This window comes from Sturnus vulgaris, chromosome Z, assembly GCF_052056855.1.
Source record: "Sturnus vulgaris isolate bStuVul1 chromosome Z, bStuVul1.hap1, whole genome shotgun sequence".
NCBI lineage: Eukaryota > Metazoa > Chordata > Aves > Passeriformes > Sturnidae > Sturnus > Sturnus vulgaris.
Window position 1 is genome coordinate 24,599,170 of NC_142283.1, and position 72,089 is coordinate 24,671,258.

General features: G+C 41.7%; 1 protein-coding gene and 1 long non-coding RNA gene across 2 annotated transcripts; one reads left to right on the forward strand and one right to left on the reverse strand.

Moving 5' to 3' along the window:
* Positions 1-3,605: 3,605 nt before the first annotated feature.
* Positions 3,606-33,139, reverse strand: LOC106851998 (YTH N6-methyladenosine RNA binding protein C2). The gene is made up of 30 exons (XM_014874391.2): positions 32,840-33,139; positions 32,519-32,609; positions 30,881-31,077; positions 28,943-29,142; positions 28,138-28,304; positions 25,236-25,338; positions 23,873-24,029; positions 22,500-22,607; positions 21,265-21,413; positions 20,750-20,885; positions 20,214-20,340; positions 19,889-19,954; positions 18,803-18,981; positions 18,532-18,628; positions 18,364-18,451; positions 18,192-18,272; positions 17,180-17,262; positions 16,056-16,161; positions 15,806-15,925; positions 15,188-15,460; positions 14,618-14,744; positions 12,941-13,146; positions 12,328-12,523; positions 11,119-11,228; positions 9,553-9,842; positions 8,966-9,143; positions 7,858-8,061; positions 5,806-5,988; positions 4,542-4,644; positions 3,606-4,389 (listed from the first exon to the last, which is right to left on the reverse strand). Exons 1-29 carry the CDS (start codon positions 33,018-33,020, stop codon positions 4,582-4,584), a joined length of 4,266 nt encoding a protein of 1,421 aa, XP_014729877.1. The 5' UTR covers positions 33,021-33,139; the 3' UTR covers positions 3,606-4,389; positions 4,542-4,581.
* Positions 33,140-33,174: 35 nt separating this feature from the next.
* On the forward strand, positions 33,175-38,092 carry LOC148219748 (uncharacterized). Its single transcript, XR_015799580.1, has 2 exons — positions 33,175-33,332; positions 35,876-38,092. It is a non-coding gene; the product is annotated as an uncharacterized LOC148219748 (long non-coding RNA).
* Positions 38,093-72,089: the final 33,997 nt, after the last annotated feature.

Here is a 72,089-nt window from a genome sequence, read left to right on the forward strand (position 1 = left end):
TCATAGTAACCTTCATACGATGATAGTAACAGCACAGCCATTTTCAAAATGAATGCCAAAAAACTCTCTCCATATAATAAGCAGCTGTTTCTGTCCCATCCCAGTTAAGGGAATGAGAGGGCTTCTAACATGCTAGTCAGAAACACTTCCCCTTTATCCCAATAACTAGCATGGATTTTCTTGATTACTGTTCTGCAGATGTCATTTTGTGGTTTTCCCTAATGATATGGATCATTATTCAACTTCGCTTTCAAAAAGAGGAAATCTTTGGACAGCCAAACTGCTTCTGCTGTCAGAAATGACAGGGTGAGAGTTGGTGTCATATTGAATACTCATCAAAGGCCCAAAGTGATTGTGTTAACTGGGAGTGGCCAAACAAGTGATAGAGGTCAAGGCTTATGAGCCTTCAGAAGCTGCGCGGTAAAGTGTACAAGTTACACCTGAAGGAGGGCAGACTCACAGAGGTTTTCTCTATCAGAACTTTCCCTGTGAGCTGATGGGACCAATTGGAGGCTGGTTAAGTTATTGACAGCCTAAGAAACCAATTGGAGAAGTTAGTTTGCTCTATGAAAACACATTTTGAAGGCGGTAACCCGGAAAAAAAGCTCTTTCTTTTCCTGCCTGTCTCAAGGTAATATTGACCTGGCCCCCCTTCCCCGCTCCATGTGGCCCAAGCTTGGCGGGGATGGGCTCAGGAGACCGCTGGGCCCTGTTTGCAACAAGGAGCCCCGATGGGCAGGAAGAAGAGAGACCCATTGCTAAGATTTTGGCCCTCCCTTCTCCCCTCCTAGAGTCGCGGCTCGGCCAGGGCCCTGCTGCTGGCTCGGAGCAGCTGAGGGGTGGCTGAGCCCACGCAGCTGCCCACACGGCCTGGGGTGAGGCAGCTGGGCCCCCTGTCTGGGGAGCTGGCATGGCCCGACAGGGAGGAGAGGTGGCCATGGGCAGTGGGTGCTGCTGCTGAGTCTCCTGAGATCCTGGCACAGCTCCAGCACGGCCTGACCGCAGCCCCTGCATTCCCCGTGTGAGATCTTAACTCTTTCAATGCTCAGATAAGACTTACAGACCTTCAATCCTCCCTTGAGTGAGAGGGAAAAGATTAGAGAGAAGACACCAAGGTAAGTAAAACAGGAGTCAAGTTCCAGATAAAAAGAAAATAAAAAGAGGCCGTGAATTTAGGCTGAAAATCCTTTTGTAAGCTATAAAACCGGACTGTACTACATTAAGAAATTCATATAAACAGTAAAAAAAAACATGGGGGGGTAGGAGTGTTCTATTTGATAAATCATTAACCAAAAGCACCTGCGTTGAGAATCCTTCGCCTCGAAGAAAAAAGATCTCTGTTTCTAAAAATAAAGCATGAACAGAGAAAAAGAGAAATTAAGAGAACTTTTGTTTTACAACAGTTCTTTATTAAAAGTAAATGCCCCATGAGTTTAACATGGCCCATAAGCACAGCCTTGAGAAAGCTGTGAAGATGGGAAGAGTTCATAAAAAGTGAAGCCACAAAGAAACTGGTTTTTTACTCTTGTAGAAAAGTCCCTATGGCCTAACAAGAGGAAACTTCTCTCTCTGGAATAAACAAAAAAAAAAACTATTTAAGTTAAAAACTGACTAAAGTGTTTTGGTTTGTTTTTTTTTTTTTTTTGTATGCTGTTGTTAAGAAAGTTGGGAGAGGGGAAGAAAAAGTAGTCTAAAAATCTTCTGAATATTTTTCCCTTTTCTTTCTATTGTTAATAAAGTTTTTCTTTCGTACCCTTCTAAGTTTTAAACCTACCTTACTTTTACTGCTAATTCTATCTCAAAACAAAAACTTAGTATATTAAAATCAACTAAAATTAGTAAAATTAGTAAAATTAGTATATTAAAATCAACTAAACTATAACAGGGAAGGGAAATCAAGTGCCTTCAAAGCAGGTGTTCAGCTGTCATTTCCCTTCATTATGATATAGTAATTTTCTTCACCTGCAGAGAAAGGCTTGAATAGTAGAAAGTGTCTACTTTGTGAACACATCCATGCCAAAAGTCTAGCAACAGAGAAAGGCTGAACCTTGCCGAGCTTTCAACACTGATGAGAACATTCTACAGCTGAAAAACAGTATTTGCAGTAATTCCACAAAATGCACAACCATCATGTGTCCTCTATGGTTCACATAGTTCAAGTGTGAACAAAACAGTGAAGAAGTTACAAGTCCTAGCAAAACTACAGCAGTAGAGAACCAATCTATCTTCATTTGTGCAGAAAGTTCAGAAATATTTCTTATGAAAAGTATCAGAAAGTGGGTGTGATTTTCTGATTTTTTAAAAATAAATTAATTACAAATATCTTCCCCAATCTTACTTATGCTAAAAACTAATCAAAATTTTACATAGTTACTGAAAATTTGAGAGCAGAGTAACAAGTGAGTACCTAGATAGCCTATTTTTTTATTTTCCTACAGACATTTACTACACATTCAATTAATTATTTTCTTGTTTTTTTGGCTTGCTATGTCGGCCATTTCTACTAAGTAAATATGTTATTTCTATTTCCTTTATCTGGTAGAGCTCTTTTGTTCATTTTTTGTTCTCATTAGACACTCCCCATTTTTCATTTCCAGCATCCTCAACAACTAACTCTCCTTTAATGATTAGGAGAAAGTGTCTGTTTTATCACACTTGCCGGTTTTAGGCTAAGAGTTGGACTCAATGAACTTAGAAGTCTTTTCCAACTTTAACAACTCAATCCATGATTCTATAAAAAACTGGCAGAACACATTCCCACTGAAAGAGCTAGTCCTCCTATAGCTGATTTTGAGAGAATGGTTGCAGTGCAGCTAAAAACTAACTTTGACATTCCGTCTGTCTGCTGTCTCAGAACGTGGATTTGAGCAGAATGTGCTGTACACGGCTTTTCTTGGCGAGGCCTGTTTACGAAATTATTGCATCTTGATTGGCAGAGAGAAGTCGCAACATGCAAAAAAATCTAACTTTTCCAAGTGCAGGGTTCCTGTAGGTTATCTTGACTATTTTTATATCAAATAAATAGAGTGTTAAACTAACAATAAATGTCTCCTAAGGGAAAAAGAAAAGGAAAGAGAGATGGATTTTAAAGAACACTACTTGGTGCAAATGAGTCTTCAGTTCTGGATTCAAGATGAAAACATATACACATATATATGTTTTTAAAATTTTTTGTTTGTTTGTTTAATGGCTAAAGATCCCTTTTCTTTTAAATCTTTGGACACCATTTTGTCTCCTTCTCTTTCACAACCAATCATATCCTTGGCAGCCTTTTTACTGACTGTAGTAGCCTGTTTCAGGTGTAACTTAAGTTTCTAATGATGATGTGCCAAAATTAATGAATTCATGGGATAGTCTGAACTATGAGAACATCCTGAGAGGACATGAGAAACTAAGTAGAAGTTCAGAAGCAGAAAAAGCTCTTGGTTTAACCTAAAATGTGCAACACTGCTGACAGTGAGCAGACTAAATTGTTAACAGCCTTATGGTAATGACTAAGGAAAAGCCCAATAAACCAAAACAACAGTAGTACAGAAGAAAGAGAAGAACTTGAAAGACAAGGTATAGAAAGAAAAATTGAAGACTACATTGAAGGATTAAGAATGTTGCACTAATAATTATCTTTTATTTTTTATAAAAGAAGTAGAAATCTTATAACAATGCCCAAGTTAATGAACTACTAGAACACCATTTGGCCCCAAGCCTCTGAAAGACTGTTTCACCTTGTTAGTGTGAGTACTTTTAAGGGCAAAAAATCCTGAAACTGGAAATACCACTGGACCAATCCACACTCAAAAAAGCCCCATGCTTCTTTCCCTCCTATATTTAAACTAGAATTCAAAAACTAGCATTCTCCAGCTGCCTTATTGTTTGTATGAATATATTCTTCTCCCCTGAACTGTGCATACAGAAATTCACCAACAATTATGGAATCTCCCAACATATTTGGAGAAATCTATTCTCAATTTATTTATTTTACTCGAACTGCAAGAATTAATTAACATTCAACCTTTTCTTTCATGTATTTACTGGATTGAGAATGCTTTAAATGTAAACTGTCTGCTGTGCTATTTTAAACCTACAAACAACTTATATGTGGTGCATTGCTTTAAACCTAGCTTTAAATTTTACCACACTTTTAAATACCTGCAAACTACTGCAGCAAAAAATAATTAAGTCAAAAAAAGATTGGTGGATAACCTTATTGACATTTTTTACAACAAGGAAACACTAAAACAAACATAATTCCCTGGTTTTTTTTCACTGCTTGCTGTGCATTATGACAAAGAGCTTCAGCAGTTAGTTTGTTGTGCCACCTTCTTCCTTATCTTGGTATTGTAGACATGCTGTTGGTTCTAGCGGTTAGAGCTGATGTTTCAACAATATCAGCTAGAAAAAAAATCAAAAAGAAGAAAGTATTTAGTCCTCTGTGTACCTGCTCTTCCACAAACTACAAATGAGATTACTGTAATGATACAGTGTATGTCAATACCTTTTCCTCTATCATAAAACCACAATGCAATACATGAAATAATAGCTACCTCTATCATGTATCTGACATGCTTAATCAGTTGAGTATTTTCATTCCAAAGGAATATGGTCCCAAAGCTGCAGCAACTGCTCTCCAACTTGTGGTTCCAGCTCCTAGAAAGGATCAGGAAATAAGAAAAGTTAGAAGCATTGTGCATATAAAAATTATTTATTATAAAATCCTTAGAAGAGGTTGCTGGTGGTCTTTCTGAAAGAGTGGTTACTTTTGCTATTGTGACATGTATTAGATCCCTACAACAAGGGCTCAAAAGGAGATAAAAAACTTTCATAAGCAATTCTGGCCTACAGGTTGTTTGGGGTTTTTTGTTTCAGGCAAGATGCCAGTTCTTACAAAAAAATTCTCAATGAACACACCACCACAAGAACAGATACAATTCGTGCCTTCCACAGGTCACTTCCTTCTTAAATAAAGATCATTACTGTCCACATATTTTAAGTGTAATTCCATAAGATGTGGTGGAGAACGTGGAAAGGCAGGTCACAGATAATGCAGAGGCTCTTGGTGGAATCACAGACATTAATATAAATCATTTATCTTTCATACTGTTGAGATTCTTTAGGTCTTAAGAGCCACTTAGAAGAGAAGCACTGTCACTTTCAATATGTGCTACATTCCTTTCCTTGTTCTTACAGTATGCTCTTTTCCTCATTTTTACAACTGAAGAGGTTTTGGGGAAGCAGTGAGAAGACAATACAAAAGATTTAGCTCCAGAATCTTGTATCAAGGAGATATTTTGAGAAGAGACTGAGGAGAATTCAAAAACTGCCACTGAGAGTTCTTTTCTGGCTTTTTATAAGTCACATTTAGCTTTAACAAATTATAGAACAGTACTAAGCTTTATTCTGCCTTAAATATCAAGATTCTCTTCAAGCTTTCCTGAAAATGCAAACCTCTAATTATGAACAGTTATTTGGGTATGACAGACTATCTTATCTCGGGGAACACACCTGAATGAAACAGGAAACAAGTCTCCAGAGATTAAAAAAAAACCCCAAAAACAACAAGACGCCATTTATTTTTGAAAAATCCAGCATTAAATCTTTTTTTTAAGCAACATTAAGCAAGAAACTGGCTTGATTTTAACAATCCACTGCTTCAACAGTAATTCTGCATTAGAGGAAGGTACAATGCACACTAAGGAACTGTGATTCAGATAAATACATACATGGGCACAGTTGAGTTCAAGGCTGAACAAGCTAATGAACAAAACACAGTTCTACCAAGTAAAGAAGACTTTAGATGAGAATAACTACCTGGCCATCTCTGCTTATTTGTACTTTCTTATTGTCATTCCAAGGGTTGAGCAAATGGTGTGCAAACTGAAAAGGAATGCTTTCTTTTCGGATCCACTCCACCTTAAATACACCTCCAAATCCAGCAGATCCCCAGTCCTGACTTTTTTCACACCCTATTGATGAACCCATTCTAGCAAAACCCTGGAAGAAAAATATAAACATGAAAGAACAGACGTAATGAGAGCGTATCTATTTTTGTTGAAATAAATAACTGAACTTCACATGAAACTTTGAAATTCGTTTCAAAGTGATTCAAGCACTCACTCACATGAAGCTGGATTTTCCAAAATATTTACACCTAGAAAGTTAGAAGCACCATTTCTTTTTTCCAGTTCAAATATACCTTCTAGAATTTGACCATAAAGGAGCGATATTTCAATTCATCTCTCACAATAAGCATTCAAGGGGGTTTTTTTTAAGCTTTCTAAAAAAGACTGAAAAGTTGTTGTAAAAACATTTAAAGTGCAAGGTATCAAGATGAATGTTCTATGTCCATCAGCTATTCCTCACTACTTGTACAAAATTCTTTCAAAAATCCATTCCTTCTTTCCCTTGTTCCCTCTTTGTTAACGAACTTTCATATACAATTAAAAGTCTGTAGCTGTTCTCCAACGAAGTAAGTCAAACCTGCTTAAAGTTCCTTCTTTAATGAAGCTGAAAGAAATTCCAACAAGACAAGTATTCAGAAAGGAAATGAAAGAAACCACAAATGAAAGATTGCATCTAACTTAAGGACACCCTTTAAAAACACACACACCAAATAAGCAAAAATAAACCCAGGCCACACACAACTGTTCAGGCATGTTTACTCTAGTTCTGACTCAGGAGTTCAAGAGATGCAGTGCACTGCCTGAAGTTACCAGCACATACTCCTGCTGTCAGTCATGCAGTCCTAGACAGCTCAAGTCTTAAATGAAAATCAATGAAAATTAATAAAAGGAACAGAGGAAAAATACAAGTGGGATGTAGAGACACCTGAGGCAAGAGAATATTATTAGGAATGTTAATCTCACATTACCATGAAGATCCAGTACATTGTCAAAATTGGAAGGGCAAGGCAACATAATCCACCTACATCCTGACTTCAGTGCATCCTCCCTTCCTGACTTTCTTGTCTAAGAGCACCGACACAACAGCCTGTTTTCAGATTCAACTGGCATGCTGAAAATTGCTTTCTAATATAGCATTTGCCAAATCACTGTACATTTTACCACACACAGGTACATTTCACCACAATCCTTCAGTGGTATCACCACAATCTCTATGTTTGGACCAGTTCATTAAATTTTAAGTTCAGCTGACTTCTATTAATAGTTTATAATATATAAAGAGATAAACTGAACTTTCTTTGCTTGTAACAATTGAGTTTAGGAAGCTCCACAACACAGTTAACCTCTAACTTTGCATTAGCAGGTCAAGTCTTTACCTTTAAACTGGCCACAAATTTGTCAGCAAATTGTTGACAAATACCTAATAAATGTGAACTCAAGATGGCTCTGGAAGAAATGTGGCCATGACTTTCCAGTTTCCTAATTTTGAGAAACTACAGTTCCAGCAAAACACTTTCTATTAAAATTTGTATTAAAGACATAGGAGTTTCCTGGCTTTAGAAAGCTGTGACTTGATTGTATCTTCTTGTTCACTTACAACATTTATTTTGGCATGCAGAGAAAAAGACAGCAATCCCCTGCTTTGAAAGGATTTCTTTGTTCTATTGCTGCTGTTTTAAAGCATTAATGTACAGTAGAAACATTACTCTGACTCATTATCTTTGGAGGCAATTTATCCTTTATCCTTTGCAGGAAAAACTGAGTTCATTAAAAGGGACTATTTTTTTAAGTGAAGAAGAATAAAGTACTCTTTCTCAGCAACCAGAGGCATTAGCACAATACTGTAATTACTAGCAAGTCAGAAGTCATAAGCAAAGCCCTTCATACTATACACAGCCATTTGCTGCACTCTTCTAAACCAACACTCACCAACAATGATTGGAATCAGCCAAGGACTCACCTGAAAGTGTCCAGACCCTTGAACAGAAAATATTAAGTAAACCATGCTGCTTTCCCAAAAGGCTCCATTCAGTTTTCGTTCATTACTTGGTGTAGTGGACCATATACCCTTCTGCTGAGAAATCTCAATGTTCTGCAAGTTGCTACTTTTCATTATAAAGTACCGAACTGGCATATTTTGTCTTGGTGAAGGTGATTTGGAAGCCTACAAAGAATTAAATTAAATTAAATTAATAAATACAATAAAATAAACCAGGATTTAGTTCTGAAGTTTTACACACATGCAGACAGACCCTTTACTGAGTTTTCCCTCTCCTCTCCAAGATTATACAAGAAACATACTATCTATCAGCTGTTCCTGTCAGAATTGACTTGAAAGTATATTTACATCGATTTTACATTTTTAAGCATTTTTCAAAATTATAATTCATTCAGAGGGGGAGCAAACAATTATGGCAGAACAGGCCTGCATAGTCTAGTGATTACTTACAATTCTTTGAAGTCTGAGACAACTTCAGATGACACAAAATTAATCACGCTAGACTGGTAGCCTGCAGCACACTTGCATTTCCATTTTCAGGAAACATTTTCCCCTTCTAACACTAGCTGAATTAGAAAAGTACAGGGAGATTTCTGAAAATAACCTCACTAAAAATGTATGCTTTATTAAATAATCATAAAAAATACTGCCAAGAAGTCATGAGGCAGATAACACAAAACTTAAAGAGAATCAGTATCAACCTATGCTGTAAGAGAAACAGAGGAAGACAGAATACACAGAGTTCAGAAATGCATGTACTACATACACTATCACTGTTTATTATACCAAGTTTCAAAAAAACCCACACACTCAAAATTGCATTTTTTTCCTACTTTGAACAACTTTATTTCAGAAGTCTCCGAATAATAATATTTTTACTGCATTAAACTAGTATAACAAGGATATTTATTCTTGATTTTCAATTGCAAAAGAAGTATTATGTGGTTGTTAATAATGAATATCTAAGGGTCTTAATTTATCAATACAATACCTGATAGCAGCTGAAAAATATCAGCCAGAGATTCTATTAATTTTGAAAAGCAGGGTAACATGTTTATGAGAACTGTACCTTTCCAGATACTGGAGAACATGGACTAGCACAGGGGCTAGGGAAGCTACTGCTGTCTGCAGACTTCACTGATGACCAATCTGACCGGTCATCAGAAGTGTGTTTGGAGTGCAAAATACTTTTTTGTTTGTACTTCTTTGGCTGATGAAGTACGGGACGTGTAGACCTCATCAGAACTCTAAAAAGTAAAGGCAGATACACAACAGACTGTGAGTTTTGAAAGAGGTCACAGAACAATTTATACCTACATATCAGCCTACTTGATGACCACATATATTACAGTAATTCCAAAACATATTTAACACTAAATAAAAAAGCATGCATTCATTCTGAGTGTTACGGTTAAACCTCTTCTGCTACTTCCCAAGGAGCACAACTCATGGACACTATTTCTGACTGCTCTCCCGAACAGCCAGCATATATAGTTCTCAATGAAATAACAACTACAGCAGAGCATAGGACAGTATCAAAGCTTTCAGCTGCATTTCTACTGTTGCTTTCTTCTTAATACTAGCAGAAATTCAAGTGATGCTTTTATAGATCTGTAAATTATAAGCTACAGTCCCTGGAAGATCTCAACATCTTACTTTCCAGCATTAGAGGAGTCAGAGAATTCAGTTTCTGCTGTACTTCTCCTGGTGTTGGTTGACCTCCATGTGCATGCTAAAAGATGATCTTCAGAAGCCAGAGGTCTTGGTCTCTGACCAATTCCCGAAGGCTGATGCAAACCTGCAGACTGTTCTTCAGCAGTCAAAACAGCTACAACTGCTCTTATGGTTGCTTCATCAGCTTGAGACCACGATTTAGAAGGAGCTCGCATACGACGCAGAAATAAGCTATGCCACTTTTTTCTGAGTTGCAACAGCAAACCAGCAGCCTGTAATGAATTTCAGTTCTGTTAAAGCTAATAAAAATTAGATCAGTTAGACAAAGGGTACCCCTATGTCTCACCTATCAGGCAGCAGCTGGCATTCTGGCAAACTGAAAGGCAAGACTAAGGTCTTGGGGAGGGGAAGAAAACCTTTAAATTAAAGCATTTAAATTAAGCTGTTATCTTTTCTTTCCTCATGTCCAAGGTTATTTCTAAACTATTTCATGCAGTACTGCACAAAACTTAAAATTCTATCGTAAACACACAGGACTTTTCATTTTTCACTTAAAAAAATTATCTTCTCTTTAAAAGCAGTCTTTTCACATCTAATCCCCTTCCTGCCAGTTCAGTTTGTATTTATGGGCTCTTTAGACCTACTTGATGGAAAAGGTAGAGTAACTCTGGTTCCTCTACTGGGACTTTTTTCTTCTTTTTATAAAATCTGACAGCCATTTTCTTTCAGACGTCCAGTTTCACGTGCTCCATTTCAGTGAAGCAACTTTAGTCATACTCTCAGAAAAGGAAAGACACAATATGCTATTTCTACTGTTCTCTCAACTCCTGCTCAAATTTTGGTTAACCCAGCTCAAGCTAAGGTCTTGTGTGCTGGGAACACCACACAGACGATACAGGGGACTGCAAAGAGCAGAAGAGCCACCACCATCTGCAGCCACTTACCACCTGCAGCTTGCTGTTCCCTGCAGCCACTTTCTTTTGTCTGGCAGTTTCTTTAGAATCTGTTAACTTATGGAAAAGCATCAAACTGCCAAACTGGAAATTATAAAACATCAGCTTACCCAAAGTGCTTCTGAAGCAGATCCAGAGCAGCTGAGTGCTGAAGCTTTCCTGCTTTCCAGTGTGGTATGTGGGACAGCCCCACTATGACAGAGGAAGAAGCATGAGCACTCTTGCAGTTGGCTAGGTGGCTAATTCTTTCTTCCTTTTTGCTCACAGGTGCAAGATTTAAGAGTTATGGGTTGTCACAACCCATAGGAAGCCCTACAACTTGGATGTTGAATATGTGAATTCACACAACTGACTAGCCTAAGCAAAAGGAGATTGAGTCCCTGTTTGTATATTTTTAATATTTCTTACTGAACTAATGAAATAAAGGTTAACTCATTTAGTTTGTTTTCCTGTAAATGTGAGAGACCTGAAGAGATCACAGTAGCAATTCTTCCAGTAAAATTTTGGGTATCCAACTGTTTCAGGAATTTTTTAGGATGGCATGGCATAAATATTCTTCTACACAAAACAAGCATGGAAATGATAGATTACATACTTCAGAGTCCAGTTTAAGGTGGAGCCATTCATCTAGCTTCAGTAGTGATACACTGGAAGTTGTTCTGTCCTCCATCTCACTGTCACTGCTATCACTGGATACTCTGTCTCCTGAATTAATTATAAAACACGCATTAACATTTCTGTATTATTTACACGTACATACAAAAACCTGAACATTACTGTATTACCAGCAATAAGCTCATTTTCCTTCAAAATTTTCACTTAAAATGTAAACATTTGTAAACACACTTTTTCATTTCTGCATATACACCCCAGTGAAGATCTGTGCTTCAGTTAGGAGAACAAGATCCCAGACCTCTTAAGGGCCCTACTACATAAACACCTACAGTGATGGGATCTGACTCTTTCAAGTACCTTCATCAATAACAAGCCATTATCAAACTTTTGCCTGAAGTTAGTTGTAAAACGACACATTGCTCTATGCTTTATATCTTAGTATAACAATATATTTAAAGTCCTATTAAGAAAAAAAGATAAAGGCATATGGCTATTTAGAATTCCTTTTTCAAAGTACAATTCAATCAGCATTAACACTATTTTAAGGGAAACAGCTTCAGAGCAAGTCAGGAAAATCAGCTTGGACTCTTACTTCAATTCAAACTAGTATTTCTGCAGAACTGACAACAGATTATTTTTGCTTCTATTCTTACAGCACTCCATTTAAATATGAAATAAAAGGAAATCTTAAATTCTCTACTACCTCTCGTTAATAATATGACTAATTGACATTAAAAGTTATCCGTAGAAAATAATCTTTCAAATGCATGTGTCAACTGGAAGCAATATGATTATTTGCCATGTTAACTGTAACTGCATGATTCAGTTTGAATAATCTGGTTCAAAGTATCAAATAAATGAGGCTGTAGAAAAAATATATATACTACACTTTTCAGCATTAGTACTATCTTCAAACATTTTGGTTGCATTTTTAATTTTTTTAAGCCAATACTGTAATTTCTGAGACTCCAAAACCGTAAATGTTATGAACTTTCAAAGATTCACAAAACTCAAGATATTTGTTACACAGCCTATAAATTATTCCTGAACACCTACAGGAACTATATATAGCTCTGTCATTTTAAGAATTAGCCAAAATATGCTGAAAATATACTTGAAGAATAAGTTTTCCAAATCACATACTAGTATAATTCCAATACAAACATTCCAAATCCAGACTTCAGTATACCTTGACAGGATGAAGACGCCTGTAAAGCATTACTTGGTAACCTAGCTGGTCCACAGAAGAGAGCCACAGTGATGGGTGTTACAACAGAACAGCACCTGATGTTTGCTATCCTGTGTGCTCTTGTCATTTCGTCATATATCAGCCAGTCTGTAGGGAGCGCCTGAACAGCTGCAGCTTGGCCATTCACTGGGGGAATCTGTGCAGGAGGCAAATAAGACTAGGCTATTTTCTCATCTATGTGTATTTAAAATAAATTTTAACTTAGAAATATGTAGAAATAAATACATAAATATTTAAATACACAAAAATTAAAAAAGCACAAGTACATTCAATCAGACTTACAAGTTATCCTATCACCTTGAAACAAAATATTTTGCTTTAAAAGAGGATCTAAATAAATACCAGTTTCAGAGCAGAACTTTTTCCTTGTAACAATGAGCAGAGATTGTTACCTCTTCAAAATACTTTTACATCTAGCTTTTTCTTTGTACTGTTTTGTCTTGTACCACTTAGCAGGATTAACTGAAATACTGGAAAAATAAATCAACTCCAATTTTTCATTCTACCACCTGCCAGAAAAAAACATTTTAGAAAAAGTTCGAAGTGGCTTTACCTTTTTATACTGAGGCTGACTAAGAACAGAGGTGGGATGAAATCGCACTTTCTTCTCCTTTGGTGCAGTTAAAACCAGGCTCTGTCTGTCTACATGCACAAGATTGGGATACATCCCAGCCACTAAAGCAGCTTTAACTACAGCCCAGTTTTCAGAGTTAGCATTAACATCTCTAATATCAGCTCCTCCCCTGGCTCTAACAAAACCTGAAGAAAGAAAAAAGTCAAAACTGTGTTATATTTGCTTGTATTTAAGATTTACATTTTTTGCTTCTCAAAAGGAATTAAAAAAAAATGAAATAAACTACAAATTGCATTTTTCACAACTGCCAACATTAACAGCACCAAGAAGAAACCCTTGCACTGAAATTCTTCTGGTAAGGAGTTTCATGCTAATGTAGAATATAATTACTTTTTATAATACTTCTTTACAGAATATTAGAAATTGTGTAGTTTAATTGAACTTGCTTACAACTTAGCGTGAGTGGACTCTGCTCAAAACCTAGTGTAGGTGAACCTTAAATATAGTGTAAGTGAGCTGTTTGTTAGCATGAACAGTTAAGGAGGGGAAATAACATATACCTTTGAATATAAGATAAGACCTTAGAGGGCCCCAAGCTGGAATGGAGTGGCTCAAGCTGGAATATAAGAGCCTGTAATGGGCTGCCCACACTGAGGCAGAAGAAGACCCCATACCTTAAACTGCTACTGGATCAAGAGGAGCATGTGAGGCACAAGCAGGGCACATGAAGACTGGGTGCACAGACAGTAAGGATTAAAGGGATTTCTTTATTCAGGACACTCTCCAGGGACATCCAGCTTCAGCTGAAATTAAATGACTCTGCCTCAGAACCTAGGGTCTGAACTTGTTTTAACTGAATCACAGTTTTAAAAAGTTAAATTTTTGCTAAGGGTAGAAGTAGTTTCCATGACCAAGACGTAAGCTAGGTAGGTAAATGGTAGGTTAATAATTACTAGATGCTTAGGCTAGAGCTAATTAGTATAACTATGTGCTATTATAAATTTACGTACAGAAGAATGTAAAATAAGTAAACCGTTAATCATGAAGCACGGGGCCTTGAATCGTGCCAGAGGGTCACCAAGACCTGATGAAGACTCTCCTGACTTCATCCTTTGAGACCACCGACCCAAATTCAAGAGAAGAACTGTGCACGTGTGAAGGACTAATGGGCTCATTTTAATATTGGATGGGGATGGGAGGTGCTGGGCTTATGCATATGTATTGTATGTAAGATCTTGGAGAATAAACAGATGGCAAAGAACCTTGTTCAGGGCAGTCATGTCTTTCAGAGGTGACTGCTGTGCCGCCCGCTGGTGAACAAACATACCACTTTCTAACTTTAATTAGTTAGAGGGTCTTTGTCCGTGATTATATCGGGTTTTTTAACAATTCGTAACAACTGCCTCAGGAAAAAAATTTACTAGAACATAAAAACCCAAGGAAACATGTCACACAGTGCAACACAGTAGGATATCGAACATTCAGGATGTTCTCAGTTATGCCAGGTGTTCTCACCTTAGCATCTTCCCCAAGCTCAGCATGAATTTGTACCAGTCTTTTGCAACTTATGTAAGAAAAATGACAAGTGAAAACTCTTCTCCTTAAAATTTGCATTTAACTCCAAAATTATGTTAGAACGTTTTCCAACCTATTTACCTGAGGCTCTAAGCTGGCCAAGCAACTGTGTTCTCATTCCTACGATGATTTGCATTGTGGCTTGAGACAAGAAATTCTTTTCACAGAAGGCTCTCTCCCACCCATCACTGCGGGCCTTCTGCCACGCCTGTAAAGAATAATTTTTTAACACTTGCCTATTAATTTAAATATCTAAAATTGAAAAATGCATAGTTTTAAAAGTTATATTTAGGTCAAGCAAATTAACCAAAGTAAATGTATCAAACCTGATTTTTTATTTAACTACTAAATTTTTTTTGCCATTTCCTAACCAAAACATAATGATAATTATGTTATTTTAAGTTCATTCTGTTATTATAGAGATCACGATGTCAAGATCACTGTTTTAAGTTATCCATGTAATAAGATATGAAGTGGCATCCTGCTGGAATTCACAGAATTTAACCAGGTTTGAAAAGATCAGAGAAAATGTGTCTCTCAGAAATCTGTGAGTCCAATATAGAGGAAAGCCACAGCCGACCATTCTACGTCCAGCTTGGCTGGTATGTCATTCACTCTGATGTGTGAACAGTCCTCCTTCCCAAAGGATACCTGGAAAGCCCTGAGAAGCACCATGTGGTCGCTGAAGGTTCCTGCAGTAAAACGTTTCCTACACAGCATGGCTGCACGCTTTTGAGAGGCCAGTGTGGGCAGTACAAAAGGGTCTCGGTAGGCAAGAGAACAGGCTATGGTAAGAACAGGATCTAGGCACTTCAAAACAACGCCGCACAACACCATTTTACCAAGGTGTGGCTCCACTGGCAATTCAGTGAGATGATAACCAAGTTCAGTGAGATCTTCCCAAGGGTCCATGGCATCTATAGTCTGTTAGAAAAAAGGTGGGGATGTAGGGACAAGGGGAAAAAGGGGAAAGGGGGCAAAATTAATTTACAATGGAAGTGGAAAGGATACAAATATTGGACATTACCTAGATTTGCTCCCTAACACTAAAGAAGGAAGTCAAACTAGTTTCAGTTCAAGACAAGATTTTACGGTAGTCCCTTCCTTTAACATGGAAAAATGCATACATACACACAAAATGAAAACAAACAAAAATTCAAAGCATCCTTACATTAGTGAAAAAGACTTTCAGTACAATTAAAAGACAGTAAGATATGTTACCACACCACAAATACTAATTAAACACAATTCTCATCTAAATATGCTCACCTTGAGCATTTGCAGAGCATTTTTCACAATTAAAGCTGGTGGAGGATCAGGAGCTTTCATGAGAAAGTCAACAACTGGACAATTAATTGGAGCCAGAAGTTTTGTGTGCAAACAAAGCTCCTGCAAGTTAAAAAGAAGAAAAATACTATTAAGGTTTGGGGAAAATACCTTCACACCTTTTTGGAATTATTAGTTATTATCTTGGAGTCTTATGTTTTTTAATAGTTGTAACTTCTACGTAAACAGGAACCTGAAGTGGCATTCTTAGTAGTTCTGGAGTCTGAAATTCCAACATGTTCTCAAAACGGAGCCTACTGAAGAGACGAAAACAGACTCCAGGCTGACAGCGCCCAGCCCTGGAAAATAAAATGTGGGAAGCTGTGAAAATTATAATTTCTTTTTTAAAAAAAAACAAACCAAACAAAAAACAACCTACACAAACTTAGAATGCAAATGCAAAAGAAGGTCTAAGAGAATGGTCATTTTGCAGTTAAGAGGAAGTCCCTCATATTAAAAGATTTTTCCAGTACATTAATTGTTTTTGACAGTATGGAAATTGATATAATTTTATTATTAAAAACCACTTCTAGTAATTATTATAATTTTAACCCTACACTGAAAAATTTGGTGGAAAAAAATAAAACCTATCTAAATAAAGTGATATGATTTTTTTGCTAACTTGAAAACAATGCAAATCTCGGCCACCTTGTGCCATAAGGAATCTAAGCTCCAAATTTTATTTCTTCCTCTTCAAATTCCCCAGTCAGAAGTTTAGATGTAAATGATAGGATGAAGAGACCATACAACGTGTAAATGAAGGAACTGAGATGGCAAGTGCTCAAAAACCTGGAGGATAATGACATCATGTTTCCAAAGAGGCATTTGTTGCCATCTGCATACATAACTTCCCAGCCTTCACTCACTGTGCTGGGAAGAGTATGATAATAGCCTGGTAAGTCATGAATACTTTGGAAATGGTCATAAAGAATTACTGCTCAGTGCCACTTCTAAAGAAGGGATGCCAGGGTATCAGTTAAAAACTAGAAGTAGGCAGTCCTTTGCCCACAGACAAGTTACTGTGGCTGTTGGTGCTTCACTGCAGAAAGAGGAAATTCCTTTCATGAGGAACAACAGCCTAGACCTAATGTAAGTTCTGGGACATTCGTGAGTGCCACTTTTCTGTACCTAGGGAAATTACTCCAAGAAAATACATGCTGACTCTTAATTTACTGCAGAACAAGTATTAGCCATTGTTCAACATGATACCGGACTAGGCTAGAAACATTACCCAGTTGCTATAGGTCTGTACTTTACTCTTAATGTAGGAGATGGTAGATACCTGCAAAATAAAAATAAGTATGAAGCATTTTTTACCTGCCTTTTCTCTGGATAGCACTGGCTTTTGAAATCCACACCATTTTTAGCATTGTAACACAACTCAGTGCATCAAAAGACTTCTATAAAAGCAGAGCAATGAACATAAAACCATGATTAACCATGATACATGAAATACAAGTTATTACTAAGTTTTTAACAGAAATTATTTTAAAAAAAAGAAAAAAAAATTGACCAAACACAGCAGCTTCTGGCACAAAGGTATGCTATGAAGTACTTGCTTTCAACTGAATTTATAATACATGTTTTGCAATGTCTTTGTGCTACATTTTCCAAAATTGAAGTTTTCTTTCTAGTCAGAAGGTAATTTTGTGTCAATAAAGATATGGACTGTATTCTGAATTACCACAAATCAGGAAAAAATATGTTTTTGTATTGATTAAAGTTTTCTTCTTTGTCTCACTTGGAAATTACGTTCGTATTGTCTTACATTTGATGCAAAGTTTCAGAAAAATTGTATTACCATGGGAACTTCAGAAATTTGGCATGTATCTCCCCTATGAAGTCCAACTTAATTTTCAAAGACATATAATAGATCTTAAACTACCTCATTATACTATCTCTCCTTTCCTTAATACGTAATTTGGGAATGGGCATTCAACACATCAGAAGCAAAACTTAAAAACTTAATGGATTTGATTTGGACATGACACAGTAATAGGACATAGGGAACTCCAAGTGCTCTCCTAAGTCTCAGGGAGATGGACTAGATGGAATAGATGGACTTACTTAAAAAAACTAACGGAAATCGTTAATTTAAAAAAATGTATCAACATTTAAATCTACAATAGTTTTTAAAAGGTTTAGTAACAGCTAATTATTTACAGTATTTGTCATAAAACGAAGGTTAAAACTTCTCAGTGATCTTTGTTATTTGTCATGCACTAGCTCTCAGACTACTATAAAAATAGTACTCTAAAATGTACCTATTATATTTTACAGAACATCACTAGCAAGTTTAGTTGTCATAGAAAGTTTTAACCAATCATACCTCTTTCACCTTGCCTGAGTCAATTACAAATACAACGTCATTGACTGTTATGCTGGTTTCTGCTATATTTGTAGAAAGAATCTGCAAATAAAACAATAAACAACCAAACTATAGATAAAAACAAAGACAAAAGTGATTATTATAACATCTGACAAAGTCCTCTAAAACTCACTATTTTGCGCACACCAGGAGGTGGACTTTTAAGTACTTTCTTCTGATCCGAAGTCTGCATATTTGAATGAAGCATGAAAACCTGATACCTAATGCAAGACATAGAGCTTATGTAAGTATTTTTAAAAGATGCAATGAAAACCTGAACTATAGGAACTTGAGGCTTTACCTGTGAGCATTGTCAGCAAATCTCCTGTCATCAAAAAGAATACGGTCCCTCAGGCTAACTATCTCATCATATCCAGGGAGAAATATTAAAATTGCTCCTGAAAAAGAAGCAGGTTTGCAGGGTTAAGCAACAAATTCACTTAAAATATGTATCAGTACTGTGCAGACAAGCACTTGAAGGTTTTTACCTATTCAGTGTTTCCAAAATAAAGGCAAGCTTCATCAAAGGCTGAATGTACACTTATTTACTGGGAGTGTGTGTCTATACTTACCGGTCTCACAGTTATGACAGATGTTATAAAGTAAGTGCATAATGAGGTCCAGATCCACTTTTTCATCATCAAAACTGTGATGATAAGCTGTCAATAATTCCCTGTCCTCTGCACTAAGGTCATTACCACTTGTTTGGACCAGGGAACTTTCATCCAGATTTCCAAACCCTGCTGAAGCACTAAAATAGACAAATGCACAGACCAGAGTCAAGGCTGTTTGTTTCAGGTTTGCATTCAGCCACCAACTAAACTCAGATCAACACCAACAAGACTACTCCTTCTAAATCTTAATTTTGAAGTGTAGCAGAACAGCACCTCCAAAATACTACTACTGTTCACTGATATAAGTGTAATCCAACAAAGCATAAAATTTAAGTTTTTAGCATAACTTTAATTTTCTTACTCTTTATTGAAACAAAGTCACAGGCAAAGTATCAGAACTCAAAGTATAAAGCCAAGTACTTATTTACCTGTAAAATAAAAAGTATTTAAAATAAATGATTTCCCAAATGTTTTCCTCCCATAAGCAGGTACTACGCAAACCAAAACTACACTAAAGTGTTCTAAAAATATTGATTTCTACAAAATGATAACTGAACTATAACTAAGTTAATCAGAAAACAAATCTTGAATGACCTTTTATTGAGTTTCTTTAGTATGGCTACTGTGTTTAGACAACAATGCATAGATAAAAACAGAACAGATTTGTTTCCTAAATAAGCATCTGAAATTAAAATGGTACATGGTAGAATCAGTATCTCTGTCTATTTATGTATGTCACTACATTCATCATGCCCAGACATATAACCATGAATTCCACATCAAAATGACAGTAATAATATGAAAGAAATCTACACAACTCTAACTATATTTATTCTACAGACATAATCACTGAAATGCACTGAATACAAACACAGTTTTTTTAAAGACAGTGTTTTTGAAACATTCTTGGTCTCAAGTAAATCCTGCTATTTCAGTCAGATTTAAAGGCATAAAAAGCTAAAAACTGTTCTGATTAGAAGACAAAATGCAAATTGCCCTTCAACATTTATCTTCAACTGTTTCAGCAAAGCAGTTATAGCTTACCTGTAGGATTCCAACAGATCAACGACCTCTGTTTGTCCAAAGCGCTTAGCCCAGTCCACAGCCATCCTGAAAGAGTACGCAGAAATCTTTTTTAAACTTCTTGCTTCAAAAGACACACAGCCCAAGACTCTGCATTAAGAATTCAATTTCTAATTTCTAGATTACCATGTGATGAACAGAAGTTAGAAAATGTTTTGAATGTCAAAATTTATTATTGCTTACATAGTCTGTTAAGTTATTGACTAGTTTAAATGTTATAGAAATTTCTTTCTCATTTGTATATTGACATGTAAATCTATGTTTTGGTTTGTCTGTTTGTTTTTACCAGCCATTAGATGATCTGCAGTGGATATTTGCTCCCATACTGATCAGTTGCTCTACTTGACTCAAAAAGCCTCTCCCTGAAGCAATCATTAGTGCAGTCACACTGGTTTCACTGTGCCTATAATCAACTGAGAATTACAAATAAATAAATAAACAAATAAACCAGCAAACCAAATAAAAACATTGTTACTTTTTCACCTAAATGTGGTATGAATATGGCTTATATGACTCATAAAATCCAGGCCAGAGAGAATTTGTTTTCTGACGTCATCCCACCACTTAGTTCATGTGAATTTAATACTACTTTAGACACACCGTAACATCTGTTAATACTTCAATTAACAATTCATTAAAACTTCATTAAATAAACAATTCATTAAAACTTCAAAACAATTCATTAATTCTGCTAATTCTATTCACTTTTCCAATAGGCATCAGAATTCAAACCTAACATTTGAAACTGGAGATAAAGCAGCCACAAAAATTTAAGTCATTTTGCTTGAGCTTTTTCCTTATGCAATAGAATGATAGACTTACCACTGACATTTTCAGTCAAAATGAGATGGAACACCTGAGCAAAGGCATCAATATCTTTATGCAACCAGATGTCAGAAAGACAAGAATCCATTTCTTTTATTATCCATTGGTCAAGACAATTCACATCTTTTTCAGTCTGAAGAGAAAAAACAGTATTGAAAGACAGATACTTCTAAACACTTATCTTTAGTCTCATATATTACACATGAAGAAACTGAACAGCTGCTTTTCCAAGCAATAATAAGAAATCCAGCATTCAGGTACTAGTTAAAGCATTTATTGTATCATATCCAAGTACTTAAAGCAATGGCAGTTCAGCTATTTAAGCTGAAGAAAAGTTGTGTACAAACCATTCTAAGTGAAAAACACACTTCGGCTAAAATAGTTCATAATTTTAAAAAAATTATCTATAAAATATGTTAATATCCTTCATGAAATTCTAGGGGAGTAGTATCTTCAGAAAACAGTTTTTAAAGCAGATTTAAACATACCTCCCAAGAAAAGGAAAAACTTACCAGTTGATTAAATACTGTGTCACCATCATCACCTAACAGACTACACTCTTCAGTTGCCCTTGGGACAGGTCTTGGTCTCTGAGATTCCAGCTTACTATTATTTTCTCGAGCAGAACACCACTCAGTAAGAGTGCTTTGCTGTTTTTCTTCTACAATGCATAAAGGATTTCCATGAAAAGTTTTACGGACATCCTGATTATCCAGTAATTTCAGCTTAGAAAAAATAGCTATATCTAATCACAAACTTAAAACTATTTGATCTCTTATTTAATCTAGAACATTGTTACCGTCCAATATAAATTCCATTATTAAGGGCAACCAAGGTGCACGACTGCAAACATCTGCTGTAAGATCGAGTTAAGAAATACCACTTGGTTGCTTAACTCATTAAGCCTGCAACTTGCTGCATTCACACATGCTTCCTAAGTAACTTCTACACAATTGTCAACCCAGATCTTTCTCCAAAAGTGAAATGTCAAAGAGCAGTGATATAACTCTTGCATGCAACAACTAATTTTTGTGTACAGGTAAAAGAAACCATAGAAGCCATCAGTGCTCAACTGAGCTTCTCTACCCACAGTGATCAGAGCTGAGCACCACAAAAACTGTGTAGTTAGGATTGTACGTTACAGCTTTGGAGTTGTCCTTTTTATATTTTTTTAAATATTCACGAGGATCATTACTTTCAACTATAAGGAAAATTTCTCAAATACTGTGATCAATATACTCAAATATTTACCAATTGAAAAGAACCCCCTATATTTGATTCAAGTGTGTTACTGCTCCTTGACAGTAATATGTTAAATGCATCCATGTCTGAAGAATGCACTGAAAAATGTTAATAGCAGAAACCACTTCCATGCAAGATGTACAAAATCCTGCCTTCTCTAATGGCTGCAGTTAAATGTCAGCATCTTGTATCTTATGTTTCTATAGTTTTCATGTGGGCAATGCCTCCACATGTATGTAATTCCACTTCATAATAATTGGAAAAATATAACATTTATCAACTGAAAGAAGTAAGAATATAACCACTTAAAGTAAAAATATTTTTTCAATTGTAATTTATGTCAACAGTGTAAATACAGAGTTCTAAAGATACTTGCTGTCATGTAATCACGCCTCATTTAACAGTCTCACTGCAGAATTTTAACAGAGAATCACTTTATTTGTTGTTCGTTCAATCAATCAATGAGACTCAATGTCAAGTCCTAACAATTAACAGGTCCACCAACCTTGCTGCTTCTCTTTTTTGTACTTTACCATCTCTTTGTTTGTATACCCTGTACTTCGTAAAATGTCCTCCAAAAACATCTCTTTAACTTCAAAAGGTCTTCCTTGGACTAAAAGTAGAAATAATTCATGAAAAATTACATATTATCAAGCTTTGCTTTAAGAACATTAGCTCCTAAAAATAGTTTTTATAGACAGGAAAGTGAATTAAACACAATTAGGGCTTGATTTAATGAATTATTATATTCCTTGGCAAGTCTTGTAAGAGTATCTCACTTGAGTTTATTTTGTTTAAGCAACTGGGCCACAAAACAAAAATTCAAAAAGAAAATGCCAGCTTTATACCTTGTTTTTCATTAACCTCTTTCATTCCATTAAGTGTTAACAGCAAGAGATGTAAAATAGACAGTCATTTATTACAATTTTATCAAATGAGAACAGTCACTCTTGTTTAGGTGTACAAAAAAGAACTCACTGTGTCAGCCACCTGAATTACTTACTATAAGTGCAATTAAGACAGTTTTAGTGTAAGATCCCACAAGCAGAATGCCATGCCTGTATTCAACTACCTCCTTTCATGGGAATTATATGAGGAGATGACTTCTCTCAATGTCCTCAATTACTGCAGCCAATTTTGGCTTTCTTTACTGACTACTTCACATGGTCTTTCTCTCCTAACAACTTACCCTGATTTCTCTTTTAACACCACTGTTTTCTAGACCTTATTTGTGGATATTAAATTATGTTTTTACACAGGAAGAATTAAATCTATTTTTGGTTCCTTAGCAGACACGACAATTAAGGTCATCACCTAGGAACTTTCTCTCCTTCAGAAAGACCAAGCTACAGTTCACATACTTTTAAAAGCTGTCATGTGGGAAGTCTTCCAACACTAACCACAAACTCTGTGCTCTGCAGAAACCCATAACCAAAAAATGTTGGTTTCTGTGGTCAGGATTGTGTCAGCTATACTGAAGAAGAATCAAACCTTTTTCATAATACTAAAAGAAATGGATAGTAACTAGTAGCAATTTCTGAGGCCAGAACTAGAATCCACTGGAATATACTAATGATATCACACTCTTGTAAATCTTAGGGTCTGTACTGCTATGCAGACCAGCATTTTAAGAACCTGTTCCTCTTTGAACAGACACCCTGCATTTTCGGAATATCCACTGATAAAAATACTTCCCTCTGAGGTACATGCAAATAGCTACGAAATAACAAACATGAGTAAACAAAGAACAACCACTGCTGGTAACTGTCAGTGTATTTATCACGTGCCTTTACTCTGAACGTTTTGGTACACTTCAGTTAAGATCTATGAGTCTCAGGGCAGGTATACTGAGATTTAAGAGTTTACTTAAGTACTTACTGTGTATTACTGGGCAACATCCAAAATACCTAATAAAGAGATCCGCATCTAGAGCAGCACTAGAAATAATTAGTTTTAAATTAGCTTGGCTTTGCAACACATCTCTCAGTTTTATTAGCAAGAAGTCACTGAACCTATCTCTCTCATGTACTTCATCCTGTACAAAAGGAAAGAAAACAACAAAAAAGAACATGTAAACATCACAAATGCAAGATCATAAGTCATATTTTTTTAAAGATCAGATTTTTAAAAAAACTAAAATATGTAATTTGACAGTGCATTACAGAGGTATTAAAATATTTAAGTTTAGCTTAAGAAGGATTTTTAAAAAACTATCCAAAAGTAAAAAAAAAAAACAAACTTCAAAAATATTTATAAATGTATCAGAGCAGACTGCACTGTAATGCACAACCCACCACAGACTTTAATTTCAGAGATCAAAATGAGTATCTGAAACTTCTCTAATTCTTGCACTTGAATCTCATTTTCAAGACAATGCCACCAACTGCAAATCTGACAAATCTTATTTCAATAAAATGACCCTTTACAACTGGTAAGAGTTAAAAGAACAGTATGGCAGCACATAATGGGGAAAAAAATAGATTTCTTAGATGCATTCAATCATGCACAAAGCTTATAATTAATGCACATGTCTGACTAATCATCTTTGTCTATCTTCCGTTTAGTTTTATATTCTGAATGTATAAATCAAGGACAAGATTTGCAGGCTGAAATCAAGCATGCACAAACCATTCTTGTGCTTTTTTCCTTGTTACTAAACAGACAGGCACCTAAAATTACCATGGTTTTTTTTCTGTTTTTAGCAGTGGAAAATTTTTAGTAAATATTCTAGTTCCACTGAGTTATCAAACTCTACAATAGGAAGTTCACGTAATCATACATGGACACAAATAATTTGCTAGAAATTAGACTACACTTTATGTTTAAAACATTGGGCAAACAAAGGGACTGCAAACTTGGTACTGCAAAGTCAAGTACCTGATAACAGAACTGACACACTTGCATTGAACCATATCAAGCAAGCCTTCCTGAGTCTTTTCTGCTGACAGACGAAATTCAGAAAAATTTTGACCCCTGCCCTCCACAATCACATTACATTTCCAAATTAACTGCTGACACAAACCTAATATAAGATGCTTTTACAAAAAAAAAACCAAAAACCCAGAAAAATATTCATATTACAATATGAAAATCACCAACTCTTTAAAGTTAACTCAAATTCTAATTTCACAAAACCACTTTAAATGTCAATCAAATGAATACAGAGAGCTAGAGTCTGATCTCCCAATTCAGAAACAATACATACAACTCCATCTCACATGAAATAATACGAGATCCTTACCACAATAACATGTGTCACAGTTGATAGGGTGCTGTCTCCTGCCATCAGCGTGCGCAGCAGTATGCCATTAGTACAAAAGGTTACCAGTGTCTTTGGAGAAACCCTAGTCAACAGTGAACAAAGATCCATCAGCTTTTTTCACCATTTAAATGCTGCTAGCTTTCCACTATTTACAGAAAATTAGAGATTGAACAGCTCCTCACCAGAAGTGGAATCACAATTCTGTCACCAAAGAGTTCATGCCTACTATTTGTTTATAAACTATGTCTGTTCCCTAAGAGTTCCTAAGGATTCTTAGTGCTAATGCTCCAAAACTTCAGACAAGGAATTAATTAACAAGGACAAACTCATTTTTTTCTAAATTAATAAATAAGTGAAACAGAATCTTGAGAACCTCGCCATGTTGTATTAATTTACTGGAAAATTCAGTGTGGACTGCCTCGAAAAAACAGGTTACAGCTCTTCAGAATACCCTCAGACATAGTCTTTGTATTTGTCTACATGTAGTAGATCAACCCTGGCTGAATGTCAGGCACCCACCCAGGCTGCTCTGTCCCTCTCCTCCTCACCTGGGCAGGGCAGAAAGAATTCAGCCAGACTCATGGGTCAAGGTAATGACCAGGAGAGATCACTCACCAGCTATCATCACAGGCAAAACAGACTTGACTTGTGCAACCTGATTTCGTGTATTACCAATTAAATACAAGTAGGATAATTGGAAATAGAATCAAATGTTATAACACCTCCCTCCACCCCGCCCTTCTTCCCAGGTTTAACTTCAAATTTTCTCTAATTCCTACCCCTCAGTGCACAGGGGACATGGAATGGATGCTGTGGTCAATTCACCACATCTTGTCTCTGCTGCTGCTTTCTCCTCACAGGGGGGATTTCTCACACTCTTCACAAACTGCTCCAGTGTAGGTCCCTCCCAGGTGGTGCAGTCCTTCAGGAAAAGACTGCTCCAGCATGGGATCCTCATGGGTTCACAAGTCCCACCAGGAAAACAGCTGCAGTGTAAACTCCACTCTGTGGGGCAACATGTCCTGTCAGGAGCCTGTTACATCACAGGCTTCCCACAGGGTCACAACCTCCTTTTGGGAACCATCTGCTCTGGCATGGGGTCCTCCACAGGCTGCAGGTGGACATGTGCTCTACTGTGGACTTCCACGGGCTGCTGGGAACATCCTCCCTCACCACAGTCTTCACCATGGGCTGCAGGGGAATCTCTGCTCTGGCACCTGGAGCACCCCCTTTGGCACTGACCTTGGTGTCCACAGAACTATTCCTCTCAAATATTCACAATCCTCTCTTTGGACTGCTGCGCAAATTTTCTTCTCAAATACATTGCTCCAGAGTCATGCTCGCTGCTGCTGATGGGCTCAGCCTTGGCTAGGGGCGGGTCTCTCTTACCAGACATATGGAGAGTTTCTGATAAAGCTCATAGGCTTTTATCAGACATGTGGAAAACTTCTTCCCACAAAGAACAAAACTTTGCCGTACAAACCCAATACGTTATACTTGACTGAATCTCAAAGAAATCAGCTGAACCTTTTCAAATGCTTTGATTTTTCAAGAATCAAAAATTCTTTACAAGTACCTACTACCTGTGGCAGTGCAAGCTGTGCAAGTAAAAACAGCAATTACTTTCTCCAGCATTGACAATTTAAGTACTGAAAACTTACAGAAAACACTGTGGAGTCCTACACAAAGGAACACACATACATATGTCTGTATTTCAAGTTTGGAATTCTTTCTTCATTTCAAAAATACTCTTACATGTTGAATTCATGGAACACATACCAGACGGAAGTGCTTTACTTTTTAAATGTCTACTCTTCTCTCTTTTTCATCAGCCTTCTAGAAATCACCACTACTGTCTAATAGACACTAAAAGATAAAAGAATAGATTTCTGTGTTACTGCAAACACAGTCCATCCAACACTCTATGCCAAGATGGAGCCATTTCTATCTCTCCCTTTTGCTCTTCCTCAAGTCAACTCTTTGGTTCTTCCACACTGCTTCCAGTAATTCTTCCTATACTTTGTTTTCCTTCATCCAGCATAATTCTTCCACACAATAAGCCACTTTACTTGCAATTCACCTCTGCTTGCTCTTCTAATTGGTTAACAGCCTTGTGACTTTTGGTATGCATATCAAAATACTTTAACTTGACTTTGCAGTTCAAATTAATTTTCATTAGAATTGTATTATCTTCATCCATGTAAACAAAATAACTAGCCATACCTTTTGCCATCTTCCTCTCACTTCTATCTCAACTGCTGCCCATGCCTGAAAATCCCACTACTTACACAATTCAAAGATTTTAGAAACCACACACAATCTTCAGACTTTCACCCCTCCCTGCTCTGCTTTAGGAGCAAATTCCTCAGGTCATCTAGAATTTCTGCTTTTGCTTTAAACATAAAAGATAAAACAGAAAAAAAATGGAACCCAGAGTAGAGTGGTAATGCTCAACATCATCGTTCACTTTCCAATTTTGTTGTTTTCTCTTTTCTGTGCCCTGTCAACTTTCCCTACATAGCTTTTGTCACAGCATACTGGTCTTCTCACCTATTTTCAAAGCTTGCAGAACTTTTGGATTTATCTATGCTAAAAGTAGAGAGGACAAGGATACCCACATACTCCCTAGAAGAAATCTAGAGAAAGCACTTGCAGTTCAGTTCTGTAGAACAACTCACTGCAGGAAACTGCAAAATACAGGAGAAAAACCATCCTTTTCAACTCTTAAACATTCATTACCCAAAATAACACATCCTTCTTATACTTTACACAGTGATATTTTACTGGGTTGTATCCAAATACACTGTAGTTGAAAAAATCACATGACTAACGACAAAACACCAGTACCAGATCAATTGACTTTAAGAAATGTCATCAGTACCTGCTTTCTAATCGGATCTGATAACCAACAGTCTGGCCAATCTTTTCTCTTCTTTCTGCTGCCACTCTTTCAGCCACAGCAATGGCTGCCAAACGCCTTGGCTGAGTGCAAAATATACGGCAGGGAGTTCCATTTTTGTGACAATCATCAAGAATAAACTGGGGAATCTGTAAAGAAGTGGTTTAAATTTACTTTTAGTTTGACAGGCTTATAACTTTCTTACCATAAGAAAACAATTTAACTATACCTCAGTATCACACATGTTGCAAAATTACTCACAAGAGGATTATCCTTACAAATGTACCTGAAGTGCCAAAAGAGGCCACAAAAATCAATTTCGACTATTAAGTTTAATCTGTTTCAAACAAAACACAACAACAAAACCAAAAACCCCAACCAACCAAAAGTGGAAGCTTCTCTCTCCTGCTTCAGGAAAAATCTCTGTAAAAAGCCCTGTAGATAATCTTTAATTGTAACACAGTAATTCTCTAGACTAGGAACTAGCTTCAGAAGGAAAAGAGTCTACAAAACTAGCTACTTTCCCTTCAATATTCTGATTATTTTAATGAAAAATTGATATCCATCAGATAATTGTGTAGAATAATTTATGCTTTTAATATGTATATGCAGGCTTAGTATTGCAAAAGCAAAGAAGTTAACTGGAATGCTACACTTTGAACCACACAGGAAAACAAAAGTCTTAACATTAGAATAAAAAAAATTCCGTATTACAGAAATATTACAGATTTGACATCAGTTTGGTATAAATACTGTTGCATTTTTTTATTCCATCAAAGAAACGTACTTGAGTAGTTTTTCCTGATCCAGTCTCTCCTACAATCAAAACAACTTTATGGTCCTTTATTATTTTAATAATTTCTTCCTGTTTTTCAAAAACTGGTAGTGATTGCCTGAAGGAATCAAACTCTGATTCCCCTCTTTTCACTGGAACCTGGGGGATACCATCACTAAGTCGTCCACTTGTCTTGCTCATTTCTTTGTTTTCTGTGAAAATAAGTCAATAAATTATAAAGGAAGGTCACTGAAACACTGAAAAATGGTACTTAAAAATGAACACTCCTGATTTCATTAGCATCCCTGTTGATAAAGTGAGAAACCCATGATGTATTTAAAAGTGATTTTCATGGCAGCACATCCTGTTATGGTGCTTGAAATATATACCGTTCAAAAGATTTTTCCTTTCATAGAAATTTTGAACACAACTGAATTATCACAGTTAAAAAAAGTTTAAAAAAGACATGAAAAGCTTAAAGAGAAACAGAAACTAAATCAGAGAAAAAAAGTCTTGGGCTTTGCATCTGTTTGCACATTCCCATCTCAAGAGTTTGCCTAGAAAAATCCACCACAGAGTTAAACATTTAAGTTATTCCAAACTGACAAGTGTACTTTCCAACAAAAGACAACTTTACTGTAATGCATATGCCCTCCTTCACGTACTGGTCTTTCAAGACCTCCTTTCAGTAAGTCTTACACAACCTAATAGCCTAGTTCATAAGATTTGTTTTAATAGGTACTAATAGAAACATGATGTATCTAGAGCCCTGGAGCCACATAACAGTGTGATATATCACAAAGCAATGCATAAGTAGCTAAAAAACCTGCAGTTTTCTGAGGAGGCTACTTCAATGTCAGTATGTTAAATGCTACTCTATAATTCCTTAATAATTATTTTCCAGAAGAATGAGAAGCTCACTGTAAATGCAAAGTAAATGCAATTATATAGGCATAATGCAATTATTTAATGCAATTAACAGATTCATATATTAAATTACAAACACTGTTTTACCAAGACAGACAAATACTAACAGATTAGAAGAGCCAAAGACCATTCTGGAGAAGTAAAGAAAGATAAATTTCACACTATTCATTAATTTATACCCTACATCCCTAAGAAATTGCTTTTTGGTGCTTTTATTATAGTTTCCGTCTGTTCACTGAACAATCCTATTAAACAAATGAAGCAACTGAGCAAGAAAACTAGCAAAAGAAGCACTTAAAGCACGAACACAATGAATCAGAAATATCCATTTAAACAAGGCATACTGCTATGTTCTCTGTTCACTACACCCAGCTTTGTACACAAAAACACAACATAACTTTTACAAGCATAACTGTTAAGGTAATAGTCATGTTAAAAGCATTGTTTAAAAACCCCATCTTATATCAAAAGTTTGTCTTCCAGAGAACTCTATATACGCTAGAAATCAAGGAATTTAAATAACAGCCTGACTTTAGTTAATATTTCTTACAAATTGAATCTATTTTAGATGACAAAACAAAACATTAATTCCATATTTTATCAAGGACATGGATTCCTAAAAACAAAACAGCCAGTCTCATTTTCTCTTAAGGGTATTCTTACACAGTGTGATGGTAACACTTGTCTCTTTAATCTTACCCCTTGGATTCTTGCAGGAATCCACATTTCACAATTGTATTTAAAAAAAAAATCTGGCTGAAATTGGCTCAAAGAATCAAAATTAACTTGATACAGGGGAGGCACTGCAATGTGGGTGACATGACTGCCTGAGCACCTTATGGCACCAGTTTTAAAAGACCCTACATTAACAATTAAAAGTCAAGAAAATTATTAGTTTTATTTGGAAAGAAGAATGCCAGTTATGACACAAGAAGAGTTAGAAAACAGAGGGGTTTGTTTTGGGGTTGTTTTTTCAAGTAGTGTTGATTGACAAGTCCACATCACAAGACAAACTGAACATACCAGATTCAACAACATAGGCATTTCCTCGTTCTTTCTTTGGCAGAAGTTCTGTTTGCTCTTTATTTGTGACAGGAAAATTCCGAACTAAAGTATGAACAGCATGTTTTGTACCAGGAGTTAAGGCACAAGCCATTACCGCACGTTTTAGTTCTGATGCATCTTTTTTTCTTACAGTTAGATATCGATTTGCTCCTTTTCTGGAAGAAAGAAAAAAAGGCATTCCAGGAATAAGCAAACTATTTATCGCCATGTAATGATCTTTGACAATAATTCTTTCAAGAGGACCTTCAGCTTATTTTCAAATACAATGTCGTAACTAGAACCCTCCAAATAATGTCCTAAGTAGCATAATGCAACATTCACAATACTCATCATCAAAAGCACTTTCTATTCATGCGAGGTAGTGCAGGACAGACACTGCAGACATCAGAAGACTATGCTCCAGTTATCACTATATTTGTCTCCCAAAACACAGCCAGCTCTACCAATCTTTTTATCAATACTGAGAGTTATGACATCAAATTGACTTTTAGACTAACTTGAAAGATTTAGAAGTTAAAAGTCAATGAATAGGCAGAATAGACAAAAAAGCTCCCTGCTAGGGGCATTGCAAGCCTTAACTAAATCCAGTAGAATATATCAGATTTCAGGATGTTCATTATCAAAAATTTATTATTAGAAATTCAGCCAAAACACTTAACCATAACACTGATCTACTTCTCAGACTGAACTCTAGACACCAAAATGCAAAGAATTGTTGTAAATGTATTTGAAACTGAACTTACTTGTGCCCGGGCTACAACCAACATGTCAATTTCAAAACAACTTCTCAGGTTAAGAACAAAAGGTTACAATAAGAGCCCTATGACCTGTCCCTGGCAAGGTATGCAGGTGCTGACAAGGGCAGCCTCTGTGACGAGAGGCACAGCCGCCTCCAGCAGCCCCTGGTGAAAAGGACTCTGTCCTCTTTACATGCTCATTTCAAGTACTTACATACACTGTTGAGACCCCCCTGAGCCTTGTCTTCTCCAGGCTGAAAAGTCCTAGCACTCCGGCCCTTTCTGCATGGAGGAGATGCTCCATCCCCTTCACCTTGTTGGTCCTGACCTGAACTCTCTCCAGTCTAGGTCTCTGTCCTCCTGGTGGTCCCAGCCCTGGACAGACACAACACTCTCGGTGTAGCCTAATCAGTGCTGAGTTGAGGTGAATGATGATTTCCTTCTGCCTTCAAGTAACACTTGAACCCTCTTCTATGCTTCCCAGCAGAAGCACTCTTTTGAACATACTACGTTACACTTTAACTGTCAACACAAGAGATTCTATGAAAAAACTCTGAAAACATATCAGTGCTGGGAAATAAAAACCGGGAAGGATCTTCGTGGAAAGTCATTTTTATGCACATGAAGTCCTCAAAACTGCATCACAAACTAGCACGTCACGCTTTTTTTTACTCAGACATCAAGCAAAGCACAGAGACACTTATTTTTATATCTACTTCATAAAGTTTCTTCTCTGTACCATTCCCCACAACACTGCAGGATAAGCTAAAAATACACATCGTTTTAACACTGATAATGAAATCCCATAAATTTGCACCAAAAGGAGGAAATAATACATACAAATATGAGTCAAACTTACCCTTTACTTTTCGATATCAGTCCAAGAGAATGACAGAGCCGGTGAACAAACGCTCTTTCGGTTCTAGTGAATGAAGATGGAAATTCCATTTCTGGAAAGATAATTTAAAAAATAAAAACCCGAGCACAAAAACTCAATAGGCAATATCCCTGACGCGTGACCTCGGTGCCGCGAGTTTATCAGTCCCCAAACCCTTCCCGTGGACAGCGGGACCAGCGGCAGCGCTGTCCCCTGGCACCCGTGCCGGACGGAGATGCTCCAGCCCGACAGAGCCCGGCTGCCTGCCCGCCCCTCTCCTCGCCGCTCCCCTCCCCCACGCACCCGTGTCCTCGCCATAGCGGAACCGCTCCAGGGCGAGGTTCACCGCGATCTCCACCTCCTCGTCGACACGGATATCCTTCAGACCTTTGCCGCCTCGGCCGCGGCCCGGCGCGGCGGGAGCGCCCGAGCCCGCTGCGCCCCCGCCGTGCTTCCGCGGCGGGACGTTCCTGGGCCGCGACATGGCTCCGCCACAGAGCCGGGGCTCCGCCACAGAGCGGGGGCTCCGCGCGGGACAGGCGGGGACGGCAGGCGCCGCCCCAGAGCAGCGGCAGCCCCGGGCGGACGCGGCGCAGTGCTGTGACGTGTGCCCGGCGCCGGGAGGCAGCGGGCGGAGCTGGCAGCGGCGCGGCGGCTACGGGAGGAGGAGCCGCCCTCCGAGCGGAAGGGAGCTTCTGGGGCGTTTGTGTCCCCGGCGGAGAATGCTGTGGAAGTGGTGGTGCGCAGTCGTGTGGTAGTCGGCCGTGACTGAGGAAGCAGCGCTGATACCTGTCAGGTCACGAATCGTGCGATTTCACTTAATGACGTTCAGTGTAGATGGTAGTATCGCAGTCCTCGGCCTTGTTGTTTTGAATGTCTTACGAAATCATCAAGATTTCCCTTCTCTTTCTCTCTTTTCTGACTTTATTCCTTTCCTTTCTTATGTCTTGGCAAAGTATGGCTATCATATTCTACCCCCTGCGCTTGCTAGCCAACACTTCTACAGTTACATAGAAGTGCTAGAAGGGGCAGTTGCTGGATTTTAGGTGGCTGTATAGTAAAAGAATGAAAGTCCCTGACACGTGGACTGGTGTCTTTGCTCAAGTGAACAAAATTTACAGCGATCATCACGTCCCCAGCCAAATGGGTTGTGATATGATCAGCAAAAGGCACACATTAAGGGGTTTTTAGGGTCTCTTCCCAAGTTGAACAGGGGACTGAGGTTACCTGTAAGGTGTGCAGGGAGATTGAGGTCTCTCCTAAGGTGTGGGGGGCTGTGGTCCCCTGTAAAGCATGCAGGGGATTTGGAGTCCCTAGGAAGGCACACATGGGCTGGGGTCCCTCGTAAGGCCTGCAGAGAAGTTGAGGTTTAGGGTCAGCTGTTGAACAGGGGCCAGTCAGTCCTAAACACCAGGCAAAAGCTGTTCAGAATAGATGGTTCATGATCTCTGCTGTTCTTCACCAACTGGAGTGGGGAGATGAATATTCAGATGCCCAAATCCAGAGTGGCACACATGGGTGTCACAAGACCCCAAGTGTGCTGATGTAACCCATCCCAGAGAAGCCACTGGGAACTCCAGGGAGAGTTCTGCCAGTCCTCAGGGAGTTTTCACCAGCCTGTGGCCATCCAGGGGAAGGGACAATCCGCGTCAGACTGTACTCATATCCAGAGCAGATCTCCAAGGTGAACTACCCATATCCTAGCATTTCTGTGTGAACATTGACTCATGAGGTGAGGGATTAACTAACTTGGTATAGCAAGAAAGGATTGATAGGAAAGTTGTTTAAGCATTTTAAAAGATTAAGTAGGAAACTATTTAAAAACCTGTGCTGTATCATTTGGAAGTGACAGTGTTTCAATGTATGGTGATTCCTTCAACACATTTCAAGAGTTTATTTTTCAACTAACAAATAGGCACTTGGTGCACAGATGGACCATGTCTCTGGAAAGCACACACACTGAAGGACTTACTCTAGATTACTTCTATGTGCACGTAGAGTCTCTTCAAAGAGGGGGACCCACAAAGATCTGATGTAGATGTACACATCTTCAAAACATGTGTCGTTTTTGACTGTTGTAATTGATTGTTGGGGTGTAAATTTGAAATACCATCCCAAAAGGAGGTTCTTAAGAAGTTATGCTGAAATGCTGCTTTATTTTTTTTGTATGTGCATGACTAGTACTTGTTTGTAATGGTGGTAATTCTGTATATATGTCAAAAAATAGTTATAAACCCACATTTTTCTGCATGTACATTTATTTTACGTAAGAGGATGGTAAACACGTAAATAATATTTGAAGACTTCCAGAATATGGAGAACTGTTGCAGTTGTCTGGTAAGATTTTCTATTCATAAACAAAGGGCATTCTCAGTGGCCTGGTTTCACAGGAGCAGGAAATCATTTTAGTATTCAAAATAATATCTATTAATTTGGAGAATTCTGTTTCATTTTCTTCCAGGGGGATAATATGCAAAGAGTACTGCCTGAGCAAAAAATTTTCTCTGTTGCCTAGTGTTTTGTATTGCTGCTTTGGTGAAAAACAAAAGGAAAAAATTCTTTTTTTGCTGTTTAAAAAAAAAATTGTGTATGAGAAAATGTTTTTACCTTTAGGAGGTATGTTAGGCCCCTTGAATCTGCAGAGACTTTGGCACTTATTGCACTGCAATTAAGATACAAAATTACTGGAACCATCTCCTGTACAAACAGTTCATGATAACAACTTGTCCTAAGAAAATTGTGATGAGAAAAAATGGTTGTAATACTAAATTGTGTTCCCCTAGCAGAAAGGGAACAGAGTGCATCTCCATCCATGTTTCAGCTGTATCAAAAGGAAAATTTAAATTTTTAGGCTGTATTTTGGGGAAGGGGCAATAAATGATAATGAAGAGAGGCCATAATGAAGCTTCCACATCTAATCACAAAAAGTAGGCATGTGGTTTTCATAGAGCTGTGGGATCTGACATCCACGGATTCCTAGGTTATGGGAATTGACTAAATCTTTGACTTTGAGAATAGAGAATATTAGAGAATAGCTAGTGGAGAGGTAGTGCAGAAATTAGAATCTTATGTGATATCAATTGCAACTACATACAGTTGCCGCAGGAATATCAGCATGTATTAACTCTGTGGCAGCAGCAGGAGGAACCCAAAGTTCTAATGCCACAATGGACACATAGATATCACTCCTTAACACCTTTAATCCAAAAGCCTAACACCTACCTGATGATGGAGAAAGACATTGTCAGTGTAAGCAAGTGAAACACATTTCAAGCAGAGCACAGACTGATTTATGTCGTGATGTTCCCTCACATAAACCAGATCTAATTCTATTCGCAGGTGGCTCGTGCCACTCCTTGCAAGGAAAGCAACAGACTGGGTGTGCTGTGGTGAGCTGGGGACAGGTGACAGAAGCAGAACAACTGCCAGCAAGGATGAGTGCACAAGTAGCAGCACATATGGATGTTGCAGCACATATGTAAAGAGGGAAATGAGTGAACGTCTGTACAGATTCTTGGTATGCTCTTGGGATATGTCACACAACAGGGGTGTTACAGGAAAAACGGATTTTCACATCACCCAGCGTAATGTCCTCTTGTGACTGATGGCTGACCAGAGGAAATACCAAATTTTATGAACTCTTAAGACAATGTATGAGAAGGACTGTTCTACAGAAGAAGAGATACAATGGGAAAAATGAAAGGCAGCTCGGAATGATGATGGCATGTGCAGAATTGGGGGAATACCAATTCTGACAAAGAACATTTAGTCACTCTGGTTAGATGGTTTCATGATAAATTCCATAGAGGGACACAGGCAATAGTTATCCAAGTACAAAAAATATGGCCAGCTCCATGAATTTATGCCACAGCAAAAGAGAATCACAAATTGCTGCCCAACTTGACATGAGTTTTCCAGCAGCAGACTGAGTTCACTGTTAGGAGGGTGACCATGAACTGATTTCCCTTCTCTGGGACTGCAAATAGACCCTGCAGACATGCCACCTGTGGCGGGGTGAGAGTAGATCAGCTGTCAGTCTGGGCAGAAGACTTTCCAACAAGAAAGACTTATTCAGGAGTGTGCTGGTTGTGCACTGATTAGCACCTGGGGCGGGGGTGAGGACATACACGGAGGTTTTTCCTCCCTGAGAATTTCCTCTGTAAGTTGATGGGACCAATTGGAGGCTGGTTTGGGTGTTGACAGCCAGAGAAACCAATTGGAGAATTTAGCCCGCCTCCGTGAATTCACATTTTGAAGCAAGTAAACGCTGGGAAAACTCTTTTGTTTCCGGCTTCTCACACGGTGATGGCGACTGCCCCAGGCCCCTGCCCGTGCGGCCCAGCTGGGAAGGGGGGGGCTCAGGAGGCCGCCGGCCCCTTTCAACCCGGGGCCCCGATGGCCAGGGGGAGGAGAGGCGCATTGCTGAAATCCTAACCCTCCCTCCCTCCTTCTTCCCCCGGCGTGCCTGCGGCTCGGCAGAGCCCTGCCCTGCTGCCTGCTCGGAGCAGCCCTGGGGTGGCTGAGGGGGCTAGGGGGTGAGGCAGCCGGGCCTGTTCTGGCAGAGCCCTCCACGCCCTTGCTTGCTGGGCAAGGTGGAGGGAGGACGGGCGCCGGAGGACAGCCTTTCCCCCAGGGGAGGGAGCCCAGCCCCCAGGTCAGCCTGAGTGTCCTGAGATTCTTGTACAGCTCCGGCATGGCCAGCCGCAGCCTCTGCACCATCTATGTGAGATTTTAACCCTTTCAATGCTCAAATAAGACTTGCAGACCTTGAGTGAAAAGAAAGAAAACAGAGAGGATACACCAAAGTCAGTGAAGCAGGAGTCAAGTTCCAGATGGAAGGAAAATGAGGAAACGCCATGAATTTAGGCTGAAAATCCTTTTGCAAGCTATAGGAATGGACTGTGCTTCACTAAAAATTCCTATAAACCGTGGGAAAAAGACATGGGAGAGTTGAAGTGTTTAACTTATTAGATCATTGAGTAAAAGTACATGTGTTGACTGTGAGATGTTACATAGTGATTCATGTCATTACGAAAATACACCATGAGACCAATATAAACAAAAATACTAAATCCAAAGTAAAGCATAGACAGGAGACACAGGAAAATCTAATGATTTCATTATATTTGTTTAAATCACTTTGCTGTAAATTGTTGGCTTTTTGTTTTCATGTATTTTTATTATTTTGCCACTATAATTATGAATTGTATCCAGTTTTTATGTATAAAGAAAGCGCGGGCTTGTGTGAACATGAACAGACTTGTCGCTGCTGTTACCTGCTTGCTAGGACTGTAACCTAACATGTTCGAGCCTTATCCAGACCTAGTGGGGGCTTGTAGCTACTGCTGCCTGAATGGTAGCCAACGTGTTGGGGCTTTCTCGGGCTTGCAGCCCAGCACAGTAAGCAGGACACGATCCCACCAGAAACTGCCTATAAAAGGGGCAGTGACCAGGGGTAGGACGGACGTGTTGGTGGAGCACAGACTCCCCACGTCCCCGGCGCTGCTTGCCCATTCCTTATCAACGAATTAATAAATTGTCTTATTGATTGACCTACCTGATGTGAGTGAGTGCATTTATAAAATTTAAAACATTGATGATCCTTTGCCCTGAGGGAAAAAGGGGATCTCTGTTCCTAGGGATGAAGTATGAACAGAGAAAAGAGAGATGAAGAGAACTTTTGCTTTTGAACAGTTCATTCTTAAAAGTAAACACCCCATGAGTTCATGAGTTTAACATAGCCCATAAATACAGTTTGGGAGAGCTGTGAAGATGGGAGGATTTAGTGGAAAATAAAGCCACGAGATAATGTTTCTTTTCTTCTTGTTGAAAAAATCTCTATAGCGAAACAAAAAGAAACTCTTCTCCCTGAAGTGAATTGAAAAAGATTATTTAAGTTGGTTACTGACTGAAGTGTTTCTGTGTGTTGTTGTTAAGAAGGAGAAGAAAGTATGGGAGAGGGGAGGAGGGGTTGGTCTGAAGGTTTCATTCTGAATTTATTATTTATTTATGTTGTTATTAAAGTTTTTTTCTACACCCTTTAAGTTTCAGGCCTACCTTGCTTTGGCTCCTAATCCTATCTCACAGCAGAAAATAAGTATATTGAAATTGGCAAATCTAAGCTACTACATTAATTAATGTTTCTGCCTTGTTTCGAACTGAAACCAAGACAAGGAGGAATAATAGAAGCCTTCATAAAGAAATCAGTGCTCATTTTATAGCAAATATGATACCCAAATTTTCCAGATAGAAACTTTCTACAACAGTTTTGAGTATTAAAAAGCAGGCTTCTTTATTGAAGCATGCTGGTCACTCAGAGGATCCTTCCTCTAATTAATTGCCCTGAGTGTTGGGTAAACATTGATTTACATAATCATTAGCTATCCCCACTTACTTGACTTTATACTGGACATCATCACACCCCTTATCGGAAGTCCTTATTTGGTTCTTTGGGGGTCTTCCGTGGTCTTCAACATCTGGTGTCCTTTTTAGGTGGCTACTTCTCGACCCCCACTTTTGAGTAAGTGCAATATTGTTCTTAACTCCTGGTTTGTGAGCCTTGCAGAGATTAGCTGGCATCCTGCTTGTGTTTTGCATGACTTCTGCTTGATTAAGTTACATCCTCTTTTATTTCTCCAAGGCTACACTGTTCTGTTCTGCTGTCCTTATCAAATACAATCAATCAGCTTGCTAATAATACCAAGGTCACATACAGGTTCAATCTCCGTATGAGCTATTTATTTCAAGGATTGGCCTCAGTGATCGTTGCAAGTCCCTTCCAATTCAGAATATTCTCTGTATGAACTTATATCCTAGTTAAGGCCTGTTCGATGGTGATGAATGCTTGACTCAGTATGTTAACAAGCAGAGAAGGATGAATATCTTGATCAGTAGCTGACTTTTGAGAATCCTTTGTGGTTTTAATTAATAAATATTTCTGTCCTATGACAGTCGCATTAGTCTTCATTCTGTTAAGTTTGTTACTTGTTAAAATGCTGTATGTAAGACCAGTGGTTAGATACCTTGGAGTGTTTTATTTCCCCCTCTTAGCATATTAGCAGATACGGTCAGATAGGAGTATTAAGATATATAGTCAGTGCAGATAGCTCAGTGTGCAGCTGCAATACCAGCTGCAGATTGGGCTCTGACTTGCAGGAGCCCAAGGAAAGAGATGGTGAACTAGTGCCTGTTTTTGCATTTTAAAATTTTTGCATTTTATTTTCCTTTAAAAGGGTGAAGAAAAGAGATCTAAGAGAAAAGCTGTCCTGTGTGTTGGAAGAAGCCAGAAGTCACCTAATATTTCATTTCAGATGGCCCTGAGAGCTCCTGGGATCAGCAATGCAGAGACTTCAGTGGTGAAACCCAACTTTGTACCAGAGAGAAGGCCAGCCATTTTCCAAGAGAGAAGCTCGCCTCCTCCATACCTCACGCAGATGGTTTTGCAAGAGCCTGAATCTGGAGTTAGTATTTGTCTCTGCAGTTCTTACAGAGTGCCAGGTTTGAGTTACGAGGTTACAGATGGGAGGACTAAAGTTTTTTGTCATGCCTTGAGAGGTTGAAACGGAGAGGAACAGAGACAAGGTCAGAGTCCAGACCTTTGGGGACCTCAGAAATCATTCTTGTCAGGGCAGCACCACTCTGTCCCACCCCACTGAATCCCAGATCTTCCCATGCCCAGAAGGGAACTGGAAGTGAGAGGATAAGCCCTGATGTGCTTGCCATGAATATCTCATATGTCCCTTCAATCTCTCTCTGCTCTGCCCACACCACCCCTCTTATGTACAGGGAGCAGAGCCCTGCCCAGGATCTTTCATGCATTCACACCCATCCCTTCTGACATCCCTCTGCTCTCACTGATCCTCACAGGTGATCTGGAGCAATTCCTGCTGCCTGCTCAAGTGGCAGAGACACCAAGCCTATCATCACCCCAGTGACACAGCTCCCCAACACCAGTGCTACCAGCCTGGCCACATGTGCTCCTCCCCTTGGCAGGGCTGAGCCATGTATAAAGCACAAGGGCAAGGGTGGAAGAGGGTGGCAGAGAGTCCTGAGGCATAGTCAGGGTACCAAGCCACTGAGCTGAGTCCTGCTGCTGGGGCTAGGGCCAAGGGAGTAGGGCAGCCAGGGACCCTGAAGGATTTGTCTCACTAGTGAGCCTGATGGCTGCCTCTCGTATGGACCTCTGTGGGCTCTGCAGGTACATCACGGACTGGCGCAGGTACCCGTCTGCTCTGTCCCTCTCCTCTTCCAGCTGGAGCGAGTATAAGGGGACAGAGGGAAGGGTTGGCACTGACTCGTCCCCTTGGATGGGTGGCCCCTGCATCCAGGACTGACATCCCTGCATGGACATGCCTGATGGCCAGCCAACAGCGGGCTTGGAGGGAGTAGAGATAGTTACTCCACAGGGAGATTCAGTGCTGCCCTGATGCCAAGCCACGGCTGGGTTGGAGCTCTGTTGGCAGCCTGGCTCAGGGAGGCGCAGAAGCCTGGATAAGATCCTGCTGGGCCACACACCAGAGGGGAGTAGTGTGTGGGGAGCAGGCTGTTCATGATGAGTGCAGCAGTAAGCAGGGGCCACAAACTGCACAGTGGGTACTGAGGGCAGAGGGCTTGTTCTAACAGAGTCTTGGGCTTTGAGGCCACCCTTACCAGGCACTTGCCAAATCTCCACAGCTCTTCTGATTCCAGCAGCTGCTGAAGATTCCACTTCTTCAGGAATATCGTTGCTTGAAGCAGGGTTTCCCAAGAAGCCTGCAGATCGGCAGAAACTGGGAGATGGCACAGCATCCCAGAGCACAGGACCAGCCAAAGGCCAGAAGGAGGCAGGAGTGCAGCGGTCATGGAGGCATTAGAGCAGAGGCCGCTGAGCCCGCTCACAGGGGACAGGTGTAGCTCACTGTCCTCACCTCTGCCACAAACTGGTTCTCATCATACATGTGGTAGAAGAGTGGGAGTAGGCTCTGTCGCACGCAATCTTTCATCCCCTGCATTTCTTGTTCTTCCTGTGCCAACTCCAGCACTGCTTGAAAGAGGCGAATGGAGAGCAACTGCACATGACTAGTATCCTAGTGAAAAGGAAGAGAGCAAGAACCTCCAAACTGACTGCTCCAGGCCCACCTGGGCATGGAACTGAGACTCCACAAGGGAAGAGTTTCCTGGCAGAACTTAGCACCTTGTGGTGGGGGGCACAGAGCCTTACATTGTCAAAGAGTGGCTGGAGTGCCTCAACCAGCTGCACAGCAAGGGAACTGGCAATTGGCACATCTCTGTTCAGGAGAATCTCACTGAGCATAGCGAGTGTCATCCACAACACCTCCCTGTCTTCATCCTTCAACACCTCCGTGAGGCTTTCAGTCAGGTTTTCCATCCTTTGAGCCTATGTGGAACACAATGCAATGTTGTGGAGCCATGAAAGGCTGCACTGCCAGAACCACTGCAGCAGTTCAATCCTGTCCTGCTGCCTCAGAGCCCAGAAGCCCAGAAGCCAAAGGATCTGGTTATGGAAAAGGGAAGTCAGGAGAGCTGGAAGAGGCTGCCCATCTTCTGAAGCCCATCCAAGTGCAAGCTGCTGAGTTACTTAGCCACATACTGGAAGGCTGACTGCCTGCTTCTCACCATAGAGGTTCTCTTGCAGAGTACCATGAGGCATCTGAGCACCAGGAGACGCATCACACTGCACTCCCTCCCTAAGTAAATTTGGACAAGCTGTAGGATGCGTTCACCCCATTGCTTTATATTCAGGCAAGGCAGGACCTGAAACACACACAGCAGTGACAGTGTCCGAAGTGTAACCCCAGCAGCAGGAGACAAAGGGCACACAGGAGAGCCCAACTCTGCTCCTCCTTCATCGACTAGACTCCCTTGCAGCTGCATCTGCAAGAGGGCAGAGTGGCGGGTCACATCTCAGCAAGGCAGTGCTTGCCACCAGGCTCACCTCCACAAGGAAGGCCATGGCAGCGACCTCCCAGTGTGCCTCCTCTCTGCAGAGCAGCCTGAACAGGTAGCGTGCTATCCGGTAACACAAGGGCTCTGAAACCCTGAGCATTGCTCTGGTGGGGGAAAAAAGACATCGTTGACTCTAAGCAGAGCAGACAAACCTCTCCTGGGTCTGACTCACAGAGGCCTCTTCTTTCACCACCACCTCTTACAAGGAGGAAGGTGGAACTGAATACCAGCAGTTCATTTCAGGAATGAAGAGGCTGAAAACCACCCATTCTGCCCACGGGGCAGTCCTGTCCCCCAGGCTGTCAGTAGCCCTTGATGCAACCTCCCTGTTCCTAGCAGGCTGTCCTCAGTGAGGCTGCCTGCAAACAGAGCGCCTGCTCTGTGCCATCAGCAGAGATGCTGGCACTCCTCAGGAAAGTTGCTGGCACTTTGGGATATGGCTGCTCCAATGCACTCAGCCCTTCAAGGCTTTGTCACTCTGGTGCACCATCCCTCAGTGACAAGTCCCTCTCACCAATGATTACAGGAATTATGTAGGCACTTTGGAGAAACAAGGGCTGGAGTGGGGAGAATGGGCCTCTCACCTGGCCAGAAGACCTACTGTAGAGTGGTGGGTGTCAGTGTTGAGAAGTGTATCCCAGCCACACTCGCGTTCAACTTCACACACCACATCCTCATACTCCAGGTGACAGAGCAGTGCTTTCATGGTCAGCAGTGCAAATCTGTGTGCAGAGCACAGCCCAGGTCATTCTGGAAATCCTGGCCCCAGCTCCAAAGGCAGTGCAGAGTTGGGACGACCTGAATGGAGCACCTGTTGGGGTTAGTGGGCAGGCAGTGCTTGTGCTGGCATCGCTTCCAGAAGGCATTGACGTCCACCGGCATCGGCCCTGTGCTGGAGAAAACTTGGAAGAGCAGGGCCACAAAGAGGTGGGGGAAATACAGGATCATTCTCTCTGGCCCTTGGGGCAGGTGAATGATCTCCCACACTGCTCTGGTTGCCTGCAAAAAAACCAAAAGAGCCAGAGACCACTCAGCACTGAGACGTCTCTGTGGCAGGGCCCAGCCATGGAGGATGAAGCTCAGGCCTTGCTCTGTGCCAGGGCAGCTGCAGCAGGAGCAGCATCTGACCTGGCTGCCTCTGCACCTGCCATGAATCCGGGTTTGTAGCATGCTATGTGAGGCAGGGGATGCAGTGGTGGGGGACAAAGGATGGAGAGATGCCAGAAAGGCAGCCCTTGAGGATGTGCTTGGGTCTAGTCCAGAAACTCACGGCGAGTGAAAAGACATCTGAGTTGTCCTTATCGGAGGTGGATGTGCTGTGCAGTGGCCAGTCCTCCAGCACACAGAGGAGCTCTGGCAGCACCTTCTCCGCAGTTCTGTTTGAAGAGATAATCGCCCTCCACATGGTCACAGCAACTCTGCAGGCCCAGAACTCTGTGTCACTGGGGTTTTGGCCTCAACATCGTGGCCTGGGCAGCTGCAGTGTCCCTAGCTGATCACCAGCTCTGCCTGTCAGCTGTGCCTGCCCCTCTGCAGCAGCACCTAGCCAGACTGCTACTGTGAGCAGCAGACAGCCAAGTGACAGTGCCTTGAGGGGCAGGGACAGAGCATGGCAGCAGGGTCTCAGGCCAACATGCCATGACTGGGAAACAAGGGCGTCAGAAGGGCCTGAAAATCTTCCTCTCTCTGCCAGCACACATGGGGTAATTCTCTCTACGGGCTCTTTTCCCTCTTCCAATACCAAAGCCGTTTATGGGCTTTCGGGCTGATGAATTCTGAGCTCTCCAGGCCAGTGGGCCTTGTACCTGTCACATGTTGGGGCACACCGCAGGAGGGTCACCACCACATCATGTGGCTGTGCAAGAGTCATCTCCTGCAGCCTCTTATCCAGTCTGTGCTCAGCAGACACATCTGTGATGAATGAGAGCCATTGGTAAATTTCCTTCACAATGACCGGAACCTGGAGGAAAGAGGCAGGGAATTGGAGTGCCACTAGAGTGAGCCATTTCCCCAGCTTACTCCCAAGAAGTGCTTCCTTTGCACAGTGTATCCACTGTGTTGGCCTTAAAAAGCATTGACAAGGCTGTCTGCGGCTTTGAGTCCATCCTTACCAGGCATTTTTCACCTCTCCATTTTGTTTCCAAGAGGTGCTCGAACTTCCTTTCTTGCAGGAAGGTGTTAACTTGAAGCAGAGTTTCCCAAGATGCCTGTAGAGCAGCAGATACTGGGAGATTTAACCACTGCTGAGAGCACATAACCTATATCCCCTGCACCTGGCAAGGCTCAGGGCCTTTCCTGGACCTTAGTGGGAAGATGCAGCAACTGAGAAACCAAATTTGTGAGTGGATTTGCTGCCTGGGTAGAGTGACAGGTCATCCCCCATCTCAGGCACCTAGTACTGCCAGGACAGCAGAAAAGAGGTACCCCATAACTGCTATTCTGTAGCTAAGAGGAGGAGGATGCAGGGGCCGTTATCTCTACAAGGCATCAGCACATCCAAGTCACCTCCAGATTGGATACCAGCATTTCAGAAGTTCTAACCTCTGCCACAAACTGGTTCTTGTCATGCAAGTGGCGGAACAGTGGGAACAGGCTCTGGCGTACAAATCTCTCTAGGGGCTCTTTTCCTTCTTCCTCTACCAACTCCACCACTGCTTCAAAGAGGCGAATGGAGAGCAGCTGCACATGACTGGTATCCTAGTGAAAAGGAAGAGAGCAAGAACCTCTGAACTGACTGCTCCAAGCTCACCTGGGTATGGAACTGAAAATCCACAAGGGAGGAGTTTCCTGGCAGCACCTAGCACCTTGTGGTGGGGGGCACGGAGCCTTACATTGTCAAAGAGTGGCTGGAGTGCCTCAACCAGCTGCACAGCAAGGGAACTGGCAATTGGCACATCTCTGTTCAGGAGAATCTCACTGAGCACAGAGAGGGTCATCCCCCTCAACTCTTTGTCTTCTTCCTTCAGCATCAACATGAGGCTTTTAGTCAGCGCCCACATTGTGTTGGCCTGTGTAGAACACAATGCAATGTTGTGGAGCCATGAAAGGCTGCATTGCCAGAACCACTGCAGCAGTTCAATCCTGTCCTGCTGCCTCAGAGCCCAGAAGCCAAATTCCGATGGAGTCTAGTAGATGAATGGGAAGTCAGGAGAGCTGGAAGAGGCTGCCCATCTTCTGAAGCCCATCCAAGTGCAAGCTACTGTGTTACTCAGCCCCACAATGGCTGGCTGACTGCCTGCTTCTCACCATAGAGGGTCTCTTGCAGAGTACCATGAGGCATCTGAGCACCAGGAGACGCATCACTCTGCGCTCATTCCATAGGTAGATATGGACAAGCTGTAGGATGCGTTCATTCCATTGCCTTATATTCAGGCAAGGCAGGACCTGAAACACACACAGCAGTGACAGGGATGCACAGCTGATAGAACCCTATCACTGCACAAGACTAGGTACAGACAGCAATAAGGGCATATGCAAGCTCAAAGGCAGCAGAGCCCAAAGATGGTAGAGACTGCAGAGCACCACTTGCACTGCCACTGCCCTGTGCAGGTAGCTCACTTGCTCTACTCTGTCCATCAGATCTTGGCAGCCTCCAATATCTTGGCCTTGAGAAGGCATGATGGAAGAGGAGGAGCTGTCACAAAGACAGCACAAAACATAGGTGTCATAGGTGTAACCCCAGCAGCAGGAGACAAAGGGCACACAGGAGAGCCCAACTCTGCTCCTCCTTCATCGACTAGACTCCCTTGCAGCTGCATCTGCAAGAGGGCAGAGTGGCGGGTCACATCTCAGCAAGGCAGTGCTTGCCACCAGGCTCACCTCCACAAGGAAGGCCATGGCAGCAACCTCCCAGTGTGCCTCCTCTCTGCAGAGCAGCCTGAACAAGTAGCGTGCTATCCGGTAACACAAGGGCTCTGAAACCCTGAGCATTGCTCTGGTGGGGGAAAAAAGACATCGTTGACTCTAAGCAGAGCAGACAAACCTCTCCTGGGTCTGACTCACAGAGGCCTCTTCTTTCACCACCACCTCTTACAAGGAGGAAGGTGGAACTGAATACCAGCAGTTCATTTCAGGAATGAAGAGGCTGAAAACCACCCATTCTGCCCACGGGGCAGTCCTGTCCCCCAGGCTGTCAGTAGCCCTTGATGCAACCTCCCTGTTCCTAGCAGGCTGTCCTCAGTGAGGCTGCCTGCAAACAGAGCGCCTGCTCTGTGCCATCAGCAGAGATGCTGGCACTCCTCAGGAAAGTTGCTGGCACTTTGGGATATGGCTGCTCCAATGCACTCAGCCCTTCAAGGCTTTGTCACTCTGGTGCACCATCCCTCAGTGACAAGTCCCCTCACCAATGATTACAGGAATTATGTAGGCACTTTGGAGAAACAAGGGCTGGAGTGGGGAGAATGGGCCTCTCACCTGGCCAGAAGACCTACTGTAGAGTGGTGGGTGTCAGTGTTGAGAAGTGTATCCCAGCCACACTCGCGTTCAACTTCACACACCACATCCTCATACTCCAGGTGACAGAGCAGTGCTTTCATGGTCAGCAGTGCAAATCTGTGTGCAGAGCACAGCCCAGGTCATTCTGGAAATCCTGGCCCCAGCTCCAAAGGCAGTGCAGAGTTGGGACGACCTGAATGGAGCACCTGTTGGGGTTAGTGGGCAGGCAGTGCTTGTGCTGGCATCGCTTCCAGAAGGCATTGACGTCCACCGGCATCGGCCCTGTGCTGGAGAAAACTTGGAAGAGCAGGGCCACAAAGAGGTGGGGGAAATACAGGATCATTCTCTCTGGCCCTTGGGGCAGGTGAATGATCTCCCACACTGCTCTGGTTGCCTGCAAAAAAACCAAAAGAGCCAGAGACCACTCAGCACTGAGACGTCTCTGTGGCAGGGCCCAGCCATGGAGGATGAAGCTCAGGCCTTGCTCTGTGCCAGGGCAGCTGCAGCAGGAGCAGCATCTGACCTGGCTGCCTCTGCACCTGCCATGAATCCGGGTTTGTAGCATGCTATGTGAGGCAGGGGATGCAGTGGTGGGGGACAAAGGATGGAGAGATGCCAGAAAGGCAGCCCTTGAGGATGTGCTTGGGTCTAGTCCAGAAACTCACGGCGAGTGAAAAGACATCTGAGTTGTCCTTATCGGAGGTGGATGTGCTGTGCAGTGGCCAGTCCTCCAGCACACAGAGGAGCTCTGGCAGCACCTTCTCCGCAGTTCTGTTTGAAGAGATAATCGCCCTCCACATGGTCACAGCAACTCTGCAGGCCCAGAACTCTGTGTCACTGGGGTTTTGGCCTCAACATCGTGGCCTGGGCAGCTGCAGTGTCCCTAGCTGATCACCAGCTCTGCCTGTCAGCTGTGCCTGCCCCTCTGCAGCAGCACCTAGCCAGACTGCTACTGTGAGCAGCAGACAGCCAAGTGACAGTGCCTTGAGGGGCAGGGACAGAGCATGGCAGCAGGGTCTCAGGCCAACATGCCATGACTGGGAAACAAGGGCGTCAGAAGGGCCTGAAAATCTTCCTCTCTCTGCCAGCACACATGGGGTAATTCTCTCTACGGGCTCTTTTCCCTCTTCCAATACCAAAGCCGTTTATGGGCTTTCAGGCTGATGAATTCTGAGCTCTCCAGGCCAGTGGGCCTTGTACCTGTCACATGTTGGGGCACACCGCAGGAGGGTCACCACCACATCATGTGGCTGTGCAAGAGTCATCTCCTCCAGGGTGTCATGCAGAATATGCTCAGCAGATGCATCCGTGATGAATGAGAGCCTTTGGTAAATTTCCCTCACAATGGTCGGCACCTGGAGGAGACATGGCATGGAATTGGAGTGCCACTAGAGTGAGCCATTTCCCCAGCTTACTCCCAAGAAGTGCTTCCTTTTCTAGCACACTGTGCTGGCCTAATGGTCCGTTGGATTCCCAGCTTGGGAATGTACACATTTGCTCGTTGGCCAAGCCCTTGCCATAGGCAACTAACTTTCTCCAGTCTGGAGGTGCCATTTCCCATTCTCATATCCAGCATGGCAGCACAATCCTCTCATTTATAGGAGTCAGCATTTGCCATGTCCTTAGGGGACATGATGGTATTGTCTTCATGATCAATAGGCTTATGTAAGTCCAGAAATATCTTAGGGCAGGAAAGGAGGAATGTCCCATCTAGTGCTCTGTAGCAATGGTTGGCTGAGCTGCAACAGCAGTCCAGCCCAGGCAATAAAGTCTGCAAGTACCTGTGCATTTCCAAGGATTTGGCAATGGAGGTGCTGCTTCTTCTCTTCTGACAGTTTCTTAACTGTATTTGGCAAAAAGCAAGCACAGTCAGAGCTGAGGGACTGCAGGAGAGGCTGGAGAACACAGCTGAGCCCTGCACTCCCCAGCAAGGGCCAGCTCTCAGACAACAGCTTGAGGGGACACCAATCCCTGTCTCTCTGGCTGCAGCCTGAGGCTGACAGTGCCCAGTGGACGGAGCAGGGCTACTGGGGGAATCAGCCCCATTCCCATTTCCCCTTCTTCCCTGGGGATGTCCACAGTGGACAGGATGGCCCAGCTCAGCCACTTACCTTCTTGCAGCAGCTGGACTCCCTCCACTTCTTTAGGCTGCTGTGCTGGAGCAGCCCCAAGGCTTTTATCATCGTCCTCTTCCTCCTCCCCATCCTTCCATTGCCTCCTCTTCACTGAGGTAAATCTTAGCATGCTTGGGGTTCTCTCCACTGGGGCTTCTCTCCATTCAATCCTGCTGGAGCTTTGGCTTTGAGGGCTTCAGCCACAGGGGCTTCCTTGCAGCCCCGCTCTGTTCCTTCCTGTCCTGTTGTGTCCTCTGAGGTTATGTGGGTGGATGCTTTGACACTAGAGATGGGTCATAAAGTGCCCATATTGTGTAGGGTCACAAAGGGCCTTATGAAATCCAATGACATGACATCCAGTTGGCAGTGCCTACATCACAGGGGTCCATGGCATGTGCCATCCAATTGTCACTGCCCATATCATGGTGGTTGGGTACCATGAACATATGTTTACTGATGGAGAGATCATGTTCATACAGAAGAAGTCAGAACTATGAGTATGCTTTGCTTTGAGGATGTCTCTACCAATGTTCTTTACCTGGATTCTCTGTCCAACCCTTTCTCAAGCCACGATGTCTTCAGCCTCCAGGGTTCTCATGTTTGTCCCAGTGGGTCAGACTGCAACCTCCCAGGTCTCTCATCCTACAGTCCAAAGGGAGAGGGAAACAAAAGACACCACATCAAAGTCACCTTGTTTGTATACAACAAAATGACAGTACAAGCACAACCCAGAAGACCTTTATCTCAGCAAAGTATCAACACTGGTGACAATGCCAAGAGTGTGGATAGTGGGTGCCTCTAGCACACTACCCCAGAACCACAGTCATGATCTGGCTTTAGAGTGGTCGTGCCTCCAAAATTAAAACCAGATCAGCAGTAAGAACAATAAGCATGCAGTAAGAACCAGCATCATAGGAACAATTAACAGTAGCAATGGACAAACAGGGATGCAGGTACCATCTTACGATTGTATGGGGATATCTAACATGTAAAAAGGAGAAAGATGAGGAACGCTAATTGCATGTCTCTTGTCAGGGTACACTGATATCACAGGTGGGGTTTAAGGGGATTTTACAATGGAGACTGATTTTATTATGGTATTCTGAATGGAGTAGATAATGATCCAAATGAAAAGAATCACAATTATAATAATTCTCAAAGTCTGAAAGAGTCTAGTTAGCCAGCTGACAAGAAAGGCCAAGCACATCGAGAACCAGTGCAGCAGCAATCTCCCTATTGTCGCTAGCAGTCCTCTTCATTTTGTTCATCTCTTCATGCAGTGGCACTGAGACATTTGGGATGTGGACACAACAATCACCTACTGATAAAATCATCTCTCCACATACACCTTTCCCTTTTCATAGGAGAAAATCAAATTAAGCTCTTTTTTGAATATACATTTTTCTGTTTCCTTGTAATTGGTGGGTCAGGAAGCATGATTTAGAGAGTTTCAGAAGGGAGCATTAAATTGTGGAGTACAAATCCTTAACCAAGACAGCGTTCCTTGGTAATGAATGGGAGACATGAAAGATTGAGATAATAACAGATCTGCCCAGAGTGGGTCAGAAACAATTTGGATCTAAGCATTTGTTCTATTAATTAGGGAGCCACTGCTCACAATGTTGCTTGGTCTGTTCATGTGGACATGGTATCTGACCCTTCATGTGTTCCCAATGATTTTTTTTTGTAATAAATCAGCTGAGACTCCATTTTATTCATGCAGAAAAGCTAATTCTTTATTCACATAATGCATTTTTATACAGTTTTTACAGATGCTATGTGCAACTTTAATTGTTTAATAGTTTTCTTGCTAATTACTCTACTGCTTATTAAAAGGTATTTTACTTATCCATCAAATCTCTCTATTCTTGAATTGTTTACATATTTTCTTCACTGATTCTCATGGGATAGATCTGTTGTTTACCCTGGTGCAGACTTGCTTTTCTCACCACAAATAGGTTGTTGTGTTAACGAACTTTCATTTCCAAGATAACTTTTGCCCGAGAACTTGCAAGCTGGACTTTGAAGAAGTGACAGGCTAGATTTAATTTAGAAGAGCTGGCCTGATTTTATGGGGCCTTTCTTCTGTAATTTCTCTACCTGTCTACAACATTTTTCGGAGTAGGGAGAGGGATCAGGATTGCTCTGTTACTGTACTCTCTGACACCAGTTTATGACATGATAACTGTGGTTACTGCACCAAAAAGAGAGGGAAAGGACAGCAATGCACGTGGACCTCTTTAGGGAAAAAAGGCCAACTTTATTGTACGGACAGCCTGTATTTAAAGTGTGTTACGTGGAGCTAGGACAGGGCAGTAGCTCATTATACAATTGGGAAAAACGTCCATGGGACAGTACCTCAGGATGTATCCCACGGGAAAGACACCAGGTGTTAATCTTTATTATGACTTCTGTTTCAAAAAAACAAAAAAACCTCTGTTTTTCACCATATTATCACCTTGGGAGACTTCCTCCCTAACTGAAGCTGTAGTCAGCTCGTTAGCCTGGGAATGGACCTGAGAGTTAGGAGAAATCCAAGCCTGAAAAAGAATTTCCAAGCTGTAATTCCCTAGCTCTCTAAATGTGCATGTCCACAGACAACAACAAGGGAAGTGGACGTCAGTGTATTTAATATTGCTTTCGTGCCCTGGCCTTGGGTTCTGGTTCTGGGGATTCATTAATAATAGTATCCAGTCTGTGGGGGGAACACAGCAGGATGATTTTCCCCAGCTTTTCACCCCCTTCTCCTCTTTTCAGGCCTGTTACAACAGCTTTTGAGAATTTCAAATTCCCTTTAGATATTAAGGAAAGCATGTTCTTGTTGCTAAGTTTACCAGGTCTCCCCAATGCAGTCCACATCATATTTAGAATTATGAAAGAGGATTTTAGGAAGGCCTTTCAGGTATCTGCCCTGAGGGTACATAGTCATGAGGGGCATGTGGGAGAAAATGGGACAGTATTTGAAGGACTTCTCTCCTCCAAAGGTTTGGAAGTTCACCCCCGAGAAACTACAGGACCTTGATAAAGTGACAGAATATTTGCGAGGAGAATGTTGTGGCAACTCTGGAGAGGAGCAAATTATTCTACTGTGTTGGGCCCTGGCTACTCTTTACTGGACATAGTTCAACACTAGGCAGCACTCTCAAGGGGAAGAGAAGGCAAGCAGACCAACAGGCACTGTGGCCAAACTTCAGCTAAACCAGAGGAGCAACTCGGGCTGGTAGCAGTCCTAGTACAGAAGAAGAAATTCAAGACCATTTTGCTTAGAGAAGGATCAAGAAGAAAGTAGGGCTGTCACAAGAGGAGCAAGAGTCAGGGCCAGAGATAATCTCCCAATTCCTATATTTGAGTGAGCTGCATCTTATGTAAATTGATTACAGCCACCTGCCAGGTGAGGCCCTGATGACCTGGATGCTCCAATGCTGTGATATTATGGCCCATGATATGAAACCAGATGGTAATGAAGCCAAGCACTGGGATCCCTGTCCCAGGACAGGGGACAAGGGGATTGGGAATAGGACAGAAAACATTCATCCTCTGGAGGTGACTCCTGTCAAGCATGAGGAAAAGGTATTTTCTCAAGGATGATCTAATAGGACACCCAAGCCATGGAACACCATGAACAAAGAGACCTGGTGCCTGAAAGAATTAGCTGTGCTGCAGGTGATCTATAAGAATTCAAATAACAAGCAACCCCATGTAGATCCATATGATGTCCAGTGTACACAACTGTTGTGATTTAGGAATGGTACTCCCCAGTTTAGTGCTCCTACTGAGACTCTAAACTGAACTGCTACTCACTCCCTTCCTGTCCCCCTTTCCCTCCCTTTTTGGGTGGCTGGTGAGATGAATTGGAGGCACAAAAGGTAAAGATCACACATTGAGATAAGAACAATTTACTGGAAACAGAAATGAGATGAGGAAGGATAATGGTAACAATATTAATAACAAAAGTTTACAAAATTTGCCTGATTCAGAGGCAAAATGCTCATCACAGAGTCATAGCTATACCACCCCAACTGCTTTCTCCAGCTTGGAACAATCACCAGGCATACTTGACCAAAAGGAACCCCTCCTACTTGGAAGAGACCCCTTTCCCCCATCCCCAGAAAATGATATTAAGTGGTATAGAATCATAGTCTCAGTTGATGAGGTATTGCCAACACTACACTGTTGTGGTAGCATCAGTACTGTTGTTCTTCAACCTTCAACAGTCCCACAGCACAAGTGTCTTCTGAGAGGCTAGGCAAGGTATTAAACTGTCTAATTTCTTCTGTCTTCATAGCATCTGTTCCAAAAAGCCCAATGATGCCCTTTTGGGTCCTCAAAATACCCACTTCTGAGGTATGCCAGAATGCACAGGGCCTCTGGGAAAGTCATAGAGTTGTTTTGCCACCTATTCCCAGTTAAGCTCATTTCAGCTTCCGGTACAGTCAGGTGTTACAATTCCCCTGTCACCCCAGAACTAGAGAAAGATTCTGTCTCTACTTATCTCAGTTGCATCAGGCTTACATTGTGTGCTGCTGTCAGCTAAAGCCTCAGATTCTTGTGGTTCTGATGTGCCACGCTACCAGATCCACATAGTCCAATAGATTTGATCATCCCTCTCCTCCACCTGGCTAGAGGCTGGACCTGTCTAATCCTGGTCATGGTCATTGCTCATTCCCTGGAAATATGACCTGGGGATCCCTTCAAGAGGATTGTACATAACATCCCTTCTATTCTGCCTTGGGGCTTTCCCAAAGAAAACTGAAGCAGCATTTATCTTCAGAGTTTCCTGGGATTGTCATTCCCCCTCTCAACTCACGTACTCATGTTGCTAGGGAAGAGGTGAGTTTTCTATCCCACCTCCTCATATCTTCTCTTGTTGATGTTCGTAATACCACAGGTTACCTCATGGAGTATACCTTTCCTCCCCGTCACGGGGGTGCCTACTCCTGATAGCAGAGACTCTGATCTGTGTTGCTGGGGCAAGGAAAATTTCCTTTTCATCTCCTCTTTAAATGTTGGTGGCTCTCTTTAATTTCCTTTTCTAAATGCTGTAAATCCTTGGTCATTCTTTCCATGGATGAAATGTAGGCCCATAAAAGGGTGGAGATTGTTTCTTCATATGTCCAGAATCTGCCAACCAAAATGCCCACCTTTTCCCTCCTTCCATGCCACCACTCCCAATGACCTGGCATGTAACTAGTGCATTCCCTATGAAATTCTGCCACATGTTTTTGTACACTGGATGCTGTCTGAATTATTAGGGAATTGCTTGTAATATGAAAGGATTATCTCCAGCACATCTGATAATCTCAGGTACCGGATACCTTGCTCCTACATGTTCCACTTGTCTTGGTGTACTGGAAGGTCTTCTTGCAAAAATATCTTTCCCTCACACTTGAGAAGAGTTACCTCTGGAGGCTTAGAGTTTCTGGTCATTTCCCAAGCCCCAGACTGCGTGCAAGAAATATGGTGGTTTAAAGCCCAGCTGGGAAATTAAGCCCACTCAAGCTGCTCTCTTTCCCCCACCCCTTCTGATAACACAGGAACCCTAGGAAAGGTTATCAACTGGAATAACAATTTACTGAAAATCATAATAACCACAACTCTATTAATAACAAAGAGAACACCAGAGAGAGAGTATTTATCCCAAAAGAGGGTGTGTTAACCACCAAACCTCTCCCCAGGCAGCATTCAACGTGGTCTCCAACAAAGGCAATGTCAAAAAGAGAGCTTTCACTGTTTCCATAGACTGGAAACAACAGAAACCTATGATGAGGAATCACGCTGCTCAAGTGCCAACTCTGTGGCCCCTGGCAGTGCTCGGGCCCCACTGGGGCTCTCCAGTCCAGTCTCCAGTGCAGGGCATCTCTCTCCAGTGAAGCAGCAGCGGTGGCAGCACAGCAGCGGAGCTGTCCGGGACCCTCTCCTCCACAGCCAGGCAAAAACTGCACACTTTGTCCTTTCAGCTTTGGTTGTCTTCCTCTTCCGGAGACTGGTGTCTTCCTGCTGAAATCATGCCTCCAGTGGTGATGTAGATGGTGTGGAATAAAACATAGAAATTCCACCCCCTTTTTTCTCTGTAGCCAGGATGCCTTTGTACAAAATTGCATGTCTCAGGTGCAGGTTATGGTGGTTTGTAAAGATTTCGGGAAATTTTTACTTGATGAGATCTGGGTAGTTTTCCTTGTGCCTGACAAGAACTAAGAAGTGTTGGATTTTTAATACTGGCAGATTGTTACACCAATGAGAAAGTTTATGTGTTTTTGTGAAACATACATAAAGACAAAAATCCTCCTGGAAGCTCTTTTTCCTGTTTTTTCAGAAAGTAACACTGGCTTGGGCCCTTTCCACGTGGCCTGGGCCAGGCTGAACAGGGGCAGGCAGGCTTGGGCGCAAGGCTCAGGAAGCTTGCTGGGACCCCTTTTTGACCAGAGCCCCAGCATAAAGGGGATGAAGAGGCTTGTTGCTAAAATCTTAGCTCCCCTTGCACAGCTAGGGAGTCCACGGCTCAGCAGAACACTGTCCTGCTGCCAGCCTGGAGTGGTTCCAGGGCAGCCAGGCCCAGCCTGCTGCCCACATGGCCTGGGGGAGAGACAGCTGGGCCCCCCTACACCCGTGTCTGCTAGGCAAGGTGCAGAGAAAACCACCAGCCCGTGGCTGGAACTGAATGCAGCAAATGCCTGATAACAGCCATGAAGCCAGAAAACTCGTCACCGTTTTCTGGCTGGGCCCGTACAATTCTAGCCCAGCCCAGCATGGCCTTGAAAGACTATTTATTGTAAATAGCTCCAACCACCCCACCTGGAAGAGATCACAGGACCCTCTACTGCCCGGGCAAGGTATTAACTCTTTCACTGCCCAGAATAAGACTTTGCAGATACTTTGTTCTCTCTCCTGAGTAAACAATGACCAAGATAATGATATGCACAGAAACAGCATGAAAACACCGAGGTCAGACAAAAGGAAGAGTCAAGTCTCAGATAAGGAAAGAAGAGTTGTGGACTGAAATGTCTCTTTTTTATGCTATAGAGAAAAATTTTTTGTTTCCCTATGTGATAGTTGATAAAAGATTTGTGTTAATCACAAAAGCATTGGGGTTTGTATAAACCAGAATACTAAGCTCTGAAGTGAAGCATGGACACTAGATAAAGGAAATTATATGAAAAAATCATTCTGTTTAAAATCACCTTGTCATGGTATGTTATTTTATGTTACGTTATATTATGTTATGTTTTCCAAATAAGTTGTATTGGCTACCAGCTTGCAAAATCAGACTTCCCAATAGCCCTTCCTGCCTTTGTCTGATCAATACAGCTTATCTCAAGGACCAGACTTCCAGAACTTCTCTGGTCGTTATCTACAAGGATGTTTGTTCAACCACCACTGCTTATGACAACAAAAAACCAAAAATTATTCATTACAACGAGAAACCACAGTATAAAAAGAGGTTGCAAACCAAGGTTCGGTGGAGCGTGGAGTGGGCGGTGACCCCTCATGTTCCCCAACCCGCTGCTTGCTCTTTCTAGATCAAATAAAGCAATCTAAATTTTGCTGATTATCGAGACTTTTGTCTCTCATTTATAACACCTATAACACATAAAGATATTATGAGGTGAATGTGATTATTTTAACTGTAGATATAAGCAGAGGAATTAGTGCTAGAGTAAACAGATATTAAAATAGCTGTAATCTCGTAAATTTGAGTAGCAAGATGAAAATCTCTTCTCCCCAAAGGAAGAAGAAGGAGAAAAACTGTGAGAGTCGGCTTGGCTGGGACACAGACCCAGTCAGATTTCACCAAGAAAGAACCAGGTGTTGAGTTCCAGCCTTGGGAAACATTTCCTCACTTAGGGCAAACCTAAATGTTCTTCCCACAGTCCTTAGTGTTGCTATGTTAATTGGTTCAAGTTCTCTTCCCCTATTGGTTACTTGTTCCCCTTATATGGTCTTAGTTACACAAAGTCCTCCCCTGAGTGTATATATTTTCACACCCTCCCCTTGTTTTGGATCCTCGGAGTTTTTCCCCATAGAGTGTTTGGTTTCTGGGCATCATCACTGTTTTATTTTCCATTAAAGTTCTTTAGTTTTCGGCCAACTCCATTGTTCCCACTCCTTTATTTTTGCCACTTAAACCCTCAATGCTCTGAACCCAAAAGTTTTGTTGTGACCACCCTCACTGCAACAAAAAACCTGTTTTCAAAGGTGAAGAAAGCTTTTGTTTAAACTTATAATCCTTAAAGTATAGTCCATAAGCTGATATAGCCCTCAATAATAGTTATGAAAAAACTGTTAGTTGAAGAAGGGATTTTTACACAGAAATCAAATTTTCATTCTCCTGGGTGGCTAATCATGGCGACACCAAAGCCATGGGAAAACGATTTCTTGTGTAAAAAATCTCCATAGACTGAAGAGGAAAGTCTCCTCTCCCAAGTAAATTAGTAAAAGACTATTTTAAACATGGTAAATGGACTGAATTGTTTCTGTACATGGTTAGTGTGAAAGAAAAGAAGTGTGCGGAAAGAGGAAGAGTGTTCTACAAGTTTTATTCTGAGTTTTATTCTTTTTGATTTGTTACAGTTTCTAGTTATAAAGTTTTTCTTTGACCCATTTAATGTTAAGCCTGTTTTGCCTTCCTTCTAATCCTATTTCACAGCAAGAAAATTTCAAATTAACAAACCAAAACTACTACATGAAATTAGTGTTTCCACCTGGTTAAACCAAAATTGCAACAAGTGTAAAGCATCTAGATTTTATGTAAACCATCCAAGCAGTATTCCCATCTTTTTGGTGTCCTTTTGGAGTGGAGAAGAATTACTATTTTCTTCCTGAAGTGATGCAAGAAAATATTGAGTGATCTTTGGTTTTCTATATCTTTTAATGGTTTTGTTTTTTATCTAAGGAGAATCTTGCTGATCGTTGAATCTTCAGGATCTCAGCCTGTGCAGAGAGAATTCTATGAAGAGAGAGATTCCTCTGTAAAACCCGGATGCATAAAACATTCCCTCAAACTCAAGGTCCTAGGTAAGAAGAGATTCTAGTTTTTTCTAGAGAATGCTGAGACAACTGCTCTGAGCCAGACTTAAAGTACGGGAAGGCAAGATCAGAATAGTTGTTTGCAGTCTCAGTGCTTCCTTGTGCTTTCAATTAAAATATGACACTTGTATGACCTCCAAGTGTACTTTCCAACATGCTTCTGTAGATGAGCTTAGGCTAATTACCCTTCTGTGGAAGAGGGTAAATAAAGCCTGATGTTCTGGAAGTTATTTCAGAAATCTGGATGGCACAATTTTGAGCTGATATCCATTGATGTGTTTGTGGGAGGGTGACAGTTCTTTAGAGACAACACTGAAGAATGAGGTTGTTACTGAAGCAACAGGGAAAAATCGACCAAACTGATCATGCCAGTGTAGAAGTCCAAGCTTTTTTTCTCAAATCCCAGAGTTTGTTACCAGTCTGCTGATGTCTATTCTGAGCACTTGTTGGGAAGGATGAATTAGGGAAATTTTATAAATACGAGTGCCTAGCAAAAGACTTTGAGAATATAGAAAATACAAACGAAATAGAAATGATAGCAATTTTCAACTGTGTGGCTGAAAGCAACTGAATGCTTGAAGGCCCCTTTGTTTAGATAATGTTAGATGTTGCGAATACTAAGAAGTAAACAGACATTCTTTCTAGGCATAGGAGGAAGAGTCTCAGATAAAATTTAGAGATAAGAAAAGCAGTAAAACATGGTAATATAGTTATTCTTACAGGTTGCATGCAAATGTTAAAGAATTTGTATCTTGTATTAGATTCGTTAGTGGAAATTAGAATATTCAACATAGAAGAAGATTTAATGTATTGTAAACGGGAAGAACTCGTCTCTTGTCACTTTTTACTCTTCTTTCTTACACTCTTACTCTTTTACTCTTGCTCTATCCCTCTCTCTCCATCCTGCTCTGAGCTGTGGCTGCAGTTCCTAGCAGGGCCTCATATATACCCACACTCTACAAAATAAACTGCAAACTTTAAGACTAGAATACAAAGAGCGCCTGAGTTTGTCCCGACCATCCCAAGGCAGCAGTTCCTACAAGCACTTCTGCAAGAAAAGCAGCAGAACACATGAGGTCAAGGGATTCACAATTCACAAATCTGATAACTAAAGGAAAGGCCTACATGTCCCCAGATTAGTGAGACCTACGAGGAAACAGAGAGCACTTTGAATTCCTTCTAGAGCAGAAGTTGGTGCAGCCTACAGACCTTGTAGGGAGCTCTTTCCCTCCCAGCTGGTCATCCTAGAGCTGGTGGTAGGGTTGGGAAAACTGTTGCTTATTTCAAATGGCAGTTTCTTGGTTGCAGATAATGATGCCATTTAACAATTTGGCTCTAACACCCATCACGTTCAAACCCTAAGGACTGAAGTTTCTTTGTCTGTCTGGAAAAAGAACAAGGACTGGAGTTCTTTTCCTAAGGTGGCAGTGTCTGTTGAGAGACTGAAGTTCTCATGGATGCCATTAGCAGTGCTAGTGGTGTGACTTTATCGGGGCACTTGTTTCCTTTCTTGACCTGCACAATCTGGCCTAATATTGGAAATATCCTCATTTTGCTGTGGACTGAGGTAATTCTTAAGAAAGGAGTCTATTGTTTTTCGTCTGTGTCACACCATGAGTTTTCTGTAGGGTTTTCTGTAGGCTCTTGGCAACAGCTCTGTCAACTTCAAGGTGGTGGGGCCTTGTAGGGATAAAATGAGGGGTATGGCACAAACAGAATAGGCATTTCTGCAGATGCTGTCAGGCGTTTAGAATAATGAACAGTTGACAGTTGGTTTCCCGAGTAGTGAATGCACAGGTAAAAGAAGATCTTGGTGAACAAGAGTTCTTTGCTTCATTTGGTTTGATTGTGGTTTTCTCTTTTAAAATTCTCAAACATTTGAAGAATTCCTAGTTTTTGAAGGGCAGGCCTCAAATTCTGTTGTTGGAATCTGCTTTTCAGGCCATATTTCATAGTCCCTGATAGAAGTATAATTGCTCTGTGTGAAACATGCAGAAGGACTGATCTTTACTCTGCATTCCCTTCTTCAATCAACATCTGCTGGCAGATGCCAACAAAGCAACAAGAGAGGAAATGTGCAGCAGCTGCAATCTGTATGTGTGTGAAGTCAACACCTAATCCACAGTGTCATTTGCATCTTTTTCAGCTTGGACAATAACCCTATGCATGTGGAGTGTGCACACAAAACCTCCAAGAAAATATTTCTCTCTCACCCACTTTGAGCAAGGACTTTGTTTCCATTCCTTGTGCATTCCTAAAGAGCCATGAAATCCCAGCTGCGCCTGAGATCTTTTTGGTTCCAACAGTCCATTTTATATTCTGAACTTGCTAATTTATTTCCTCAGTACACCTGTCCTGTCACATCCTTTTTGCTTTACTGCTACCAGTGCTGCTGTCTCAAGTGATGAATCTTTCTTCAAAGTCAGAATCAATTCCAGAGCCCTAGACTGACAATTAGTCATGACTTCAGTAAGCCCTCTTAGCTGCCTATGGCAATAATTCTCTTCACCAGGTTGAAGCTGGTGAAGCCTCAGAACACTCTCATGAAGGATGGAGGTGAAGTGGTGAGGAATATTCCTTTTGTGATGTGCCATGTCTGTGTCTACCATGTTTATGTTTGTTTGTGTACATGGGGAATCGTGCAGAACAACTCTGGGAATTTGTTCACATGTGGACATCCTGGTACTGCACTGGACTATCAACCTGCTCATTTTGTCCTGTCGGACACAAAATGTCATTTTTAAATTTAAAAGGTAAGTTAGTGTAATATATGATGTAATTTGTGAAAAGTTGTAAATTAATAAACTGTGTTTGTATGAATAAAATAAACTGAGAAACCAAAAAGAAAACCACAAATGGAAAAAAACACAGATTGCTTCACCACAACATTGTAACAGCCAACAAAAGCAGGACAGCCCAGATTAATAAGTGAATGGACGTGGCCCAATGGAGATGGCTCTCTTGGAGACCAGAGATGGAGACGGTCCAGAGAACACTCAGATGTTGAGCGCCCGACAAGCACCCAGCCATTGGGAAAAATACATCTCAATACCAGCTTCCTGTAAACCAAGACCTGCCTTAATCAGAATTCATTGTCTCCCAGAATATGGTTTTGTCCAGCCCAATGCAGAGAAAGGAAACTACATGAATATGTGAAGCAATGAAAGGAGACAAAGACCTCTGCTCCAGGCTAGGAAAAACTGTATATAAACTGGACTAACCAAAGCGGTTTTGTGAACTTTGGGGGATCCAGAGTGGTAGAGTTCAGATCATAGTGTGTTCACCTGTCGCCGATCCTGGGCTTGGCGTTGCTCTTTGCGATTGTGGCTGTCATGGACCGTATCTCAGCCATGAAATAAATTCTCACTTATTTCTGATTATACTCAATTTAGCTAAATCTTTTTATTATCTATAACAGTAGTGTAAGTATTTTCCTTTTGTTTCTTAAATTACCTTTTCAGGAGAATAAAAGTATTACTGACCATACAATAGTCTGAGGAGCACAAAAATTATTTGCAAATGGAATCTTAGATTAGTTAAAGAAGAGCTTTTAGAAAAGTATCTGACTGAATAAACAAACGTAAATCAGAAATTATTTTGAGTTTCATGTTGGGTTGGTCCTTCATGACAGATTCTCCCCACTCAGAGTTCAGTTGAACTCTGGTGCTTTCAGTGCTTTCAGTTTAGCAAATTTTGGGGTGGGTATGGAGGAGAACCTATGAATTGGGTAAACAGATTGGATTTAGGTATACATCTACCATCTGTAATATTTTCCTATAATGCCTCTATATATGAGTGTTGGGGGTTGGGTTTTCTTTCCTTTTCTCTCCTTGTTACTTGTGGATTTTTCTCCCATTGAGTTGCTAAGAAGCACTGATGGCTGGGTGCTTGAGACAGCAGGGAGGGGAAACTCCTTTGGTTTTTGGGAGTTTCTCTCGGAGGGACAGAGACACTGCGAGACATTGGAGAAGGATGACCAGGCTGTTGCTTCCTGCAGGGGGAATTCATGGGCACCTGAGGGACCTATGTGATAGGCTCGTGTGCCCTGGGAATCCTGATTTCTCTTCTCCCTGCCCCACTCAGAGGTGGCTGGCCTGCCACCGCTGTTTCTTTGCTATCGCTCTGGTTTCTCCACGCAGTACCTGCACCCCTCTGCCTTCCTGGGATGTTCCACAGTTACTGCCACAGAACTTCTGATGCATCTCATCCACCACCTTGGGATTTTTTGCTCATTTCTGTCGGCTGTGATGGTAACTGCACCAAAGGGGAAAGTGCCCACAGCCGAGAGGATTGTTACTGAATTCCTGGTTCTGTTTGTTATTAATTCCATAGTTGTTGTTTTACTTGCCTTGTTACACATACTAGTAAAGAAGTGTTATTCCTATCTTTCTATCTTTGCCTGAGAGAGCCCCTTAATTTCAAAATTATAATAATTCAGAGGGAAGGGGTTTACATTCTTCATTCCAAGAGAAGCTCCTGCCTTCCCTAGCAGACGCTTGTCTTTCAAATGAAGACAATTAGCACAAATATTTGTGTCCCCAGGTCTTATCACTGCTTTATTGCTTTCCTGAAGTACTGCTTATTTCCTGAAGTACTGCTCGTTTCCTGAAATACTTCTTTTGCTTCAGATTAATGTGCAACTGAGATGTTACTGTATGATTTTCATACTTCAGCCCTTTTAGAACTAGACATTGGATCTCTGTCTTCTTTGTATATGCAGCTAATATGTGTATTTCTTTTATTTAATTTTCTACTGAACAGGGGCTAATATAGAATTGTATTAAATTTGTGTATAACATTTTTGAAACGTAAGGAACAAGAGCTTTTATGTGTATCTGTCTATTTATTTATCTACACAATTATCCATGTTTTTGAGAACAGATTTTGTAGCAATCTATCCCTTTTACACTGTTTTTCAGATATAAAGCCAAGCATGCATTTGCTTAAAAATAGGTGTCTAGCACTTATTTTTACTGCCAACAATTCCTGCAGGCTGAAAAAAGGGAGAAGATTGAAGCAGAGCAGGAGACTAATTTTGTTGTGGTGTTTGGTTCATCAGAAATGTTAAGTTTTAAATTTGTTACTGTTTTCCCAATTCTCTATTGCAAAAGAAAGTAGGAAAAAAGGAAGTGGAAGAAATACATCTAAAGTGGCATCCATCAAATGTGGAAATAAGTATAGAAGAGTTTGGCAGAGGCCTCTGTGAATAGAGCCGGACTGTGGCACTGCCTCTCGTGAGCTCCAGCTGCACATTTCTTCCTCATGGTCATTATTTCCCAAAGATGGTCATGTTTGACCTGGTGTCCTCTCTCAAAAGGACTCTACTGCTCCTAATTTTTACAGCTTTTAACTGCTTTTCCTGGGAATCCTCAATGTGGTCAAAAATCCTTCAGGCTGTTTCCACAATGGATCCTAGGGAGCTCAGTGAAAGCTCAGGCCTTTGCTAACTTCTTTGGGAACCAAAGGCATCTTCAGTTGAGATGCTGGTGACTCCTCATTTCAGTTTATGATGGCTCATGACTCTCTTGCCTGGGCCCTCAGCCCTCAAGATGTGCTAAGCTTTTGACTGAATAAAGGGCTGTAATAATTTTTGTTGAGGATTTTATTTGAGGCTCTTGGGAAGTAAAGAAGGGATGAGACAGAGCTGGAAAAGGGCAGCTGGGTTAGAGACAAAGAAAATGGATGTGCATCAGTGGGTGCCCTGTAGTGATTCCTGAACGTTTTATGGTAGAAAGGTAAAATATAAAAGCACTAATGCCTTGAACAGGTTAAACAGCACCAGTAGAGTGGTGTGTCTAGGTGGAAACCATAGAAGTAGAGAGGCCATTGGAAGAAATTTCAAATACCATTTCCATCTGTGTCTTTTCAGATCACTGAAGTGTTTGCTTTATTTATTATACATTAAAACAGAGGGAGGAGCCCAGCTCTAAAGCTGTATTCTCAAAATACATTGACTACTCTCCAAACTTGAAACATGGAACGTGTGATTGAGAGGCTACAAAAAGAAGGTTGGAAATATGGAGTGGTTTGAAATTGATTGCATCTTGAAGAACTGATTTGACAATTTTGCAAGGCTGATAAATGTTCATCTGTCATTTCAACGTGAGCCAGTAAAGGTGAAGTGAAAGATGCAAAACTCATCTTCAAAAATACATGTGAAAAAAGAGTCAGTTGTCAGGAGCATTGTGTTGTGACATTGTAGTTAGGATTGAGAAATCTGCAAATTAAGAAAAAGTAGAACAAATGAATAGGCAGAATTCAGAATCAGCTCAGTCAAGTACAATATAAAGAAACACATTCACCATGACAAGAACTGACAGTCATCACAAGGGCCTGCAATAAGGATGAATTTGTGTAGTATTAATGAGAACTGAGGATTAATGGAGGAGAGAGATTTAATCAGAAAGAGCTGATGTGGTCTTCAACAGAAATAATTCCTTCAGAAGGCTGAGTTTTATGATGAACTTGTCCAGTCTTATCTTTGATTGCTGCAATTGATTAGACGTTGTAGCACAGTGAGATTGTGGTGGACACTAGAAGGGTAGAAGGCATTGAAAAAAATCAAAATGCATCAAAATAAGCAAGATTTTATTTTTTAAAAAAGGCTGCTTTTTTTTCCTTATGAAGTGACAGCAGCTCTTTAGCATTTTACAGTAACAGAGTTATTTCTGGTGCACCAACGATTAGCTCACATTTACTCACTTCACTGAATCCTGGGGGTTATAGTTAGCAGTTGGTCAGAGATACTGCACTGAGAATTAGATTTAGGTTCTTGCTCTTAATATCTTTAGTAATGATAAGAAAGTTTTCAGCTATGGAGTTTTTGCTTGCCTTTTTTTTTTTTTTAATTTCCATGCAGGCAGTGATGTGCAGGGGTTATGGTGGGCCTTTGGCAGAGAACCAGAGTGTGAATTACATGGAACCAGCACTGGAGACAGGAAGAGCTGCAGCAAAAAGCAGTCACTGCAGCACAGGCTGGGGCAGCTCAGAGACAGCCAAGCACAGGCTAGGGCCAGCAGGCAGCAGAGGGTGTGTGGGGGTGAGGATGGATCTGCCAGAAAGCAGATCAGCCACAGCTGCCAGTACAGCATTGCTAATGGGAGATAACATGGGCAGGAGGTGATACTCAGGAGTCTGAAATTAAAAATCAAGAGAAGGAAGAAAAACACAGCAATAAAGAGAGAGGGAACTACAAGCAAGCAAAGTACTTTTCTTTGGAAGTAAGTGTTTTCACACAGCCCATGGAAAATTAGTTGAACCAAGGCCAGCAGGGAGAAAACGTAAATTGGCATAAATAGTGCCTGGAAGTTAATGTGCTGCTAATTTTCCAATTAGACAAATTCATGATGGGTGAATAGAGGTGGATCACATACAGATACTTAGGCCTGGACAATTCTCTCTCAGGTGGATCTGTTGTTACTGCGATTCCTTTCACATGTTTGGTTTTGCTGTATGCAAACTGCTGAGCAAGCTGACATTTCCTGCAAAAACAAGAGAAAAACCAGGTGGAATTGAGCTCTGTTACAGGCTCCAAGGGGAACACTTGTTCTTTGTATCAAAGAGTGTCTTAGACACAGATAACTGGTAGGTAAATCAAATAAGCAGTACCTGTGTCTTTTTCTTTAGTCTGACCAAACTTTGGCCTTTAATAACTGACTCCCTTTGTCCTTTCTGTGGTTGGAATAGAAAGAAACAAAACAATTTCTCAAAAGGCTGATTTCAACTGGCAATGAGTGGCAGTGTCACCACCACTTGTCAACTCTCATAACCCTCATGCCCATTTAGGACAGGAATTCCTATGTATTTTGTTTTCCTTGCTGCTGTTTCCCACTGAAAGGAGATTTCAGGAGCAGAGATGTCACCTGATTAGCTGAAAGCCATTGATTTCTTCCTATGCCATGACATTGGTCAAGCAGCTCCCAAAAGGGACAGAGGAAATGTCCCCTTTACACTGTGGGCCTTCAGAGACAGACATGGGATGGATTGCACTGGAGATCACAAACCCCCAGCAGCTCCCACATCTTCAGCCCTCAATTCTGGCTGTACTCTTCTATCATAAGCAAGATGTGCCTTTTTTGATGCTTTCTCATTTTTTTCTCTCAAGTTTTGACACAAGTCTCTTCTTATTCCTTCTTACCACATGCTTTGCTTATTCCATTTGCTCTTTCCTTCACTGCACCTGTCCCATTTTTCCAGAGCTTCCACTTCTGTTGCCCTTCTTGTGTTGGAGGTTGTGAAGAGGTGGCACATTTTGGGCTTCACTTCCTCTGTGAGCCTGTTTTGGGCTCTGCCTCACATAGAAGCTGGCACTGGTAGCACTGCAGCAGCAGGGCATCTTTGCAGCTCAGTGTTCAGTCCCAGACCTGTGGCCTGCCTTTGCCAAGGGCTGAGCTCAGTAACTGACAGCTCACTACAGAGCTGGAGACAGCAGTGAGACCGTTTACCAGACATTCCTGGCTGAGCTGCATGTGTTATTTAAGTGCTCTTTTACCCTTCCAGATTGTGGATTTATCCTTCATGCTGCATTTTACCTTGTGGAAAAAATTACTTTTTCACTCTTAAATATTTTTCTCATTTTCCTGTAATGAAGAAGCATTCTCCCAAGAAGGCCACCAGAAAGTTCCTCAGGGCTGTTTGGCTAAGGAGAGTCTTTAATGGAGCAGTGCCTCCATGTGAATGCACGTCTGCAAGAAACATCAAACTTTATTTGGCCTCCATGAATCTGCTCTGACAATGCTATGACTAGCCACAGAGCTCTGACTGCTCCTCAAAGTGGTGTTTGGGTGCAGGGAGGCTGTGATGGAAGAGGAACAGATCAGAAAGGTTCACTGGGGAGAGGGGACTGATGGATTTCAGGAGAACACTGCTCTCTGCAGTCTCTGTACCTGCCTGGGTGAAACCTCAGCTTTGTTAGTGGTGCCTGTGGTGCAGAACTACCCACAGATTTAGAGATGTACCTTTAGCTGGATAATTTCGAACCACCTTCAGACCTTCTCACTCCCAAGGCTCATGCTGGGGCTTGTGTTGCCTTATGCACGTGAATGAAAGCACAGAGTTAATACAGAAAGAGTTAATGGGATTTTGGAGCAGAAACCAAGTCTTTCTGTATTGAAAACTCTGTAACAAGGACTACATCTGCTTCCATTGCTTTCCCGGTTTGAGGGAGAAAGCATTTTTAACTGCTTTCTTCTTGCATTTGTGAAATTTAAGAGGGGAGTAAAGAAATTTATTTCTAATGATCCCTCACTTTCTAACATTTGAGGGTCTTACTTGCATTTCCAAATACTGTGAAATAGGGACCCCTGGCAAGCAAGGCTTCATACAGACCGATGAAACACACCAGGGCAAGAGGCTGCCAAATTTATAATTTCCGCCTTAAAGCTGAAGCTGCAGCAACAGAAGCAAAAGGGAAATGTCTTGTGAGTTCTCCAGAGTCTCTGGAGATTCTTGCTTGAGAACTGATTCTTGCTCACTTGCCCACCCACCTCTGTAACCTGTCAAGATCCCTTTGGCTGGTCCCTCTTCCATTTTAGCAAGTGCCAAATCATTTGGGCACTGCTGGCTTAGTTAGCTATAAATAAATGTAGCAAGTGTTCTTGTTCGTGGCATTCCAGTAGTTTAAAAGACAAGATATCTGCTCCTCATCCCAGATAGTTCTTGTTGGGATAAAAACCTGGTTCTGGTTCCTTACTCATGCTCCTAAAAGCTGGAGGAGGCTTTCATATATGGTTTCGTTCATTCCTTTAGTCCCTTATAGTCAGAGAGCATCTGGCAAACAAAGTATCTCTACATACACTACGAATGGCGTTAAACGTTGATGAGTCAGGCAGGAGAACACTGTCTTCTGTCTACCTGCAGAGTGACTTGGAAGTGCTGCTGAGCTCAGAGCTGTGAGCAGAGGCTGGGCTTTTGCTCATTGGCAGAGACTTTGTGGGCACAGGCACCCATGTGGGATATGTCAGCGGAGAGCAATTTGAGCTTTGGCTGCTGAGATCAAACTCCCCTGGGCTTTCTGTTCTGGGCCTGGTGATGAGGAAATGCTGCCCAATCTCCTGGAGGGGCGTGCTTTGCTATTTGAAGTGGTCAAAATAGTCTTGCTGCAACTGAGCTTCCATGCAAGGCATTTTCCATACTCAGGTGTGGGGGTCTTGAGGCACATCTTCCTGGACAAAGTGCCCCTGCGTGCCAGGAACGATTTCTCTTCATCTTGCCGGCTCGTAGGTCAGAGAAGGAGAGCCTGCAATGCAGCCTGCTGGAGGCTCAGCAGCACGTGTCGGAGCTGGAGATCGCCAGGAGCCGTCTGGAAGGCCAAGTTCGCTCAACCACGCAGGCCAAGGCGGTGATCCTCGGTGAGAGCCTCGTGCGCTTTGTTTCTGGTGATCGTCCTGCCTGGTGCAGTTGCTCTGAAGCCAGCTCTGTCCGCAGGGCTTGCGAGGAGTGAAGGAGCTGGGGGCAGCTCCCTCCTTGCCTGAAAGTGAAAGGGCTTAAGGTCAGCAGAGTCCTCTGCTCGTGTAGTGTCTGACTGTTGCCGTTTGTCATGTTTGCAGAGCATGTGAAGGGCCTTCGGCGTGAGCTGCAAGCTGTAAGATCTTTCAGCAAGCAGCAATGCCAAGTGAGAGGAATGTTGAATTTGTCTTTACAAATGAGTTGTGGATCAGCCTGTAGATAAGGCTAGCACTGAGAGATAAAAGAAACAATGGGATAGATTCCACTGATTGATGAATGGAAAGAGATATTTGCCTTTACAAACAAACTGTAGGGCTGCTGATAAATGAAATTGGATATCGAAAGATGAAAGAAGCAACGGGGGGAAAACTATGAATTCTATAAGAATTAAAAATTAAAAGGGAGGGTTGTACATTAGAGGGGAATTTCAGGTATCAGGCGTTCCAAGAAGTCTGTGCCTCTCAAGTACCTAAGCCAATAGGGAAAGAGAGAGGGAAATGCAGCCGGGAAAATAGGATAAAAAGGAGGCTGCGTCCTCCAAAAATTTGAGAGATCCCAGGGGAATGTCCCATGGCCTCTCCCTTTATTCGAATAAAGCAAAAAGGACTCCTCTGTCTCCTTTTTGGACATAAACCTCTGGTATTTGTGGATTCATTTTCCTGACACCAAGCAATGGCTCAAGAGCTCCGCTGGGCAGAAGAGCAGTGCAGCAAGGCTCTCAGACTCTGGCAGTGTGCTCATGAAGAGGGAAAAAGGAAGCTCCTGCAAAAACTGGTAAGAAACAATACTGAGCTGAATTTTTCAGGCAAGCTTGGTGGGCTGGCTCAGCAGAAGAGCAGCCTGAGAATGTGGCATGGCCGCAAGCCTCTGCTGTAGGCCGCACATTCTGGGCCGGGCAGCAAGGGGCTTAGGGAGCTTGTATTTGAGAGACTGAGAAGCCCCAGAGGATGGTGCTGGGAGAAGAAATGCAGCCACGGTTTCAGGATGGGCATAAGCCAAGTAGCCCAGGAGGCTGGGTGTTTGCCACCCCAACGCATGGCAACGAAGGGGCGGGATCTTCCCCATATCCCCATACCATGCAGCAGACTGCTGACCTTGCTGCCACGTGCAGTCGCAGCAACTGGGTTCCTTGTTTTCTGTCCTTCCTCGGTGGACAGAGGTCTTCCCTTTGTGCTTGAAGCATATGCAACAGCATGCATGTTGCAGATGGTGGCCTGTTTAGGCCAGTTGTCTAGGGCAGCAGTAAATGGGGACCTGCTGCTGCCACCTGAGAATCTGGCTGAGGTCACAGGGTGAGGCAGGGTGGGGTGATGGTGATGTGGGCTTTGGCCATGGGCGCTGCCTGGCTGGGCATGAGCAGGCCCGGCTGTGCTGGGGCTGCTCATCTCAGCTGCCCTTGCTGGCACGGGGGCTGTCCTTGGGCAAGGCAGCTATTCCGGCAGGGTCTGGGAGCCATGCCGGCTGTTCCAGATTGCCAGGGGCTTCTGGAAAGTCCCGCTGCGGCTGCTCTCACCAAGGCCTTGCCTGGTCAGCCTGGCTTTTCTTTCTCATCCTCCTGGGCAGGCTCTGAGATTTTCTCTTCCCTGATGGGAGTGCAGGTGTTCCCAAGAGAAAATTCCCAATACTGACTCAGTGTTCCCTTTGCTTGTCCGATGTCCCATCTGCTGTCCCTGTCCAGGAGGGCTTCATGGCAGGGGAGGAAGAGACCAGGGGACAGCCTGGGAACATCGGCACCTGGAATCCCGCTGATTTAGTTCTATTTAGAGATGCACAGAGTTGCACTGAGATAGTTAGGACAAAAGGGATATTTACATATGTAGATTGATAAGTGTATCCATATATTGATATAAGTATTTAGCTGTAGTTCAAAGATGCATGTAGATATGTTGTTATGTAGATAACGTGTATATATATATATATATATATATATATATATATATGTGCAGCTATATGCATGTACACATGTAGTTATATATATAGTTCTGTCTCAAGATGTTTGTTGTTATATTCATTCATGGTAGATCTGTATTTAGTTCTCTTGGCATAAATACATTGTGTATTTGTATAATTCTATTGATGGGGCTGTATGGATTTTTATACTGGTACATTGATATTGAAATGTTTCTATGGAGTTTTGTTATGTATATTTTTTATATGTCTTGTTATATGTAATATGAAAAACTTAATACATATTTGCACTGTATATTGTTATGGCAATATATGTATTTATTTCTATGTACATATGTATGGAGTTGTATACGTCTGTCATTCTAGTTATTTTGGTTTAGGCCTGGGGTTATTTAGAGAGGGATAGTGATATTTCTGTACTTCTGTATAGGCTTTACAGTTGTAGTAATATGTAATAAATTATTAAACTTCAATTGATCTTTGTGAACGAGTGGCTTAGAGGTCTGAAATAATTTAATTTCTTAAACTGAGTTTGATATTTGTCTGTATTTACATAGCAGGATTGTAAGAATGAATTAGTTATTCAAACTTACATTGATATTTATATCTTTATACGTAGGCAGCTTGAGTGTAGCAATTTATAAGACATTTGATTTTTAGAGTGAAGTGGATTTTTATGTATTTGTACATGAGCCGTGCAAGTCTAACAGTCTGCAATAAATTAAATGCTTCAACTGAAAGAAGTGCACATTTGTGTTATCCAGAGCAATTAGCAGATGTAGGCATGATGATGTTGGAGGATTTTGGCCATGAAAATCTCCAGCCATGCCCAGCAGATCCCCAGCTGCCGTCAAGGTGGGCAATGAAACCGCAGATTTGGGATGGCAGCAGAGCCACTTGATAATAACTCACTGCAAAGGCCTGCTGAGAAAACATGACTCCACTGAGCACAGGACACCAACTAGGTGCCACCCACTGAGGAGAAATCCACACCCCATCCCACAGGGAGTTCTTTAGGAAGTGCTCCAAATTTTCCTCGGAACATCATCCTGCAGATCAGAACCAAAGAGGGCTCCTGAGCCAGCTCCCTGACTTCGGCAGCACTTAGGCAAATGATCTGGAGCCAGGGGAGGGTAACAATACCCTGTAACTGCTGCTGGGTAGGGATGTAGAAAGGGCCATTGACACAGGTGCAGAAATAGTCCAAAATCCAAAAGGATGGTGGAGAACGGGGAAGCAACAAGTTCTCGGAAGTGCTGAAAAGATGGAAGACTTTTTGTTGAAGTTCCCTGAAGGAACTCCCAGGGGAGTTGACGCTATGGTCAGCAGTACCAGGAGCCAGCAGGATTTCACTGGCTCTATTTCCAGGACACAGGCTGCAGTAGCCCCTGCTCCCACAAAGCCCTTCTCCACGGAGCCTGCAGGTAAAAGCAATCCCATTCCAAAGACAGACTTTACAGTTGAAGTCCACTGCCCTTGTGTTTAGGGAATTAATGACTCCTGTGCAAAAGCACTGGCAGGTAACCAGGGCTCTTTGAGGCAACTTTAGAGGGAAAGAGAGACCAGGCACTCATATGCCTGAAACTCCTCCAGCCTTCTAAGTTTGTAAGATTTCCTTAGGAGAGGAAAATGCAGTTGTTTCTGAAACCTTGGTGTCCAACACCTCCTCTTGGAGAAAAAAA

Coding starts and splice junctions, on each gene's coding strand:
- LOC106851998 (XM_014874391.2), bottom strand. CDS start 33,020: ATGTCGCGGCCCAGGAACGTCCCGCCGCGGAAGCACGGCGGGGGCGCA. Junction 17,263..18,191: donor ACTCAGGCAAGGTGAAAGAG/GTATGATTGGTT, acceptor CTGCTTTTATAG/AAGTCTTTTGATGCACTGAG. Junction 12,524..12,940: donor GTCAGCCTCAGTATAAAAAG/GTAAAGCCACTT, acceptor CCTCCTGCACAG/ATTCCCCCAGTGAATGGCCA.